Here is a 72,089-nt window from a genome sequence, read left to right as displayed (position 1 = left end):
CAGCTGCGTCCTGTCATCTCACTTAGATGTCTGCTAGGCAGCTCGAATGTAACATGCTCAAACAGAACATTTGATTCTGTTTGTTTCTTCACCCTCATCCTGCAGCACACAAACCTCGTCTCTCTCTCCTGGTTTTCCTCCATTTCTAATGGCACTTAATGTTGCTCAAGCCTGTAAGTGGGAGTCACTCTTGTTTCCTCTTTCTTGCTAGCCCTCCTCATCAATCCATTAGCAAGTCTTGTCAGATACCAAAAATCTATTTCAAATGCACATGCTTTTTTAGATCTCTGCTTCCACTACCCTTGCCAGGCTACCATCACCCCTCATCACCTGCAATGTCTTCTTAACTGCTCTCCCTGCTCCTTCTCTTGGACTGTTGTGTCTACTCTCTCTACGCAGCTGCTGGAATCTTTCCAGAACACGGATGATCATGTTGCTCCTCTGCTTGACATTTTCTAATGGCTTTTCACTACACACAGAATTAAATACAAACTCCTAATACACAGAATACACAGAATCCTAATACACAGAATTAAATACAAACTCCTTAAACTCCTTGTTTGCAAGGCCCTGATATGGACCCTGTCTGCCTCCTCCTCAGCCTCACCTGACATTACTCTTCTCTGTATTCTTATGCCTCAGCTACTCAGGCCCAAGTTTTATTGCTTGAACACACAAGGCCTATTCCTGCCTCAGTGGCTTTGGCACTTCCTATTTTCTCCACATAGGATGCTGTTCATGTGGTGAGGCATTATCATCAATCCGGTCTCATCTCAGATATCACCTGGCCATCCTTTCTAATGTCGCTTCCCCTCTACGTCCTCCTCATACATAACTATACACACCCCTGCTCACTCTCTGTCACATCACCCTGCTTCTTTCTCACAGTGTTTGTATTACTTGAGATTTTTTGTTTATATCTCTTCCACTAAAATATAAAATCCTCAATTGCTGACATACCTGTTTTGTTCACTACTTTATTCCCAGCTTCCAGGAAAAAGTATGATAAATAGTAGGCATTCAATAAATACCTAAAGGAAGAATAACTAAGTATTTTACATTACATGCTTTCTGTGAGAAGTTTTTTAATAACTTTTTTACTGTTTCATTTATTTTTGAGAGGGCACAAGGGGGGAAGGGCAGAGAGAGGGGGACAGAGGATCCAAAGTGGGCTCCACTCTGACACTGAGGCTGATGTGAGGCTCGAACTCACGAACCACGAGATCATGACCTGAGCTGAAGTCGGATGCTCAACTGACAGAGCCACCCTGGTGCCTCTGTGAGAAGTTTTAAAATGTATATTAAACACTCTAGTACATTGTAGTCCCTCAATAAATGTTGTTCATCTCTTTCCTCACAACTGAAAATGGGTATTTTTTCATCTTTTTCCCTTGGCACGTAGCAGTTTCTAGAAATAGTATGCATATAATAATAATCTTTTGTATCAAAGCAATGATTCTATAATAAGTGGTCAGTATGGATTCCATAGGGTATTTCAGTCAAGATATTTTTGGTAACAAGTAACATAAATCTATTTATACTAACTTACATATACAAGAATAATCATAATAGGGGCAAAGGTGTCATCTTATAGATATACAGAAAGTACAGCCATGACCTCCCTGGATCTTGGAACTGAGAAGTAGAAAATTATTACATACCATAGCTATTTCTTCTGTGGTAGCATACATTTTTGTCTGGATCATTCTGTCTCTGCAGTTCAGATCTTTCTAGTGTTTTAAGCAACAGCTATCCCAACCCTGGCTTTCTATTGTGCATAGCTCTAATGACCAAAAGACAGTAAACTAGTGTCTGAGAAAGAAATTTCCAAATTCCTATCAAGAAAATATGATTTACCCAAATTGGGTCAGATACTTGCCTCTACTCAAACATGTATGGCCAGGGGTTGTGGTTATATATTATCAAATGATTGTGCATGTGTGTGTGGGTAAGAGCAGAGTAGAGTTCTCAGGGGAAAAAAATGAACAAATAAAGAAATGGAAAAATTCCTCAGAATGCATTTACCTCTCAAGATCCTTAAGTTCAACTTACAGAGGAGTGGAGAATCTATCTCCAATGGCAGCTTTGGTTTTCAGATCTTAGCTGATTTTCCTTAACCATGTCCCATTCAAATGGCGAAAAATACATTGAGAGGGGAAACTTGGCCCAGATGTATGTGGAGAGTTTGCCTTGTGTCAGTCACTAATGAGACTTCACACTCCAGGGGCCTACCAGTGAGCGGGTGTCTGATAGGTGTAAATTACAAGTCAGATACACAAAGCACTCACAATATGGGGGCAAGAAGTCTTGTCTGATAATGCTGAAGGAACAAATGTAATTGGCATTTTGATCAGGATACACATATTCCCAGGAAGAACCATTTTGAAGCAAGTTACCGAGTAGAGATTGAAACTGAGATGCAAATAGACACCACTTTCATCTTTGACCTCTAGAGAAGCTTGATTTATTAAGAGTGTAGGAAAACAGAATGATTTGATTCCTGGTGTTAGCACGGGCACTACAGTGGAATCATGGAAGGAAGGGAAAGTGGATTTGTTTTAATCCTTTTTGTCTTATCCTCTAAAAGGCAACCCTACTGGTTTCCCATGCATAAGAGAGAAGTATTTTTTGAATTTCAGGACATAATTCTTCCACCTGCCACATCCCATCTGTGACTCTTTCATGAAGAATGAACACTCTTTGAATTGAGAGATAGGGAAGAATGAGAAAAGGGTGAAAATTAGACTGACTTTTTTGAACAGGGAATAAAAGTTAGAAAAATTAAGAAGAGGATGTATGACTGAATGCTGCCTTATATTTTAGACTGTCCAGACTAGAAGGAAAATATTTGTTATCTACGTCAAGTCCAGCTTCATTTTAACAACATCAGGGGACAGTAATTAAGAAGGTATAAATGTTGGATATACAAAGGTTATTTATGCCTTGAGCAAGTAAAACAGAGACTATAGTGTTTATCACTTATTCCTTAGATTTCCAACTTGACTTCATAAACACATGTTAAGACCTGACATCATAGACCAGGGCGAAAACACAGAATGTACACTATTTGTCATTGTCTGGCATGACATCCAGCAAAACTCATTGGACTTAACTATGCTAACCATCTTGAATAGTCCATATATCAGCTGTTTTCTGGCAACTACATTTTTATTTATTCATTCATTCATTCTTGCATTTCTTGACACATCCATTCTCCCAAAAGATTTTTTTGAGAACCTTTCCAATTCCAGGAGGCAAATATAATAAGGCAAAGGAGGAGGAGAAGGAGGAGAAGGAGTAAGAGGAGGACAGAAATTAATTAGGACCTTGCAGAGTACTTTGTTTTGTTGTGCACTTACTCTATGTGGTAGTTAATTTTATGTGTCAACTTTGCTAGGCTATAGTGTCCAGTTGTTTGATCGAACACTAGTCCAGATGTTGCTGTGAAGGTGTTCTGTAGCTATCATTTAATATTTAAAAGATCATCCCTGTGGGGCGCCAGGGTGACTCAGTCAGTTAAGCATCTGCCTCTTGATTTCAGCTCAGATCATGATCTCATGGTTCACCCTGACCAGTGCAGAGCCTGCTTGAGATTCCCTCTGCCTCTCCTTCTCTCTCTCTCTCTCTGCCCCTCCCCCCTCAAAATAATTAATAAAATAAATTTGTAAAATAAAATATAAAAAACAATCATCCTTGATAATATGAGAGGGCCTCATCCAATCAGTTAAAGCCTTAAGAGCAAAAACTGAGGTTAACCAGCAAAGAAGGGATTCTGTCTCAAGATTTTAACATAGAAGTCCTCCCTGAATTTCTAGCCTCCCTAAATTTCTGACCCACACCCTTTAGACTGAAGATTGCAACCGACTCTTTTCTGAGTTTGCAAGCTGCTGTCCTGCCTCACAGATTTTGATTTGCCAGCCTCCACAGTCATGTGAGCCCATTCCTTCAAATTTCCATCTTTCCTCCTCCCACCATGCTCTCTCTTTCTTCTCTATATTAGGCACTTTCCGAAAGCTTTATATTTACTTAATATCTCATGTAATCTCTGCAACCAGATGCAGATCCAGATATTATTAGGCTTAAAAGTAGTCTATTTGGAAGGTTCTTTTTAAGGAAAGCAATATAAAATTAGAAATACAAAATTAGATACTGAATTTGGAGAAAATCTCTATAAATGAAGCCTTGCAACGTACCCTTTGTTAATGTCGTGGTATATCCATCTCTCTCTTTTTTTTTAAATGTTTATTTTATTTTTTAAGACAGAACATGAGCAGGGGAGGGGCAGAGAGAGAGGGTGACACAGAATCCGAAGCAGGCTCCAGACTCTGAGTTGTCCGCACAGAGCCCAAAGCCAGGCTCCAGCTCAGGAACCATGAGATCATGAACTGAGCCAAAGTTGGATGCTTAACCAACTGAGCCACCCAGGCACCCCAATCCTTCTCTCTTTACAACAACTTGTGAGATAGGTACTGTTATTTTTATTTTTCCCACCTGACCTAGGAGGGAATTGAGATTTAAAAGAGTGACGTGCCTCATGCCTTAAAGCTCAAGATTGGACAATGTAAAATTCTAGAATAAATTATACGTTATGCTTAAGACTTAAGGTGCCTTATGTAAGTATATTAGGTAACATTTCACACAGGAAGTTTCTATTTTCGATTGAAGAGAGGCACTGAGAGGTCTATGCCTTTCAATTTGATGTACCTTTTTAATTTCTAGATCCAAAGTGTACCACCACCACTGCTAACCGAATAGAACATAGAGAAACAACGCGCCATGTAATCAAAGGCTTGAAACCCATATGGTGCTGGCATACTAGGATTTCTGGTCAAAAAATGGTAATAGTGCATTTAAAAAAAACTGAAGCAAAATGGAATGCTTTTAGTATTTATGGGTTTTATTATTTTTTTAAATGTGTATGTATTTTTGAGAGAGACAGAACATGAGTAGGGGAGGAGCAGAGAGAGAGACACACACAGAATCTGAAGCAGGATCCAGGTTCTCAGCTGTCAGCACAGAGCCCAATGTGGGGCTCGAACTCATGAACCACAAGATCATGACCTGAGTCGAAGTTGGACACTCAACCAACTGAGCCACCCAGGAGTCCCCTCTGTCCTTATGGATTTTAAAACATATTTCCTTTTCTGTTGCTCTTTATTCCCAAACAAATGTCATACATTATATTCAAGATACTCAGCTTTGACACAAATATCACTGGACCTATGGTAAGCCTTAAACAAATCTAAATATTTTGCTATATTTACTTCAGATCTTTAAAACAAAATATTATAGTTAAAAATTAAACAACCATTGTATTCCCTCCTTGGTTACATTTCTCTCTACCTCCGTAATTACTGGTAGAATAAATAAATAACTGAACTAATAAGCAAATCCAGTTGCAATAATATTTTCTCTTTTCTCCTTCTCAGCAAAGCCATAGTGCTTCCACCCTCTAGGCTGGACAACACCAACAAATAAACATACCCTACAGATCTGAGTGAAGAAACGAGATGAATATTCTGATGCACCCAGAATGTCCAATAATGTCACTGGGCAATATGTTCTATGGGAAGGGAAACACCCTGAATCAGCTCAGACTTAGTCCCCTCCTTAACCTTAATCAACTTACTGGCCCTGGATGCATCGTCTTTTAAAAATTTCTATCAGAATTTCTGCACATCTATTTTTAGAATCACAGAATCACTTCTCTTTAATTTTTAGTGAGATCAAGAGCTCTAGGTGAGGACTGACGCCACAAAGTTTATGAAAAAAAATCAGCCTCCATATGTGAAAGTCACTTTTAGCGTGAGAGGTGTGACATTTTCTCTGTTGGAAAGAGAAAATGATATAGACATAGGTAACAGCATCACTTCAAAGTTGTGTGATCTATAACATCTAAAGAATTCCTGTCTTTGAGTTCTGCTCTGGCTTTCTTGTTCATGGCTTGCAATCTCTAGCTGACCCTCAACACTGGGGAAAGAGAGGAACGAGCTGTTCCCCACCACACCAGGGTTCAGAATTCTTCTGCTCACTGAAGGGAAGTGGAGGTCTGGTCTGTGGCTGAAAAGAGACATTTATTAAATTAAATGTCCATAGCAGTCAATAACTCAAACTCTGAGCCAGGCAGGCTTTGTTTGGTGTCTTGGCTTTTTACCTTACTAATTGTATAAAGACTGAACAAGTGACCCCTTCATTATAACTTAGTTTATTCATCTGTGATATGGAAATAATACTAGTAACTACTTCATTAGGTTAACATTTAATTATATATTTCATCTAAAGTTTGCTACATGGTGTATAACACAGGGTAGATGTGCACCAACAGGCACTGAGCTGCCTCTCCAACTCCCTTCCTCCTCTGGAAGCTCTGCCCTCACCATCAATGTCATTTCAGGGGCCACCATGTGAATACATTATGACCTCACTCCCTGACCATAGTTGATGATTTTGAGGTGGGCATCTGATCAGTCCTCTCCCAATAATTTTGGAACTAGAACTGAGAAGCAGACTCTCCTTGAATAACTTCTGCCAAAGATGACAGAAAGCTGACTCAAAAGCTGACTTCTTGGGCAGCCATGATCATCTACTATGAATAAAAAGCTGGTGTTTAGTGGAAGGGAAGGAAAACATGCAATGGTGTCTTAATGACATTTGAAATTCTGTTTACAGTTGGTTCTGAGATACAGCCATATCCCTGCATTCTATAAAATCTTCTTGTTCTACACCATATCCCAACAACCTTCCAACCCTTTATACTTAAATTAGTTGAAGCTGAACTTTGATCTCTTAGTAACAATGGCAGCACTTCAAAATATATCATCTCATTTACATTTCAGTAAAGGTGAATATTATTTACATTTTACAGATAAGGAAGCTGAATTTCAGTAAGTGGTTTCTCAAGGTCAAACCACTGATGAAAGGTTGAACCAGGATGCAGTATGATCCTGCTTCCAAGTATTTATTCCTGCTTCTCCCTTCCCTCCATCATGTTCTTGCTTTTTCTTTCTGTTCTCCTCTCTCCCTTCACCTAACTTCTCTTGTCCTTCAGGTACCAGCCTATAGTTCCTTTAGGAAGTGTCTCTTAACTCTAAGTAACAAATAAAGGTTTTCATTCTATGCTCCATAACTTCTACACTTCCCTTCATCATAGTATTTATCACCTTGTATCCTGAATGTCTCTCTTCCTTTCTGTATGCTCCACTATACTGTAAACTGTCTAAATGTAAGAGGGGTCTTGTTTCTATCTTTGTATCTCCTGCCAGGCATAGCCCCTGGCATAAAGTAGACCCTTTATACATGTACTTGGAATTGAATGAGTAAAAGGTATATTTATAGGAGGAAAAAAGGGGTTCTCCATATCTCCATAATCACACAACTAAGAAAGGCACCCACTTTCTCATACAGAAGATCAGGCCTGCAGTCAGAAACTTCTCTTCCTGAGCTAGATGCTCGTATCTTAGAAAATAATACAAATCATCTTTTTGCTTAACAGCACCCTCTTCTACACCTCCTCCCCATTTCCCTGCAGCTTTGCAGCTCTGTTCTAATTGGGAGGTGAGAGTGAAAATAGCAAATAAAGACAATTTAAATACTCTGAGCTATCATATGGCAGTTCTACAAGACAGGAAAATGTGTCTTGGGCTAATAATGTTCATAAAATTTCTGGCTTTAAATTCAGCCATGCTGCCTTATAATCTCCAGGAGATTATAAGAGAAAGAGAATGTAAGTTTTAAATAAAATAATTAAATCTAATTATTAATCTAATATTTAATCTGATAATTAAATCTAAAATAATTACAATGCTATTAAAGATTCCTCAAAGTTGAATCAATCATAATGAAAAAAGTTGAAAGAATAATATTTAAGAAGATAAATTTTTAATGAACATGGTCTGCCCCTTATTAAACTTTTCTACCCAGAAGTGATCTCAAGAAAAGGAAGACCAATTGGAATTGATGCTAAAATGAGCTATCAGATATGAGATTTTTTTCTTTTTTTGATTTGGTGAGCCTCATGTCTCAGCTTGATAGAGAAGACAGCATGTCTTTTTGTAGGGACCATACTGAAATGGTTTTGAATTATTAGGACTTCTGGGAAACTGTGTCTATTTTGGACAGGTGAACTACTCTGAAGCTGTGAATCTGTTGCCATCCTCATTAAATAAAATCCTGAAAGATCAAATCCTCATGCAGGTTGGGACCAGAAGCTTTCAAAGAGCTGCTAAGCAGTGAGGGGTCTACTTTGTGGCCAATAGCCATCCAAGTTGCTCTTTGAAAGCATTGTCTCCTAAACAAATGGAAGGAAGGGGACAAGAGCTCTTCAGCAGTATAGAGGACACAGCAAACAAAAAGAAATGTAGTGTGAGTGCTTTCAGAGTAGTGCAGCTTAGCTCCGGAACATGCAAGATGTCGCCTTTCTTCTTGCAGGATGGGGGATGGGAGAACGGAAGAAGACAGAAACACTGAGGGTTAATATAATTAAACGAATGCTCTCATAACGCGGGGAATAGAGTTTGACTAAAAGAACATATTTCTCAATCACTGTCAAAACTATTTTCTACAGGATGCTTTTTCGTGCTCAAGCCTATGTGTCTTACTGCGTTTAAAATCTTCTATGAGCTGTGTTCACCTTCCATGAATCTTTTTTTTTTTTTTTTTACACTGAAAGTTGCTATTTCTGAATTTTGGTATGACGGAACAATCTGTTCAGCTGTAGCTTTTCATTTGCTGATTACAATAAGGAAAGGGTTAGTTGTTTTATAAATTCAATTTATCATGAAAGGTACTAACGCAAAGAGATAAATTAAATTGATGTTTGTATTTATTGCCATGAAGATGAAAAGAGTTACTTGGAAATAAGCTGCAAACCTGCTCTAACCAGAATGCAAGTGAAAATCAATAATTCATTCTCATACATCTTCCTGCACTTTGCTGGCAATTGCAGACAAAATTAACAGCAACTCTGACAACCAAAAGAATGACTCTACCATGTTTCCCCAGGAGGGCTGCACCATTTCAGTTCCAGTGACATGATGAGCAATTGGATTTGGAATTTATTGTAGTTAGGGGGTGGGCTCAGGTGAGGGTTCTCAAACAAGGTCTTGCATGGTTTGGACTTCCCACCAGTGCCGAGGGAGGGAGTGCCCAGGCTTTCTTACCAGCTCACTGAGATGTGGAGCAGAAGAGAAAGGAGGGTGCTTGAAAGCTGCCAGCAATGAAACGTTAAAAATATGGTCAGATCATTTAATACACTCTTCATCTCTTATTGGGCCCCAATACTCTATATTCTCCGATTCTCTCTGCACCAATCTGCCACTTTATTTTCTTTAAAGAACTGCTCCCTCTGTCAGGCTCTTTTGTGTGTGTGTGTGTGTGTGTGTGTGCGTGCGTGTATGTGTGTGTGTGTGTGTGTGTGTCTTTGGAGGCTCTGTTAGCAATGGTAAAAACTGTAAACATAAGTCTCAGTGACCTGTTAATGTTAGTGATTGTCACCATATAAATGACTAAACTGCTTTATCTACATGTGGAATGAGAGAAAGAAAGGGAGACAGGGAAATAGAGACAAAGATGGAGAAAATGAATCATATGTTTGGATTTCCCCAAGGCAAGGTATCGACTCTGGCCCGTTTAATTATGTCCAGTGAAGTAAAGCCAGGTAGTTCAAATATGGCTACTCAAGTGCTCTCTTTCTTAACGTCCTGTGGTTGGGGTAAATTTTCGTAAAAGGAGTGATGACAGGGGGACTATTATGGCATCTTTGACATACTAAGTGAACACCAGAAACCGCGTTGTGAGATAGAATTGGAGAAGTATTATTTCAATATTGATCACAGAAGATGGGAGAACAGAAAAAGACATGGTCAACTAAGGCCATGACAATTCAAAACGCAGCATGGTATGCTGTACACTTTAAGCTCATAGATGATTGTTGATTGAATGAGGTCATAAATAAGCAAAAGTTGGTCATATTAGTAAAAAGAGAGAGATCCATCATTCTTTAAATGCTAATCGAGCACCAAGTATGTTTTAGGTATTCTAAGTAAGCACTAAGGTTACATCCATAGACTAAACAGAAAATATCGTGCCCACATGGAGTTGCGGTCAGAAAAGGGAGATCGAAAATAAATAAATAATTTGTAATATAATGGTTTGTAGTCATAAGAATATTTTTATGAAAAATAGACAACAGCATTCTATGTAGGATAATAGGTTGTCCATTGAGTACTTAACTATATACCAGTCCCTGATCTAAATCCTTATGGTGCATTCTCTCACATTTAATCTTCCCAACCACTATCATGCAGCTACTCTGATTACCGCAGTTCATGAATGAGGTTTCTGAAACACGAAGGAGGTTGTTTTGCTCAAACTACACAGCTTTGGTAAAGGAGCACAGGTCTACTTAATATGAGAGATGGTGCGCCTAAGTTCTGCATTTGTCTTGCGGTCGTTAGAAGGTGTCCAGTGCACACATGTTTAATACATAGACTTTATTTTTTTTAATTTTTAAAAATGTTTTATTTATTTATTTTTGAGAGAGGGAGGGGAAGAGAGAGAGAGCGCGCGTGCGCACGCATAAGTGGGAGAGGGGCAGAGAGAGGGAGACACAGAATCCAAAGCAGGCTCCGGGCTCTGAGCTGTCAGCACAGAGCCCGATGCAGGTCTCGAGCTCACATAACATGAGATCGGGACCTGAGCCGAAATTGGACACTTTTAAATGACTGAGCCATTGAGCCATCCAGGAGCCCCATTAATACATAGATTTAAAAAAAATTTTTTTTAATGTTTGATTTATTTTCTTTTTTTTTTTCCAACGTTTTTTATTTATTTTTGGGACAGAGAGAGACAGAGCATGAACGGGGGAGGGGCAGAGAGAGAGGGAGACACAGAATCGGAAACAGGCTCCAGGCTCCGAGCCTTCAGCCCAGAGCCCGACGTGGGGCTCGAACTCACGGACCGCGAGATCGTGACCTGGCTGAAGTCGGACGCTTAACCGACTGCGCCACCCAGGCGCCCCTTTGTTTGATTTATTTTTGAGACAGAGAGAGACAGAGCATGAGCAGGGGAGGGGCAGAGAGAGAGGGAGACACAGAATCCAAAGCAGGCTCCAGGCTCGGAACTGTCAGTACAGAGCCCGTCGCGGGGCTCAAACTCACAGACTGAGAGATCATGACTCGAGCTGAAGTCGGGCACTCAACTGACTGAGCCACCCAGGCACCCCTAATACATAGATTTTAATCCTAATGAAAAACGTGTGGAAACTCTTAGCCAGAAAAGATTCTCTTTTCCAATGGGGCCTGATTTCTCTTCTTTATTCCAGTTGCTTTTGCAAAAAAAAAAAAAAAAAAAAAAAGCCAAAGCATCTTGTAAGCCAAAGGACTAATTGTGAAATTTCTCTTGATAATGATTTTACAGGTGATACCATTCACATCAAGTGGGTTCGAAAAATGGTTAAACTTTGTCTGTCTTAATCAAAACTTTCTTTTAAATATGTGCTCCTCTCTAGCATTTAAAGAGCACATGTTGCTGTGGTTTTTAAGCTTATCAAAAGGTCACACCAAGATAAATTATAAGTGGAAGAGGTGAGAAATGGTAAGGGAGAGGAGTGGAGATTTGTAGCAAAGGGAAAAAGCAGACCCAGCGGGAAGACATTTTCATCAGTGGGGGACAGTCAAGGTTGATGAATGTAAGGTGGAAAGTAATCTATTTCCTATAAATGCCCATGTTTATGAAACGGACAGGTCCAAAGCACAGTCTCTCCAAACAAGGTTTTCTTAGAGTCTAGGAAAACATTCTGCCTGAAAAGTGTCCGATTCCTCCATATTAAGTCCTATCTGCCACTTATCAGACAAGTTCTTGTCTGGGTGAACAGCATCTTAACAAGATGTGAGGCTTTGAATAAGGAGGCTGGCAAGAAGCAGTCTTGGCATAGGTGTCTTCCCCTTGTTTTACCTTTCCTAGTTACTTTTGTACTACATGTCTCTGAATCTCCTAGCTAAATACTTTTCTCTCAGATACTTTGACCACAGCCAAGTCAGCTCCTGCCTCTACCCAAAGCTCCTTTTGCATAGTTAGTAACAGGCCTAAAATTCATAACAAGAGTCAATGTGGTCCAACCAGCTCCATTTATCAATGTAGACCACTATTCTGAAGAGTTCCTTTACTCACTCAAGACTTTCAAACTCATCCAATCCACTCATGAGCTTTTTAATCAATAAAGGCAATTTCAACATTGCTATATCTAATAAACTGTAAATACTACACAGTCTGTATTTAATTTAAAATTTTCTTCCTTTCCCACTACTATTGGTTCTGGTCTTATCTGATTCTTTCTCTTCTTTAATTGCTCAGGATCTTTCTATGTGTCGTGTCTAATGTGAGTTAACTGCTAGTACCCATTCTTCCCCCCCTTTTTAAGAGAAATTTTAGCTATATATGTGGTTACCCAGATAAAGACTACATTTTCCAGCCCTCCTTGCAGACATGCATGGCCATGTGATTAGGTTTGGGCCAATGGAATTTGATCAGAGCAATGTGTTTAACGTCTGTATCATGCCTCTTCCTATACACTGGCATATAAAAGTAGAGGAGGGCCATCCACGAACATGTCGTAAAGGCAGCATTCTAAGATTTAAGAGCAATAAAATGAACAGACCTTGCCCTTCTGTACTGTCAAGTCACCCCACCAGTCTTGGACTCCTTTCTCAGGGATGAGAGAAAAATAACTTTGAACTTGTTTAAACCATTGAAGCCACTATGTTTTAGAGTCTTCTGATTACAGTAAGCAAGCCCACATTCTAACTACTGTACTCTACTCATGTTCCACCCCGTTTTTCACTTCTTGGTCGCTCCGTACACCAGGATGTCTACTATTGACTAGAGGTCTTGGTTTGTAATTGTCTGAAGTATGGGTTTTGGAGTTGCCATCAGCCAAATTTAAACAAGATTTTCTTCATTCCAATGCACCCACTGTAATCTGCTACATACACAGGAAGTCATATTTCTTTGTTTTCATAGCCCTACAGAAGAGCACCTTGTAGGTATCAAAGTTTCCTGAGTGTGCAGATGGAAATTCTCCAGGAAATATTTGTCTGGACCTTTAAACTCTATCACCCTGTTCATGCTCCATAACCTGTATAGCACACAAAGTCAAACCAATAAGGAAGAACAAAAAACTTTAACACTTTCCCAACATCCTTCGCATTTAGCTTGTCTTAAAACTTTGTTTACAGTAACAACATTAGTTTGTTTGTATTTTAGAAAATTGTGTTGATGCTTGGAAAAGATAATTTAAAATTGTCAATAAGCCCAGCACCCAGAGTTTACCATTCCACTGACATTTAGTATTTGGTCGATATTGCCCTATTTTATTTGTTATTTTTTAAAATAAATCTCACATTTAAAAACTAACTGAATTTAAATTTCACATTTAAATTTTCACATTTAGGGGCACCTGAGTGGCTCAGTCGGTTAAGCGTCCAGCTTTGGCTCGGGTCATGATCTTGTGGGTTCGTAAGTTCGAGCCCCGCATCAGGCTCTGTTGACACCTCAGAGCCTGGAGCCTGCTTCAGATTCAGTCTCCCTCTCTCGCTGCCCCTCCTCCACTCATGCTCTGTATGTGTGTGTCTCTCTCTCAAAAATAAATGAACATTAAAAAAAAAACTAACTGAACTCTACGTTATATGTATTAGAGTATGCCAATTGCTGTAACAACTCCAGTTGCAATGGTTAACATAACAAAGGTGTATCTCTCACTTAAATATTAGCTGAATATGGTTCATCTGGAACATTTACTCCATTTAATCATGCAGAGACCCAAGCTTTTCCCTCTAGTGGCTATGCCATCTTTGGGTCTTCAAAGTCCTGTACTGCATTCTCTGGATCTGGCAAAGAGATAAGAGTTAGCATAGAGGCATGGAGGAGCTCATGGAAGATTTCAGGTCTTAGGCTTCTGCTTACATTCTATTGACTGAAAATCAGACATTTAAGAACATTTAAATAAAGAGACTGGGAAGTGCAATTTAGCTGTGAGCTGAGGAAGGAAAGGTCACTCTTGATGAGCATCCACTTTATCTATACAACATAGTATTTTCTCATGTGAATAAATATTCTTGGAAAATTAACTAAATGATTGCATAGATAGCTCCTGCCTACTGTAAATAGTCATATCCCTGGTTCTCAAATTGCTAACTATATACTCCAGTTTTCACTTCTGTTTGTGGAAGTATCTCATTAAAATTCCATTTTCTCTTTCTATCCATTTCTTGGTCCTGTTCTCTCTTCTTTTAACATCTCACAATGATGTTAGTGAGAAATTTTCCACTATAAATCTGAGGTCGCAGGAACTGATTAGCTCCAAAAGCTGATATGCATTTGGAAGAACAGGAAGCAAAAGGGATATTTGGAACCTGTCAACTACTCACTTTTTGGGGGGCTGTTAATAGTTCCCTATTTTCTTCAGGAAATCATCCCCTCTACTGCTCTCAAATCATGTACTTTAAACGAAACTGACTCCAGCCAGGAGTCAGGGATTAAACCTGTGTCTGCTTAATTAAAACATCTTATTTGCCTCTCCAAACAGTTATTTCAAGCAAAGGAAAGTCTGTGTGAGCGTGGCTGAAACTTAGGAGAAAGCAAAGCAGAAGACATCCAAAACAATTTGGATTAGGCTTCTGTCTCTTTTGACAGAGTCCTGGCTACTAATAAATATAGAAACAAGCAGGGAGTAATTCAGTTTCATCAATTCAAGGAGACACTGCTCCAGAAAAAGAAAACAAAGCAGAATCTAGGAAACAGCAGAACATATCAAAAATGAACAAATTTTTTTAAATTTTTTTTAACGTTTATTTATTTTTGAGACAGAGACAGAGAGAGCATGAACAGGGGAGGGGCAGAGAGAGAGGGAGACACAGAATCCAAAGCAGGCTCCAGGCTCCGAGCCATCAGCCCAGAGCCCAATGCGGGGCTCGAACCCACGGACCACGAGATCGTGACCTGAGCTGAAGTTGGATGCTCAACCGACTGAGCCACCCAGGCACCCCAAAAATGAACAAATTTTTATAAATAAAAGCATCCTAATTGAGCAACCCAGTAAATCAGTAAACTGAAAGAGTAAATCAAAGAGGAAGAGTACTGGAACAAGTCTGTTGTAGAGAAGATAGTTCCAAACTTGTTCAGTAGTTAATTCCAAGATGATTGAGTATCTGCTATGGTATCCTTGTAAGTACAGCCAGGTAAGCTTCACCAGTTAAAACACAGATATATTCCTAAAGTACCAACATAGCCACTTATATTTTTGTAGACAGATTAGGTTTTCTGTCTCAGATTACAAAAAAATCTTTAATAGAATGTTCCAGCTCAACCTGAGCAAGGTTTAGTGTGGACTTGGCAAGAAGATCAGTTACCAATTGCCCAGGTGAAAAGCAGTGATTCCCCAGAGAAATATGTGGAAAGGCAAAATGGATTCTCCATTGCCATCAACTTACTTCTTAGATACATTCTTGGGTCATGGGCTTAGAAAGGGTTTTCTTCTTACATGGATTACCAGATGAAGGGGAACAGGTGATAGCTTACTTAAAATCTCGCTAATATTACCCCTTAGATTCTTTAAACCTTGATAGACAAATTGTCATATTACTTTCTGATGACACAAGAAATGGGAATTTATACTTTTGTGGTAGAACATTTCTTGGTTCTTGGAAAAATATACCAATGGGTCATGTACTTACGCAAGTGCTTTGAGGAAATTTTGTTTAATGTTTATTTATTTATTTTGAGAGAGAGAGAAAGTGCACATGAGCAGGGGCGGGGCAGAGAGAGTGGAGAGAGAGAGATCCCAAGTGGGTTCCACACTGTCAGTGCGGGCCTGACACAGGGCTTGATCTCACCAATCATGAGATCATCACCTGAGCCCAAATCAGCTCAACCAACTGAGCCACCCAGGTGCCCTAAGTGGGCTTTATAGAAATTACAATCAGATATAGAGGTGTCTCAGAAGTTGTGGGATTAAGGTGCTAAACTGCCTGATGTGCTAATATGAATGTTTGTTAATGACGGGCATAGTTACATCTCTGAATGTGATGTTTCCTTAGAGACGATCTAATTTGCAAGTATGGATTTAGAAGGATGTGTTTTCAAAATATCTCATGGCATCATACGTTCTTCCTTTGGGCTATGGTGTCACAAGAGAACAACATTTGTCAACATCACCAACAATTTCCATGTTGTAAAATCTAAGCGTCAATTTCTGTTTTTCTTTAAATAATGCAACAGCATTTAACACAGTGGTCACTCCTTACTTCCTGAAATACTCTTCTCTTCTGAATTCTGCATCAACTAGAAGGCCTTATATTGCATTACTCAACGTTACAAAATCTGGCTTAAAAACGAAGAGGGATTGATTGGTTTATACAAATGTGAAAAGTTCAGAGGTAGCACAGGGTGGTTTCAGGTAGAGTTTAGTCCAGGTTCTGGCTCCATTTATATATAGTTCTTTCAGCTCTGCCCTTCTCCAAGAGTCAGCTTCATCCATAGCTGTGCTCTTTATGTTTATACGACAGCTTCTGGCCACATCTAGGGTTAATAGCTTCCCATTTATACCCAGGAAGAATGGATAGCTTTGCTTTAACTATGGAAAAATAAAAACCCATGTTTCTTATTGATTGGAACAGACTAGAATGGAATCTTATAGTCAAAATAATGTCATGCGCTACTTGACTTAAGCCACAGCAACTAACCCAATTACTGAGTCAAGGGGAGTGAGATTATCCTGACAGATCATTACTAACTGGGGCACTTTCTACAGGTGGGGACACAATCCCACCCAAATTCTACAACTACAGCACCATGAAAAAAGGGAGAAATTGATGATGGCTAATCAGATACAAGGTTACTCAAATACAATTTTGGTGAGATAGCTTCCTGTTGTTTCACACAAATCTATCTTAGTGTTCATTCCTGGCTCCCTTCCCCTATCCAAGCTGTAAATATTGGATGCTCCAGAACTTGACCCTGGACCTTATTCTCTTCTCTATACCCTCTCCCTGGCTGATGTCTCTTTCTCTCATAATTTTAAATATTATCTATTGGTTAAGGACTCTCAAATTTATGTCTTAACCCTGACCGCACCTTAAACTTTAGTTTCATTTTCCTAACTATTTTATACAACACCTGCACTTGAATGTCAAATAAGTATTCATATTTAGCATATCCAAAATAGAATTATTCATTTCTCCACTTTAAACTTTATCTATCTTCTGCCTATTCTGTTAACTCAAGGTAGTTAATAGCACTATGACCTACCCCAATGCAAAATATCTCATCCCTGATCCCCTAACCTCGTAATCCAATCCATCAGAACATTTATCAGCTTTGTCTTCAGAATATTTTGCAACTTTGAAGCTTCTCATCATATTCATGGCTACTATCCTAGTCCAAGCCCCACTGTCTGTTAACTGGATACTACAGTAACCTAACTGGTCTCTTGCTTCTATTCATGCTTTCCCTATAATTTATCCTCCACAAAGGGACCTCAGACTTTATTCTGAAATTTAAGGCATATCATGTCACTGCTCACTTAAAAACTTATAATGAGTTTACCACAGCACTTATGAAAAATTCATACGGGTTTTGGTTCCCCATCTACTCCTCTAGTTACATATCATCCATGCTCCACATTTCCCATTAAACCCCAGAAACATTGGCCAAGCTTGTTCCCATGAGCTCTTCCTTCAACCTGAAGTACACTTCCTCCAGATATTTGCATAACTTGCTGCTTCTTACTTCCAGAGCCAAACTCAAATATCGCCCCCGATAGTGAATATGGTTAGTGCTTACCCATAGCCCCATTGTTATGCTGGTGCACCCATCCCTAGCTGTTGGGTGCATTGGTTATTAACAGTTCACAGTTGCCACCTTTTCCAAAGAATTACCTTCAGCCCTGTAGCTTAAGAGGTATGCTCCACTCACGAGGGGAGTAATGGAGACAGTGACTGACTGACAGGGGAGATACAAAAGGCCAGCCCTCTTGCTTCAAGGTGGTACCAATTGTGTGGTGTAACTCATGTTCTAAAGTCCTTGGTGGGACTAGGCTTAAGGGCCCCGCATCTGAGACCACATCCCTGATTTGCTTTCTTTCTCTGGCCTCTTTTTCCCCTAGTTCCCCTCCTCGTAAGAATACACATTCAATAAATTACTAACAAATCCTCATCTCAGCTCTGCTTCTAAGAAATTCTATGTAAGTTTCCGCCTCAGAGAGACTTTCTTGACAACCAGATGTAAGGTAGAACTATACCCTTCCACATTTGCTATCCCATTAGTCTCTTTTATTTTTCCCTAACACATTCCATTCTGAAATTACTTACTTGTTTACTTTTAAAAATCTGTCTTCTAGACATATCATAAACAGCATGACAAACATGCATATGCTTGGAACAGTACCTGCCTGTGCCTGGTCACACAGTCAGTTTTGGCGGAATGAATGGAATGCAGGCTTTAATGGTTGAGGAGGAAAATGCTTATTTCTGTCTGCACTTAACATTTCTTAAGGCGGGTCTCTGAGGGGGGTAGACGCTTAGGAGCATAACCACAGGTAAAGGGGGAAAGGTGATATATGCGACTAGGACACAGGCTAAGAGCATGTCAGGGAGTTATTCCTAGATCTTGCCAGGAAGTCAGGTCTGTAATGAGTGTGAGGAATCCTGTAAGAGAAGCTTGAGGAATTCCCAAGTCACACAGCCTCTAAAACTGTCAGCCCCGAGGCACCAGGGTGGCTCAGTCATTGAGCTACTGACTTTAGCTCAGGTCATGATCTCACAATTCATGCGTTTGAGCTCTGCACTGAGCTCTATCCTGTCAGCACACAGCCCACTTCAGATCCTCTTTCCCACCTCTTTGCCCCGCACCCCCCCCCCATGCGTGCGCTCATGTGCTCTCTTGCTCTCTCTCTCTCTCTCTGTTTCTCTTTCTCTCTCTCTCTCTCTCCCTCTCTCTCTGACTCTCTCTCTCTCTCTCTCAAAAATAAAAATAAACATTAAAAAAAAGCAAAAACCTGACAGCCTGGAGACTTCCAAGTGAAGCCTAAGGGCCAAATTGGCCTGGAGACATTCTGTTTAGTTCACATTGTTTGTTAATTTGACATTATATCTGCCAGTATTTAAAAACAAAATTCCAGGGCACCTGGGTGGCTCTCTTGGTTGAATGTCTGACTTCGGCTCAGATCATGTTCTCAGGTTTCGTGAGTTTGAGCCCCATATGGGGCTCATTGCTGTCAGTGTGGAGCCTGCTTTGGATCCACTGTCCCCTTCTCTCTTTGCCCCTTCCTTGCTTGCACTCTCTCTCAAAAATAAATAAAACATTTAAAGTAAAAAAAAACCAAAATTCTGGAATGCCACATAAATATCTCCATTTTCTACCTCTTGGAAAAATTCCACCATTTCCACGTGGCCATAACCAACTGGAACTGAGGGGCTGCTACCCCTTTCTGCTGGGGTGTGAATTTTCTGTGTTACCACATCCCCCATCCCCACTAGCCTTCCTTCCTTTGTGTATTATGCTTGAACCCTGTAGGCCTTTGAATTATGATCCCAGATAGTGACCAGTTGAACATCTTCTATTATTCTGGATCTTTTTTTGGACCAAACTTTGTAGAATCTTCAGCTTGTCTTGAGCTGTTGTAACTAAAGGAAAGACTGGAGTGGTAAAGGGGCAACGGGTCTGGGTGGAAGGAACCGCTGAGACTGAAATGCAGCTAGAATTCTGTACCAACAACATACCCTGACAACTGAAAGGAAGATGTCCCGTTCAAATCTTCCTCTTTGTAATTCATTGGCAAAGAGCAGGCCACAGGTAGAAGTTATGGCTTGAGAGAGTAATACTCAGGGTAGCATTGTGGTAGCAGGAAGAGCCCCAGGAAACTCCAGGGGTAACATTTCAGCAACTCACGGATGGATCAGTTCTCTGGCACCAAATTCAGCAGAAGTCCAGTAAGTGACTCAGATGGATAAGGGCAGCCCAAGGGACGCTTGCCAAAAAAGGATAGTTTGACATCAAAGCCAGGAGTGACACTTCAGGTTTAACTGCTGTGTGATCTCATTAGAACCCAGAGCAACCTAAAGGGATTCTGGTTTTATTTGATTTTCAGGCAACTTTTCATTTGCACATACTCTGCAGATCTCGCAGTGAGATATATACAGTTGAAACTTGAATATTTACTCCAAATAACAGCTCTACCTTATGCAGTGACTGACGTTGACATTGAATTGAATAGATCCACTGAATTTTCTGAGTAATGTTAAGTATTGCCTGAGATGAACTGCCAAGTGGAAAAAAATCAGACTCACGAATGATTTGGGATACCAGTCACACAGCCAAGTACACTTGTTTTATGCCCTTGTCTCCAGTGCTCATTTTATTTCTTGCCCTTTGATCTAAGACTTCTGCCATCTGATTCTTGAGGGGATCAACAACGTGTCTTATCAGACTGACTCCTTGTCAACAGAATGGCCGTGCACTGTCTCTGTGATGTCTTCCTCATTGTCCAGGATGCATGTTTACTCTCCCACTTCTGGTCATGTTAGAAAATCACATTCTTGTACATCTTGGAGAGAATGAGGGCAACTAATGCCCACAATAAGCCAAGTATTGGAATATTTTGTAAGACTCTTATTATCCATACTAAAGGGAAGAAATGGAGAGATTATTAAGAAGAGCTGCTTTGTGGTCCCTAATTGAACAAGCTCTGATAAACTAAGAGACTTTTAGGTTCTCTTAAGCCCAGAGGGATGTTGTTATAGCTTGAATTATGTTCCCTCCCATAATTATGTCCCCCACAGGTTAATCCTAACTCTGAGGACTTTATTTGAGATCAGGTCTTTATAGGTATATAAATGATGTGACGTTATTTGAGATCAGGTCTTTATAGGTATAACTAGTTGAGTGAAGATAGTGTCATACTAAACTAGGAAGAGTCCTTAATCCAGTACAACTGGTAGCTTAATAAAAAGAATGCCATGTGAAGAGACAAACAGACTCACAGGGAGAAGAATGTCATGTGAAGATTAAAGTTATTCTGCCATAAACCAAGAAACTAACCAAAACTAGGAGAGAGACCTGGAACAGATCATTTCCTAGCAACTTTAGCAAGAGCATGGCCTCACTGACACCTTGATTTCACATTTCTGATCTCTAGAACTGTGATACAATAAATTTTTGTTGTTCTAAGCCATCCATGTTGTGATACTTTATCATGACACCCTAGGAAACCAACACGGAGATGTTTTGAGATTCTCTCCACTCTATTCTGTATTAGGTGAGAGGCATAGCTTGGGGACTGTGGGAAAACATGAAGAGAATAAAACAGGGCTCCTTCCTTCAGTAAGTTTGCTGGGGAAGCACAAATAATAAAACAATAATAATAAAGGTTACCTGAAAATAAAAGTAACTTGTCAGTGAGCAAAACAAAACATGGCATACCAGCCTTCCAGAGCCATTCATTTCCTTTTCTATGCCCCTTTCTCCTCATCCCACACAAGATCATCATGGGGTCACGTGGCTGCTCCTGCCCACCCCCATCCAAGAATGTCCCTATGGAACCTACTCTGCCTAGAGAGCAGCTCTTCCCAGGATTCACTTTACTTGGGCCTATCCCACCCAGAAACGGGTGCCATGATATATCTGACTTAGTATTAGTCCTGGGTTCTAGCCCAACATTCAACAAATCAAAGACTACCTCTGAGTCTTAATTTTTTGTTATTTGAAAAACATGAAAAAAATGACCCTTCTCATAGCACTGGAGTGAGAATCAAATTTAGGGAGAATGACTAAAGGCATTTAAAAAAAATTTTTTTAATGTTTATTTATTATTGAGAAACAGAGACAGAGCATGAGTAGGGGAGGGGCAGAGAGAAAGGGAGACACAGAATCTGAAGCAGGCTCCAGGCTCTGAGCTGTCAGCACAAAGCCTGTTGTGGGGCTTGAACTCACAAACCACGAGATCACGACCTGAGCTGAAGTCAGATACTTAACGGACTGAGCCACACAGGTGCCCCGACTAAAGGCATTTTGAAAACCTATAATATATCATAAAATATTCAGAGTTGCTAATATGTTTACATGCAGTTAAATACTTCCCTTTTACTGTGAGCCTTTTGCATAGCTGCCACCTTCCCTGAAATGGAGAAACTTGAAATCCTTTCATTTGCTTAGCACTTTATTAAGATTTACAAACTCCACAAATCAAATCATCTGATTAAATTTATGCCACAATTTGGGGTGCCTGATTGGCTCAGTTGGTTGACTGTCAGACCTTTGGTTTCAACTCAGGGCATGATCTCACGGTTCATGGGTTTGAGCCCCACATTGGGCTCTGTGCTGTTAGCACGGAGTCTGCTTGTGAGTCTCTGTCTCCCTCTCTCTCTGTCCTTGGCATACTTATGCTCTCTCTCTCTCTCTCTCTCTCTCTGTCTCTCTCAAAAATAAATAAATAAACATTTTTAAAAATTACCACAATTTAGTGAGCTCTGCATTTTTATGCCCATTTTGAAGATAAGGATACTGAGCTCAGAGAAACGAAATGATTTTCTCCTAAGTGGTTGGAGGTATGGTGTGAAGCCAACTCCAGCATTCCTTTTGGCAACTCGTAGTAAGGGTGATATTTTGGATCACCCATTCCTTTCTATGTTTTCAAAAATAAATTCTTAAGGCAGGCAACTATAATGTCCACCATTACTGATGAAGAACTAGGATTTTGACCTTCAAAGCCCTCTGGTTACACTTCCAGTTTTTATTTATGTTTCCAGACATATCATAAAAGAACCATGCTCTATCAAGAAAAAAAAATTAAGGAATACAATGATAAAAAAGCACCAAAAATGATGGAGTATGGTCAAAGATTAACTGGAATCTACCATTTGGATGAGCCTGTTGCTCCTTGAGTTGAGTGCATTCATTTCCTTGAAAAAAGAGACCAACTTGGGGTTACTTCTGAAACAAATATGCTCCTAGATATGAGAGAGAAGACAAAGTAAAATTGGAGACACTTTGTCTTGTCCTTGTGTATAACCTTGAGATCCAGACAGGATTTTTAAAGGGAAGAAAGAAAAAGAGAGAAGTATTATTTCATAAATAATGTGCTTGGTTCTTTCTGTCTAGAGTTGTGAAAGCCAGGGACAAGTGGATCACTCTGCCTTGGACTCATTATGCAAGGTGCGGAAAACATGAATCATGTATTTGTCGATATATTTTGATTATCCACATCCTGTTCTTGGGTTGTGAGTGGGTGTATATGCAATGAAGGAAACAAGCTTTTATCTTAACATCTGGAAAGACACTACGATCCCCAGAGTACATCATCTTCCCCCACACCATGTCTGCCTTGGCACTCTTGTACCAGCCCCTCCCCTCTCCTATGCAACATCCTGTAAGACAGAAATGCTCATCTCAGGCTCCACTAAAAATTCTTTCAAATATAAAATAGCATCTGAACAATATAGTCTAGCACCAAAGACACTGCACAACCAGGCTAATCATCCTATCTAGTCTCATATCTCTTCCTAAGCACACTTGATATTATATTCTCACCACCGTCTGGCTCTTTCAAACACACCACAGTAGTAACACCTCCATGATCTGCCAGTGATGGGTCCTCTGCTGCTATGCCTTTCCTCCACTTAGAACGTGGGCAAACATCTATTCCGCTTTCAAAGTCTAGTTCAATATCTTCTCTCTGTCTCAGACTTCCCTTCTGAAAAGAAGAATTGATTTAATGAGGAGGATAATATTGTGCTTGCATTTCAACTATGACCATGCATTCTCCCATTGATTATTTGTTGAGTTCCTAATGTGTATGTTAGGCCTTGGATATAGTATGGAGAGCAAAAGATATGCCTCATAGCATTCACAGTTTAGTGGGAAAAATATGTTAATGTTATAGTTATAAACAAACAAATAAATGCCTAATTACAAATTGTGATAAATCATATGTAAAAGTGAAATTATACAGTGGTGTACCTATGTCAGGAATGATCGTGAATATTGACTGATATGCAGAATTTGCTACCCAAATGCGAGAGGTTCTACATACACGAAGTTCTTTTTTCTTTTTTTCTTTTTTTTTTTGCTCTGATAACATTCTTTCTACAGTTATTTCTATTTCTATTTGTCTTCTCTTCTAAACCATGAGCTTCTCAAGAGCAGACAATATGCCTAATTCATTTTTCTGTCTCCATAGTTTAGTAATAGGTCTGCACATAGCTTAATAGACGTTGAATGAAGTAATGAATGAGCAAATACTGTAACTCTTGAAAAAATGTTTTAGTATGATAGATTTAAGCTTAGCTGATTAATATTTCTTCTTTTTAAACGTTTAGTTAATTATTTTGAGAGAGAGAGAGAAAGAGAGAGAGCACACACACAAGCAGGGGAGGGGCAGAGAGATAGGAAAAGAGAAGATCCCAAGAAAATTCCACGCTGCCAGCACAGAGCCCAAATTGGGGCTCAAACCCATGAACCATGAGATCAGGACCTGAGCTGAAGTCAAGAAGAGCTGGACATTTAACTGACTGAGCCATCCAGGTGCCCCACATTTCTATATATTAAATACATCTAACTTGTTCTGTGTGTATACTCACCGACATTTAGGTAGTTTGAGAAAATTTTCTTCCACCCATAGACTAGGTCAAGTCCTCCATTTGAACTTCTCAAAGCACCTATCCATCTCTTTCATAGTATCTATCACAACCATAATTGATTTTTCTGTTCATTTCTTTATTATCTGTCACCTCCATGTATTAAGAGTTCCATGAAGGCAGGATCATTTTAGCTATTTTCCCCACCATACTTCTAGTACCTGCCACATAATACATTCTCAATAAATATTTATTGCTTGACACACTGCCTAACTTCCTGAGTGAAAAAGTGGTTCTTAATTAGCTCAAAAGCTCTGTTGTGAATCCTAAGATGTAGGCTAACATTACCTTCTGTTAATGACTAGCTTAAATTAAATCCTAAGTTTTGTAAGAGTCAGGAAGAGAGTATCATCACAGAAAGAAGCCCACCAGGATGAAGCGAACCTCCAGTAACCATCAGGATTTTAAAAATGTCAGATAAGAATATAGACAGAAAGAGAAACTTTAGTCTTACATGTAATGGGGTTCTGAGAACAATTACACTTCTTTAAGTTGACTTGAGGAACTCAGCTATAGGTCAGTGAGAATAAAGTCAGAAAACTTCAGAGCTTCAGAGCCAGGAGGATCTTTAGAAACCATCAAGGCTAACCAATTCCTTTATTTTGGCAGATTTAGGAGTTCAATCCAGATAATTCTCATTTTTATACTATCCCATTGCAACTGGAATTGAGAATTAATATTCCTTTAGATTAATGGTGATATACTAATTTCTACTTTGCATTCAAGGAGATAGGTACACCCCCCCAAAGCCCTTTTTTAATCTTTGAGAAGCAGTCCAATAGACTCTGAGGAGATCTGTTAGAAAAAAGGCTTTCATCCGTGACATTTATTCTCATGCACAGTTTTGTTGGCTTTGTACCCAAGAATTTCATTTGGATTCATAAACCTATTCACAAATGTGTATAATTCTACCTTTATCTTGACTTTATAAAATAAAATCATTCCCCAAAAGCTGTTGCATTAAATGCTATTTTGAAAGCTGTCAAATACTCTGGAATATTATGACAATATCTTCACTGGCAGCCCAGAGATTTAAAAACAAACAAACAAACAAACAAAAACCTGGAGAGAAATAAGACTTGTGTTCTCTCGGGAAAATATCTTCTCTGGTTTGCTTATTTTGTATTTTACAATGCAGAAAATTGTCTGAAAAATATAATAAAAAGTCATATATAAATTCCCAGAGTAAACAAATATTGGAATTTTATTATATTCGCTTCAGATCATCTTTCCAAGTTAAAAAATGACAATTTGAAATTTCTCTTATGTTTTTCCCAAATCTATTCTCCTCCTTCCTTTCCAGGTGTAACCACGATGAATTCTTTTATGTGCTTCCTTCCTGTCCATGTCTTTATCCTCTTACTACACAGTATATCATCTGATAACTGTATATTATAATTTACATAAATAGCATCCTACAGTGCCTATTATCTGCACTTGTTTTCTGTCACATAAAATCTATAAGCTAGAAATAGAAAAATAATTTAGGTAATCACCCTGAGCCATTTCATTTTGGTAAAGATAAAAATATCTGAAGATAGTTTCCAAACTGAGGTCATACTTGAAGAATTAACACCTTGCATTTCCTTAGCACAATGGGGAAAGGTGCAAACAAAATGACCCTTGTTAAAAACTAGAGTGCAAGATGCTGTGCTACACGCTTTATATGGTATTTTATGTCATCACAATCCCAGTTACAAGTTAAGGATTAGAGTGTCATATTATTGGTGAAAAAACAACAACAACTGAGCGTCAGAGAAATTAAGTCACTTCCCCAAATCATACAGCTATTTAGAAGCAATCAACTGTAGCGATCATGAGTACAGAATCTAGAGCCAGATGGCTTGCTCTCATGTTGTTAACTTTACTCCATTAGTTGTATGACCTTGGATAAGTTACTTCACTTCTCTGTGCCTACATCCTCTCATTTACAAAACAGAGTTGACAACAATATCTACCACAAAGGGTTATTCGGAAGATTAAATGAGTTATGTATGCATATATGAAACCCCAAGATAGTGTCTGAAATTTTATAAGCCCCATATAAATGATTCCTAGTATTAATACCATCATCATCATCATCAGATCCCTTACTCACATCCTCCTTTAAAATGTAATCAAAGGTAATAACACCTAAACAAACAAACAAAGAAAAACGGAAACTAAATGAAAATGAGGAATGAAGATAAAAACAGCACTGAGTCAAACAGCATGTCTCTAAGCTTCTGGAGAAGGAGACAAAGAAAACGAGACATGGTGGAGCTCCATGTCTTTTCATTTCTAATTGCCCACAGTGCACTAATGCATAGGGAAAGCATTCCTCAAACTCTTGGAAATGCAAGGATCTTCATCTAATGCATATTGAGCAAAGTAATAAAACGTGTCCTCCGATGTGATTTAACAAAACTGGAGAGGTTTCTTCATTTTGTTTGCTCTTGGTGAAATCTGAGGGTTTCATTCAACAAAAGTGGCTGACTTTGGACAAGGGACAGGGTAATAAGTCCAGATTATGCAGCTTTTAGCTGCCTGGCTATATTCATGGGAGAAGCTTGGAGAAGCTTGAGCATTTTAAGGGACTGTATTGCACAGAGCCACCTCCACAAATAAAGTGTTTCTGACAGCAGCTGAATGAAAATTCAGGTTTGAGGTCTTGCATGAGGATGGAGAGCACAGGATAAAAAAACAACCCTGCTCATTATATCACCACAGTAAGAATGAAATCTCAATCATCATTATTTGTCATTAGAACTGACAAGGCAGTATGTGGATGCAGGGGGAACAAATGGAAAGAGAAAATGTACAGGTCATTAGAAACCCAGGGGAGGAAAACAAACAGAAAGAAATGTGAAGGAGAACAGGAAAATGAGCGTAAGAAGTTCAGCCCATCCGTCTCTTCTCCTGCGGAGACTCAGACCTGGAGATGGTTGATGTGGATCTTCCTGCACAGCCTGGACCCCATGCAGCGTGGAGATCTCTAAGGCTGAGAATAGCTTCCTCACCTGAAACTTAAAAAAAAAAAATTGACATGGTTGTCAGGGTTGGTGGCTCAGTTGGTTAAGCGTCCAACTTTGGCTCAGGTCATGATCTCAGGGTTCACGGGTTCGAGCCCCGTATCAGACTCTGTGCAGACAGTTTAGAGCCTGCCTGCTGCAGATTCTGTGTCTCCCCTTGCGCTGCCCCTCCCCAGCTCTCATTCTCTCTCTCTCTCTCAAAAATAAATAAACATTTTTTAAAATGTTTAAAAAAATTGTCATGGGGAGCACCTTGAAGGCAGCCCACCTTTGGGAACTTGGGGGATTAAGAAAAATATTTTCTCAGCAAAGTCCTGGTGTGCAAAAGCCTTTCCTCTCACCTCTGTGTGGCCTGTCTGGGCATCCGGGCGTGCTGCAGACACTTCAGTGAGGAGATTGGACTTAAGGATCCATGAGAGCAGGGGCTGATTTCTCACCACGCTATGGACAGTGACTTGCACAGTGTAGGTGCTAATAAACCTTTGTTAAATGAATACGTAAATGAGCCACAGAAAAGCCAATTGTCACGAGCACTGTCTGTAAACACACACGGGAATAATAAGCTACAGATAGTAATTTAAATATCCATCACGGTTATAGAGGTTATAAGTGTGTATATGTGACTTTGCATTTCCCCAAATCATCCACACAAGCAGAAAGATAAAGGGAAAAAAAAGATGTAAAATTAAAATTTTCATAAATAAGATACTGGCTACGTAGACTAAATATGGCTCATGTTATGTAACAGAATATTAGACTTTAGAACTCTGTTGTTCAAATAGGAGACTATGCATGCAATATTGTTCAGTGGAAAAATTGGTTTGCAACGATAGATCAAGTATGACTTCAAATTCGAAAATTGCAAAACCTTTTTGTCCATTTTTCTTATAAAGATTCCATAAATGTTAACAGTGCTTATCTCTGGATAGTGAGATTATCAGTTATCTTCACTTTCATTGTTTTCAATACTGTCCTTTACCTAATGAAGCTCCCCTCCCTTATACTACATTTATAATCAGAAGAGTAATAAAGTGATTTAAAGATAAAAATAAATCACTCTTTTGCTGTGGGCAAATAGTCTGTATCTCGTTCTAGGGAATCTTTAGGAAGTTAATTATGCTGTCTTACACCTGGTTCCCCTACTTGGAAAATACAAATACTAACACTGATATGTGGCCTTTCAATTTTACAAGGCAGATAGATGTGTGGATGAAATGGGGTAACACATAAGAAAGCATTTTGCAAATTACAACATACCTGAAACATATAACACTCCACATGGGGATAGCCATTGGGATGAGGAGGAAAAGGGGAGAATGAAGAGAAAGGGAAGATAAGAGGTAAAGCACATGAGGGTGGCCCGTGGTAATATCTGAAGACAATAGAACGCTTCTCTTACAGAACTGTAAACTTTTGTGTTACAGAATTGGGGAAATTATAGAGTGTTAGGTCCAAGACACTTTCATTCCTGCCAAAGATATGCAAAGATGGCATGTCAGCCTCCATAAAAATTAGTCTGGGTGTCTGGGTGTCTGGCTGTTGTTTCTTTGTGCAGAGGATTTCAAGAAGAGACAATACATTCCTTCACTTCCCACACACACACTGAGCTTATGTAAGTCGTGGATACGGGGTAGTGGTTGAACTGATAAATATTCTCCAATTAATTTCTTAAATTAAGTCCTGGCTAAAAAAGAAGATAAAAATAAAAACCAAGCACAGCTTACTGTGCTACTTCTTTCCACATCCACAACATGCTCTGTGTCCCTTGATCCAGTCAGTTTCATGTATTGACCCTCAGTGTCATCATTAGTTAAACAAGGAGTGTTAACTAAATCATCCCAGAAGTCCTGTTGAGTAGTAAAGTTCTATGACTCTAAGATCCCAGTGCTATATAATTATGGTCTTCCCCTTCCACACGTCTGTAACATTGGGAATCAGAGCAAAATGATCACTTTTCCAGTAACACAGACATTCCATTGGCCACTACCTTGATAAATCTCTCTCACCGCTTGCTGGTTTGGCTGACACATTATACCCTATGATGCTGTTACTCTGTTTTACCTTGGGAAACTTATTTAACCTTTACAAGCTTCAGTTTCTTCCTTTGTAATCTGGGAATAAAAAGAGTAACTACTGTGGGTCATTGTGGAGTGAGATACTTTATGTAGAATGGTTAGGACAGTGTCCAGCACAACCAACAAATGCAATCCAAACTGTATAGCATCCTTGACCTGACAACTTGAATTTTTTCCTAAAAATTTTTAAGCTTAGCACAAATGTTATGAGAAGTCCATCACTGAAAGATAGAGTTTGACTCAGAGACCTATTCCTTGATGTAAAACTCTGTCTAGGGAACCACATCCCATACAATCTAAAGAATGCCATGTTTTTCCATTAAATCTCAAGTAGCTAAAAAGATTATTATTCTTGAGCCTAGATTTGGCTTCATTGGAGTACACAAAAGTTAAATTTGCATTAATGTTACAAACTAAATAAAATAAACCCAAATTAATGTATTGTATTTTTACAAAAGGATAAATAGAGCATTTTATTAACTTTTTTTTTTTTTTTGCAGCAACAAAATGATAGTCCACATCTTTTCATTCAACACAACAAAAGCCATGATCACATTACATCACTTTGAGACACAAAGCAAAGGCTGTTTTTATTTTCTCAAGGTTCAGGGATGGTTTGCATCTTTAAAACAAATGTTATGTTTTCTATTTGCAGTAGCGGGATTTCCAGTCACTAGCACAGTACAATGAACCAATGAACAGATCAAATATCCAGAATAGACAATTAAATACACCAATCATATTTTGCATTGAATTGGGAAATGTGTTATTATCATTTAGAACATTATAAAGAGGTCTGATGTCAACTTTTGAAAGAAAAAAAAAATCATTCCAACCACCCAGACAGCTACCACAAGCAAAATGAAGATAATATACAGACAGGAAATTGTATGCATTGCACTTATTGCTTGGAACACAAATGTTGCAATTCCTGTTGAGTTATATTAAGAAATGACAAGCAAAATGCCTCTGCCCCATCTAAAATTCTATGACTCTATGAAAGTAGAAATTGCAGTCCCCTAACCCAACATGAGGTGTATGCTATTTTTGGTTTTTTGTGAAGATTGTTTATTATGTTTTTGTGTATGGATATGTATAAGATATACAGATATATATAGAGATATAATTTTTAATATAATTTATTGTCCTATATATTTAAGACAAAGGTCTTTTAAATGGGACTTTAAATAATAAAATTGTCTACTTACAGTATCTCTATTAAGTTTATCTTTTCATATTATATATAGCTCTGTGGCACAAGGTTAATATAGTATTTCATTATTAAGGAAGAAGAATATCTAAACAATTTTCTATTTCTTTTGTTGTTAATATTGCATTTTAAGGGATATATCTCCGTAGTAAATTTCTTATTAGATTCTTTATGGCATGTGTATCTTTTTTTTTCTAATGCAAGTTACAACCAGTACAAAGTTGTAATAAAAAATACATTAAAGTCTATTTACTTTTTATATTTTTTTGCAAAAAAGTTATGTGATATGCTACATGAAATGTCAGATTTTGTTGAAGTGTGAAGTGTTTTATACTGTTAGGTAAATGAATGGAAGAACATGAAGCATACCCCCCACTTTACAAGTTCTCTTTCACAGATATAAGTATATGCACACAAGCATTTCATATAAAACACTGCAAGATATTTCTTTTCAGAACCAACAAAATATTCCACATTATGTAATAACAATAATTATTTAGTACACCTTGCTAGTTGCTAGCCCACAATATTCTTCTCTAATTGAGAGATATATCAACTCTATAATTTATATTCAATAAATGTTGCCAACACCTGATGCAGCCAACATGACATCTTTAGTTTTCTTAACAGGACTTCTGCATGATACCTTGCAATACAGTGTAACAAATATATAAGTGCATTTTGCATGATCAAGTAGCTTTGGCTTCCTAACCTGTGTAGGATGGGATGTGCCAACTGTTTTAGTTGTGCTTTATTAAATGGTGATGAGTTTTAGCTCACATGAATCCAAAGAGTAACTACTTGCTTCTACAATTTTGACCAGTCAGCCATTAAATCACAAACGCAAAAATGGATGACCTGAATGGAAATGATGGCATTTCACAACTTCTACAGATTGCACTTGATGGAAACTTCATGAGTTTTTTTCTTTGTTTGTTTGTCTTTTTGATTCATTTTTATAGCAAGAGTTGCCTGGTTGATATGTTTATGTGTTTACATCACTTTTTTTTTTTAATTTTTGTGCAATCACAATTAATTTAATCACAAACACTAAAAATAAATCCAGCAATTAGCTTTGTTATGAATAATCATCTCGGTCCTTATAGGTGTATGAGTCTTGTACTTCTTCTTGTACGAATTCCTCTTTCTTTTCCCAACCATTTGGCCAACCTCCATTGGCCTGTGTTGTGGCACCATAAGACTTGGTGGTACCATAATTTATATAATTTTGAGTAATGTCCCCTGTCTCTTCATCAAGCTCATCTTCATGGATAAATCCACATTTTTCTTCACTTGTTTCTTCAGGATCTGCCCAGGGTTGCTTCTCTCCTGAGGCAAATATTGCGTAAAATATAACTCCGCCATAGTGGACCAGGGCAGCAATCAGGAAAACATACTGCCACTCTTCACGTGACTGTAGTGACAAAAATTGGCATTGTGAGAACAAACTCCCTGTGTTTAAAAAAGCATAACATCTTCTTTGAATGCACCACCATCAAGCTTTTCATACAATGCTATCTTTAGGGGAAACCCCTCTTCTGATTATATAAAGCAAATACTGTGATAGAAATTTTCCATAATCCTATGCTTTTTCATTAACTAACATTTTTTGTAAATCTCAGGATCTGAAATAAAACTCCAAATATATCTGTGGTCTGCTAATTTTTAAAATACCCATAATCTCTCTTTTAATTTCCATTCATGTACTTATATTTTTTTTCCTCCTAATTCTTTTGTTTATTTTTTTTGGTGAACCATAATTTTGAAGCTCTACATATAAGGACAAATACCTGATAATAATATTCTTCCATTGATACCTGTGGATTCTGAATTGACATTTCCAAATAAAGCTCAGAAGACTTCTATTTTCATGTTCTAATAAGCTAAGAGAAAAAAGTTTTTTTGTTGTTTCGCCAAACCAGAAATATAAGAAATATTAAAAGGTGTTGGAAACCATATTGTTTATTGGTTGGGAAAGAAACCTTCCTCAGAGTTCCTCGAGAGAGATTTTCTTCTGAGCCTCCTTTATCTCCCTTACTCAGAGGTCTGGTGACAGGACCACAAAGAGAATGTCAAACAGAACACAGGAACTTTTTTTTACCACGAGAGAGAATCTTCTAAAACTAACACTTCCATCTTACCTTATTCTTTGTCATTGCACCAACAATGATAGGGCAAACCATTCCTGACAATGTGCCAACACCATTTGAAATGCCCATTAAGATACTTGCATATCTCGGAGCAATATCCAAGTGGTTAACATTGAAACCTGAAACATACACACAAGCTTAAACTCAGAGAATTCTAAACCTCTTAGAAGTGGGTGACTGTAGAATATTCTCTACCACACTCATCGCCCTCTTTAGAAGATATTAGGTATACAGCCTGTGCTCAATAAGTATTTTTTGATAATCTAGCTCAGGGATATAATGGGAGTATGAGGTATTATTTCTTACACAATACTTAAAATATGATGCTCACACTACAGAGAGATTTTCTCTGAAAGAGAAGAAGGAGAAGAAGAAGGACAAGAAGAAGAAGGAGAGGAAGAAGAAGGAGGAGGAGGAGGGTAAGCAGGAGAGAAATTAGTGGTAACAGATCCAAATTATTATTTCTAAATGTTTATTCTTTTTATTTTCTAGTGGAAATATTATGAGTAACTTTTCAACAGCCAGAATATTAAAGAGGAAAGGAAAGTGTGTGTGTGTGTGTGTGTGTGTGTGTGTATTAACAGCAAAAATCAGGGTGTTACATTTATAAATTTAAAAACATATCTTACCAGAAATAGCAAATCCACTGAATCCCACTGCAAGGACCAAGAATGAGATAGCTACACCTCTAGTATGAGAATAGCCAACAACCAGAAGCAGTGTTGCTTCCATGCCAAAACCTTCAGAAACAAACACATAGAAACACTTCACAAATTTGTGTAAATTTTTCCAATGAGCTAAAACTGCTAAAAACGTTCATGCCTATCTGACATAGCAAACCATTTCAGGAAGTCTATTTTAAAAATAATAAGAACAGTATATGCACAGGGATTACTGAAGCCTTTCATTTTAATAAAAACATTGAAGACAATCTTCAGTTTCAGTGGTGGGCAGGGAAAGTTGGTTATGTGGTTACTTAAAACTAGAAATTATGAAAATTTGAAGATAGAGAAATGATTATAAATGAACAACGAAGACACAAATTGTGCTGCATATTTGATACGCACAGAAAAATTTACTCACTCCTGTAGATCAGCAGTTTGTGAGCCAAAATCATGTCCTTAACATCACTTATGTACTTACCACCACAATTCATGATCTTTCTTACTGTAGTTGTTGAAAGAATTTGCTTGCTTCTTAGAAAATCTGCAATCTGCCCTCCAATGGGTACAATAATTGTCATTACCAAGTGTGGCACAGCAGATAGCATGCCAACCTGAAGGGGAAAAAAAAGAAGAGACATATATGTGACCATAAGTAATATGGGCAACTTAATGGTCTTGGTTTTCTGAATCCATCATAAACTCTTTATGGAAAAAGAAAGGAAATAAAATACTGTCTCCAAATAACCACTTAGTCCTAGAATAAGCAATAACTTCCACAGAATAAATGAGAAAAGCTAAGTAAATTTACTTTTTGTCTTTTGGAAGAGGATGCTTTTTTTCTGTGTGATGAATCAGTAAAATTTGAGTTTATGAATAAATTATCTTGAATCTTATCACAGACTGATTCACATTTATGTGCCCATATTATATTCTTTTTTTAAATTTTTTTAAACGTTTTATTTATTTTTGAGACAGAGAGAGACAGAGCATGAACGGGGGAGGGGCAGAGAGAGACGGAGACACAGAATCGGAAGCAGGCTCCAGTCTCTGAGCCATCAGCCCAGAGCCCGACAGGGGGCTCGAACTCACGGACTGCGAGATCGTGACCTGAGCTGAAGTCAGACGCTTAACCGACTGAGCCACCCAGGCACCCCATTATATTCTTAAATGTGTTTGGAGAACTTCATCATTAGTGAGTGAGAGAGAGATAGAGACAGAGACAGACTCAGAGGCACAAGAAACATATTGGATAAGGCTGGAAAAGGCTACATTAAAAAAAATTTTTTTAAATTCTTAATAAGGCTAAAAACCCTAAGTGCAATTTAAATGTGTATCTCTTATGAGTTTCATAGTTAGTTTCTAAGCTAAATTTAGCCCGGAAAATGAAAATAAGTTCTTTAATTTTAGGTATTTTCTATGTCAAATGTCAATTTTTGGTCACATTGTCCTGCAGTGGTATATAGTTTCTGTATTAATTTCATACAAAATGGCTCGTATCTAACCTAGAAGCATCAATTCAACACACATTTTTTGGCCAGTAACTATGTGCAAGGTACTCTTCTCTAGGCATCATGAAGGCACTAAGTATGAAGAAAATGCATTTTAATTGTATATATGGACTTAGTAAATTTCGAATATAAACATATAAGGAAGTGTTTTCCCTAAGTATAATTTGAAGTACAGTTCTTGGCAAATTATAAGTACTGGGAAAAAGCCTGTTATTTGTGTATAAAAACGTCTTCCATGTTAGATCATTGAAAGTTTGAGACAAAAATTGCTGTATTTTACAATGGCATAAGTATTGTACCACAACCACAGAGTCAGGCTGTTACAATAATTAATTGAGATAGTGAATAACTCCTAAATAGCTTAAATATATGAGTTATTTAATTCTATCTCTTTTATCCAGATGAAAGCTTATTATATTCTCTCGTATTGATGAAGAGAGTGTAATTTAAAAGGGCTAAGTGATTTCCAGAACCAAATATTGAGCCATTTTCACCTGAGTCAAAAAATGGGCTTTTAACAATTTATGGTTAGTACTATTAACCATCTGAGAAAGAAAAATCAAATAAAACCAGTTAACATGTGTGAATACTTTTAGTTCAGTTCAAAACCTGGCATTTAGGATGGCCAACAGGCACATGAAAAGATGCTCCACATCACTCCTCATCAGGGAAACACAAATAAAAACCACACTGAGATATCACCTCATGCCAGTCAGAGTGGCTAAAATGAACAAATCAGGAGCCTATAGATGCTGGAGAGGATGTGGAGAAACGGGAACCCTCTTGCACTGTTGGGAATGCAAACTGGTGCAGACACTCTGGAAAACAGTACGGAGGTTCCTCGAAAAATTAAAAATAGATCTACCCTATGACCCAGCAATAGCACTGCTAGGAATTTACCCAAGGGATGCAAGAGTGCTGATGCATACAGGCACTTGGTACCCCAATGTTTATAGCAGCACTTTCAACAATAGCCAAATTATGGAAAGAGCCTAAATGTCCATCAACTGATGAATGGATAAAGAAGTTGTGGTTTATATATACAATGGAATACTACTTGGCAATGAGAAAGAATGAAATATGGCCTTTTGTAGCAATGTGGGTGGAACAGGAGAGTGTTATGCTAAGTGAAATAAGTCATACAGAGAAAGACAGGTACCATATGTTTTCACTCTTATGTAGATCCTGAGAAACGTAAGAGAAGACCAGGGGGGAGGGGAAGGGGCAAAAAAAGTTACAGAGAGGGAAGGAGGCAAACCACAAGAGACTCTTAAAAACTGAGAATAAACTGAGGGTTGATGGGGGGTGGGAGGGAGGCAAAAGTGGGTGATGGGCATTGAGGAGGGCACCTGTTGGGATGAGCACTGGGTGTTGTATGGAAACCAATTTGACAATAAATTTCATATTAAAGAAAAAAACTGGCATTTAGTAGAGGTTACACAAATGTGGACGAAGTAAAAGTATAAGCTAAATTGACATTAAAGCAAACATTATTGCTTTTCAGAACAGCACCTTGAAAAAAGCAGAGTGTTCTTTATTCTTAACTACAGTAGATATATTTAAAGCAACCACTGTGTAGAGAGAAACCATCAGACAAGAAAACATTCTGAAATACACCATGCTGGATTTGTGTAGAATTGTATGTCATGTGTCTGATATTCAGAGGCAGACAAAGCCTAAGAGTGACCTGCATTTCTGAAGTCCACACAACTGGCCTGCATCGTGACCAGTGTTTGAGACATCTGAAAAGTTCTCAAATTGAACACCCTTTGCTATTTACTATCTACTCAATAAACATTTTATTCCTTTGGATAAACAAAAAATAAAGCTATGATTATTACTTATTCTTTCAGGAAAACACTGTGGGAAGTACAAGAAGCTAACAATCTCAAGGTTAATGAGACAGAAGTTGAGAATATTTTAGCACGCTGACTTAATATTTGAAGGTACTGAATCTCCCAGTTCCTTAGACAATGTTTATATATTCTGTATGCGACCTCATCAGGGCCAAGTTGCAGAACTCTGTGTAACTTATTCAACTATCTTCTCAGCTTTTGGTGACTTATCATAATTAATCATTTGCGATCACATGTTATCAGAATGATCAAGCCTTTTTGGGAGTATCATTATTTATGATAAACACACAGTACTTTGCTCATTATTTTAAGGCTAAATGTTTTTACATCTAAATATAGTTAGATACATATACTTGATAGATAGATAGATAGATAGATAGGTAGATAAAGTTTAGATAGCTATATCTATATATAGATATAGTTTTTTATCAGTATATATAGACTACAACTGATTGGTTCTTCATAGAAACTCCAGGTCATTAGACTTTGTGCACCCTCCTCTTTGTGCTTCTCCTCTTTGTGCTTCACAGTCTGGATTTCCTCTCTCCCGACCTGTGTCACAGTCCTTGTAGAAATTGGCAGGTTACCACGCAACAAAGAGCAGCCACTCAACACTTCTTCTCTGCCCCTAAATGTGAAACTCAAAAGGAATCAATGTCTCCTGTCACTTGTTATCTCTTTTAACCTGACCTCTCAAAGGACTGGTTAATCCAAGCACTGGCCTTCCCTTGATATACCATTTCAACATACATATGTGTGTATGTGTGTGTGTGTGTGTGTGTGTGTGTGTGTATGTTTCTGCTTTACCTGAGTCAGTCTACTTGAAGATTAAGCTATTATACTTGTCATTGAGTCTGCAAGATACTCATTTTAACTAAGGTTGGAGAAAATTATCCTCCTTTTAAATATATTTTAATATTTACTTATTTATTTATTTATTTTAAGAGAGGGAGAGAGAGAGAGAGAGAGAGAGAGAGAGAGAGAGAATACCAATCAGGCTCCATGCTGTGAGCAGAGTCTGACACGGGGTTTGATCTCCCCAACCATGGGATTACAACCTGAGCCGAAATCAAAAGCCAGAGCATAACCAACTGAGCCCTCTCCATTTAAATATTTTAGTTTGCTTACATTTTGCTGAGTTCTGAAAGAGGATATTAATGGAATTATTTGTACAAGAGAAAATTGGGGCTGGCAAGCATTCAAACATCAGCACTAGGTTATGTATCAATTGTTTATTGTACAGCTTGGATTCAGAGCCATGCCAGCCTGGATCCAAAACCCATGTTCTATTTATTTTACTACCTCCTTTACACATTTTTCAAGGAAGTCTGTGACTTATTTTAAGCCAGTATAATGAAAATTTTCAAGCCAATCTGTGTGTGTAGAATTTACCTACAATTTTAGTTAAAAATACAGTAAGTGAATCAAATCAACTCATCTGGTTATTGTATTTAGGTTTTGCAAAATATCATTGCTTTTACTCAAGCATTTTCAATTAAGTGGAGCTACAGGGCCAGAATGACCACACAGTTTCATTAACATCAGTTGGCTCCTTCAATTTTTCCCCATGAGACCTGACTTTATTAATAGCGTCTCAGTGTCATATTTGTCCTAGATTATGAAAATGGACTCACACCTCCAGCAGCCTTTGTTGAGAAGTATAACACCTCTCAGAGCTTCCAAAGGCTACCCTGCAATGTTTGATCAGCTCTAGAGAGAAGAGGCCTATCTAAAGCAGCCATTCTTCTCAGGAATGGAGGAAACAGTTTCCTTAGAAACAGGGATTACAAAAGAGCTCTTAGAATAGCTTCTCCTAAACTCAGGTTTTCTTCAATTCCAGGCCTCTGATAGTCTTTCAAGTAGAGACATAATATGAATAGCGAGCCCAGCTGGACGTATGTAATGACATGAAGAGAAATGGCAAGTCCATTGCCAGCACAGACAAGTGTATTCAGTACTCGGCAAAGGGCTTGGCAGAGATGGTATTCAACAGATACTGTGCTAAGTGCTTAAATGAACATAGGGTCTACCTGAATTTGAATAGCATAGTAAAGGGAAATGAAACATAAATTAAAGGATCAGGGCTTCAACTCGATCCTGGCATATATTACCAGCTTGGCCGTAGGCAATTTAAATACCTTCCCTAGTTTGTTTCCTCATCAATAGAAATGATGATCGTTATCCAGCTGGTCAACCAAACAAGGTTGTTTATGAATATGAAAGGACCTTGTAAATTTCAAATCCTTCTATAAATATGAAGTTGTATTTTCATTTTCATTTTATCTTTACGGAATGTCTCAAAATGATTACATTTTCACAGCTATGAACGAATGTCTGTAGCATTTAGCATACTGTGCTGTAACTGGTAACTAATTGCTTTCGTCTATACCACCAAGCTGTGAACTCTTGAGGACAGGAACCATGTTTTTATCTCTGAATCCTACACATCTCATGTTCAACAAAAGCTTGTTAAATGAATAAATTGAATAAATGGCACATAAGATTGTTTTCAGCTTTTTTTTTTTTTGCTATCTCAAATCTTTTAGCCAGACAGATTTTTTTAAGTTTATAGGAATTTTTTAAAATCTTTTTCTTTTACTTGAGTGTAGTTAACACACAATGTTACATTAATTTCAGGTGTATGACAAAGTGCTTCCACAAGTCTATATATTTTGCTACACTCACCACAAGTGTGGCTACCATCTGTCACCACACAATGGCATTACAATATCATTGACTGTGTTCCTTACGTTGCGTCATTTAATCCAATGACTTATTTATTCCATAACTGGAACCCTGTATCTCCTTCTCCCCTTCACTCATTTTGCCCATCCCTTATTCCCCACCCTTCTGGTAACCCCCAATTTGTTCTCTGTATTTACACATCTGATTCTGCTTTTTGTTTGTTTCTTCATTTAGGTTTTTTTTAGATTACACATATGAGTGAAATCATAAGGTATTTGTCTTTCTCAAAGTCTGACTTATTTCATCTCATATAATACCCCCTAGGTCCATCTATGTTGTCACAAATGGCACAATCTCATCCTTTTTGTGGCTGCATAATATTCCACTGTGTGTGCACGTGTGCATGTATGTGTGTGTGTTATGTATGACATCTTCATTATCCATTTGTCTATCAATCAGGACCAAATCAAAATAAACTTTTACATGGAAAAGAGAGCCAGAGAGATTTTTGAAAGCATTGAAGAAGAGATTGGTAATTGTATAAATACAATTCCATTTTTTGTTCACTGTAACACTATCTCTGATCTGAGACTTAAAGGAAGTTATGTTTCTTTATAGGGGAAAGGCTCCAGAGCTGCCCACCCCAACTGAGATATAAGCTCCATGAGGGCAGAGACCAGGCTGATTTTGCCTGTATTTCCACCAACAAAGAGCAGTTTCTAGCAGACAGCTGAATGAAGCGGACATTCAAACACCTTACTCAGTCTGTTTCCCAGAAGTTATTTGTTAAATAGATGACACATAAATGAGTAACTTATAAAATTTAGAAGATAGAATGTTGGCAAAGAAACTTAATATTCAGCTGAATACAAAAATAATGCACTAGTTAAACAGGATAATTTTTACATACCTTGCTGATTTCAAATCCAAAGACTTCCTCAAAATATGCCGGCTGACTAATAAGCAATAAGTAAAAAGTCCAGCTTCTGCAGAAGTTTGCAACAATTATTGCATAGACAGGCATAGATGTAAAAAATTTCCTCCATGGAGTCTTGAATTTCTGAAATCCCAAACAGAGAGCCATTCTGACCATTTAAAATATGTTCCAACTTAAATGGGAATAATAAGTGCTTTGCATTTTCAGGATGTATATGTTGGGGCATGAGTAGGAGGTAATGAACAGTTCATTGCAAGTCTAATTAATCTTTGCTGCATGAATAATCATTGGAATAAAAAAAGTTATCAGCCTCTTATGATTAGATAGTTCACATTTTAGGAATATGTAAGATCCTATGTTTATAGAAAACAATTCCAAAAGCACAGATCCTAGTTGCTAAGACGTTTTTTTGCAATGACAGATCATGACTTAGCTAAAGATCATTGCCATATCAGTGACCTTGTTAGTATCCAAAATATCTTATCTAAAACATTGAAAATCCAATATAGTCAGAAGAAAAATAAGAAAAATTAAGAGTGCAATATTCTAGACGCTATCTAAAGTCAATAATACGACTACAGATCTATAAATTCTCTTGAAAGACAATGGATTTCAATATAAATTCTGTGATGCTAAAGTGCAAGGTTCTGTAAAACTCATATGGTATACAGCTGGATTAAAGTGGCCACCCATCACACCATGGGCACATGATAATTAGTTATTTGTGATATTGAAAACATTTCAAAATTAACAACCTAAACATGATTGGTTTTGCTTATGATAACCATTAAAAAATTATACCTAATATTCCTAAAGATCCTCTATATGCCCAAACATAAAGCAATTATCTTCTCCCCCTCAAGACTAATATTTTCAGACCTGAAAATATCTCTCCTATTCTCAAGCACTTTCTCAATGACCTTATTTTGAATGTCAAAATAGAGTTTGGTGAAGAAACAATAGCCTAAAATAACTCTGTTTAACGCGAGGTTGGGATCCTTGAACCGACCAAATTAGTAAAAGAAGAGACAACCATTTTTTGCACAGATTTGGTAATTATTCCTGGATATAGAACCTTAGAATTGCTAGTCTTGATTGTGACTCTAACTAAACCTTTCAAGATCACTTTAAAAGTAATATAGTAAGAAATTATATTTTGTGATCACAAATATATATAAGACAAAAAAGAAAAACAAACAAAAACAAAAACACAGCCTAATAACATATGAGTTCTGTGGCTTTGAATAAAAATATCCAGTGACAACATCATAGATGAATTTCTTAAAATTGAATATGCTCTGGGAAAACAATGCCAGATAAATATGCTTATTTCACAGGTAATAAAAATTGTCAAATACAGGGATGTCAGCATTGTACTATTATATTTGTATGAGAAATAACTTCAGAATATTATTAAAAGTAAATAACTTTTTCCTGCTGGGAAAGTGTTTCTATTATTCAGACCTGGAACATCTCTGCTAAGAACTTTTTTCTTCAGGTTGTAAAATATTTCATCAAATGTAAGATATATCTAATTTTATACCTTAAAAATTGTTAGGGGTTGTAGGAGGGCTTATACCATTTTGATAACAGTGTACTTATTGACCTGGCTGTTTGCTTCATAAGTGTGTTTACAAAAATTAAGCAAGTTGTTTGCTTAAGATTTATGCATTTTTCTGTATACATGTTATATTTAATTTTTTAAGGAAAAAAAAGATTTAAAAGACAATACAGTCAGCTGCAATGTGTGATCCTTAATTGGATGCAGATTCCAAAGAAATAGCTGCACAGGGCATATGAATATAGACCAGGTATTCATATTGGGACTGGGTATTAGAAATTTGAATACGATCTAGGTATTAGGCACTATCAGGGAATTATTTTTAATTGTTTTAGGTATAATAATAGCCCTTAAATTGTGAAAGAGGATTTTTATTTTTTTAGAGAGGCATATGAAGTATTTGTGGGTCAAGTGTTTTAATACCTCATTTACTTTGAAATCATTCAGAAATAAGAAAAGTGAAATAGATAAGGCAAGATGTTAACAACTGTTGCATCTATGCCGTGGAGACATGGATGTTTCTGTTACTGTTCTTTCTGCTTTGCTATATATTAAATTTGTTCACAATAAAAAGCTAAAAATAATAAAGTCCAAGTACAATACCTGGAATATAATCTCATTTTTAATTTTCTTTTGGAGCTTCAGGAAAGTATAAAACATCAATAAGAAGTAAATACTATTTTCAGAAAAGCAGTAAGGTAAGGAAATGGGGAGTTTGAGATTATCTATGCTGTTTTATCAAGCTACTAGCTGCCCTTTTTAATGTCATTTCCAGAAATTGGTTTTCACTTAGACTAAATTTTTAACTGTTTAAAAACATGTCTGATTTAGACACACAATCTCTCAAGAACTGGCGAGTAAAAGAAGTATATTAAACAATGAAAATATAGGCCGATCAGATCATTTTTCGACTAGAAATTGAGGCTAAATTCTGAACTCACCATGGATCAGCCTATATTTAGCTTCTGTGCACAGCGACCACTGCTGGTGGGCACCAGAGTGCACTGCCAACACCCATGCCATCCCACATCACCACTTGTTTCCTAAGTAGCCACCATTAGAAACCATCAGGCCATTTACAGAAGGAAACAGGAAGGGGAAAGTTCTAATGCCAGTCTGTCCCATTCATGGGACTACCATAAAAATACTGTTTTTAAGTACTGAAGTTTCACTTCTGTATGATATCCAATATGGTATTTTTCCTATTCATTAAAGGCCTCAACACTAGTGGCTGATAGACCTTTGAACCTAGGATGAGGTGTCAAAGACAGGCCTTCTCTAACAAATGAAGTAGAGAATCTGCTGGAATAAAATACAATTCAAATGAGGAGAGGAGCCTTTAAAAGAAAGAGAAGCATAATGTTAAGAGACCCTGGTTCTTCAGCCATGCATGGTGCCTTCTATCTCTCAGCATAAGGAAATTGAGTTTCTGTTCAGGTGCTGAATTATTGCACCTATCTAAATACGTGAGTTTTGTTCCCCAGTTTTTAATAGTACCAGATGGCTATTTACCAATTAATGTTTATGATATATTGATGTCACGGGGACTAAAATATTTGCATTATTGACACAGAATGCATTTCTGTCTCCATAGATTCCATTCAAGAAAGCAAATCAGAATAAGGAAAGGGGTTCATGTTATATGAATACTTTATCTTCATAACAATAATCCTGAAAATTGTAAGATTTTATCAATAACAAGATTGTATTATGCTAAGAATATTTTCATGTCAGCTATTACTGACATTCCAATAATTTAAGATTTCTTAAACCACATGTAGCATAAATAGATATGTGTAAAACCTACATTTAGACAATTCAATACACTAATAATAGTCCTTTTCATGATTGTGTTAGCTGATCTGGCATTTCCTGTGATCTGAAATTAACAAATATTTGTTGAATTTGTTTAAATTATGGATCATATTGAACTGTTTATAAAAGCTTATTTAGGTTTATAGTCCTAGCTACAGCCAAGGGAAAATTTGATGATTGAGAAAAGATAAAGAAAAAAAGAAGTTATAGGTAAAGGAAGTAGTGACCATTCCTAACTCAGAAAATATGGATGGAGGAAAGAAAACAATCATGATTGACACCAAATTGGTTTCGCTGAATTGGGACTCAGAAAGTAGTTTGGTTGGTCAAAGGGAGGTGAGATGAGGAATAAGAACAGGAATATACACCATAATAAAATTCTTACTTCCATTGCACCTAAAAGATTTGCACTCTCTCCAATGCTTTCTTCAATGTACCTACGTTCTTCATCTGTAATGGTAGGATGCTTTGCAGGACTCTCATAAGACACCAAAAGCCAAAACATGTACCAGATCATTCCAAAGCTTCCTGCAAGCAAAAGTTCAAAAGAAAAAAGGCAAAAATCTATCATAAATGTCCTTAGTTAACCATCATTTGCTGGAATAAAATGATAGGAATCTCATGACAGACACATTCTATAGAATGTGATTTGGAGTTTATGCTTCTCCAACTGACTTCAGCCATCTATGCTTGTGTTATGCCACTAGACTTCAACCTTCCTGAAGGCTGGTCCTGTAGTTTTATCTCTTTATTAAATAACGGTGATACACAGGAAACTCACAATGAACAATTATTGAATGGCATGGTTGGAAGATGTTCATACATCCAACAAACATTTACTGAGCACTTACTATTCCAGGCACTCTGCTAAGTGAGAGGTATTTGGTGCACAAGACAAAATTCCTGTCTTCAGAGAGGTTGAGTTATTTTCTTATTTGCCTTCCATATGAATATGTGGGTGTATTTCCACACACAAAAAAATACTCCTTTCACTCTCCTACTAGCACCTCCAGGTCTAGTAAACAGACTATTAAATAAAATCTAGATTATTTTAGCCTAAGTGGCTATCGTTCATTTAAAAAAATTCTCTAATTAATGTAGTAACATTTAACACTTTATATGACTCTATACCATGTCATTTTCAGTACCACACTGCTGCCTATGGATCACTCTTTGGGCAGATGAAAGTTAAATACAATAAACTGTTTGCAAGTTCTTCTCCATCCCTTTCTTTAGCACTTTCACTATTAAATCATGCCCTTATTGTGCAATGTAAACCTAAGGAATTAATAAAAGAAAAAATTTCAAGTGGTTTATTCTGGTTTCCCAGAGGATGGTCATTTATTTTTGCCTCTTACTGTTCTTTATCCCTTGGGTAACAATCTAAATACTCCTGATCTCTCTAATACTTTTTTCCTGCTTGTTCAATCTCTAAGAATTGTTTCTTAATACCACAGATTTTGATATGCCGTGCTTTTTTTTTCATTACCAAACATGACAGCGAACACAACTGGGGGTTAGATAGTATGTGAACATTTGGTAGAGTGTAGTCGTTGTGGCATATGGGTCTCCCAGATTCAAATCCTGGCTGTGTCACTCATTAGATATATGTTCTAATCAATGATGAAATCTCCGTAAACCTCCACTATAAAATGAGATGACTCTTTTTATTTTTATAAGACTGTGGCAAAGAAGGGTCAAAGGAGATAATGCAACTAGTAACTAGCACAGTGGATGGCACAAAAAAAGCACTCAATAAATGAAAGCTCGTGTAATTCAGTAGTAATTATCATTACCACTAACTGAATGCATCTGCAGTGCCAGACATTTAGCTAATTGCTATATATGCGTCATCTGTTTTAATGTAAGCCACTATTCAGTTCATATCTTATTAATTTTTAAATTATTAATAGTGAATGTGTGGCTGGCTCAAAGACCTAATTTTTGTTACACACAGTAGGCAAGTGCTATGTGATATTTTCAGTGTATCTAATATCTAAATTTTGTACCACTCAATGATAAATATTAAATGAGATACAACTTACATAATGGGATTGATTTTCATGAGTGCTTTGTGGAAATTAATATTCTTCCTTTACTGTCACATCATATTTTCAATTAAGTAATGGGTTAAATGAAGGCACAAATCAGAGGATTTAATGGCTGGCCATCCTAACTTGTACTACATTTGCTTTAAACTATACACATGTGCTTTAAACTTCTTAGAATTATGGACTCTTGAAAATCTAATGAAAGATATGGATTAAAATCTGATAAAAATATCTCCCCAGGAAAAAATGTACAAATGCATGTATGGCTGATAATTTTGGGCATTCATGAATCTAAAACACACCCATGGCTTTTGAACCAGAATAAGAGCTCCTGCTATAAAGCATATTTAATAATATTCTGCAAATATAAGAATTTGCTCTGATGAGAACATTCTGAAATGGAAATGGATCATGCCAAATTTGGAAGCAGCCAGATACTGTCCGGTTCTACCTCATGACTTCATTAATATTTCACATTCTCGGCCCACATCCAAAGATGGTATTAATCAGTGACATCAGTTGGAATCCAGCTCTCTTATATTTCTCTTTTTCTGATTGTTACAAAAAAAAAAAAAAGAATCTAGAGAGAGACATTAGGGGTACTTTGAAGGGGTAAGCTTTCTGGTTCTGGTTAGAAAGTGAACAGAAAGGGACTTCAGACTTAGAGTTTCGGGTCCTTTTTTATTTCCATTTGAAGGCTTCATCGCATTTAATTCTGGAATAATGAAGACGAAAATGTCTGTTGCTGCAGCTGACAGTTAATATTTCATCACAAAACTGCACTGCTGCATTAACCCCACTATTGTTTTCCAGCTTTCTACCCCTATTCAGCCTTGAAAAAGCAGGGTCAGGAGAATAACTAAGAATAACTAAGAATAACTAAGAAAGCAAAGAAAGAAAAGTGGGTGCTGCCTAGCTCTTTCCTCTTAATTGGCTATGAATCAAGAGCTAACTTTTTTTCATATTCAAGGACAATATATGTCATACATCACAACGTTGCCACCAGCAATGTAATTGTTTTTAAAAACAATAAATACCAAGGTAGGGAGAATCATAAAGACATTTTCCTTGATCTTCCCAAAATATGAACAAAGGATTATTAATGGGGGAAACGTGAGTAAATGCAGGAGTCTATTCAGTGATCTATCACTTTGTTTTAGTTTACATACATTTCTTATAACTTTATTGTAGAGAAATGCAACATACCATAGACATAGAATACTGAGGACCAACCAGTATACTGTACAAGAATGCCAGCTAAAGGCATTGCAATCACAGCTCCAGCATATGAACCTAAAGTAGAAGGGAGAATGGGAGGAAGGTAAGTGAAATAAATACAAATTCTGACTTCATCTCACGTTTATTGGTTGGCTCCCACTAACACATACTTGCACACTTAGGTACATGCACACTTGTACCCCTGTACCTACAAATACATATATATGTCTACATACACAGCCAGTGATACAGGACTACACAAGTGTGTCTGACCTACTTCCCTAAGACACAAAAGAGGTATAAAAATAATAAGACTATAATAAAAAAATAAAGTAAAAAGGCTACGATAAAATTATTTATGAATATATTTGAAAACTTAGATGAAATGGATCATCAACTCCTAGAAAAATACAAAACGCAGAAGAGATAGAGGATTTAAGGAGACCGATAAGAATTAAAGAAATTGAACTGGTGGTCAAAAACCTTTCCTCATGTACACACACACACACACACACACACCCCAAATGGTTTTAGAGATGTGCTTTATCGACTTTCGGTTCTTATCCAAGTTGTTCCTAAACTTTTACCTACCATAATTCCATCTGCATGTGGTACTCACCACAAAAGGAGGTGGTTGCCAATCTACTCCTCTCTAGAGGAGGAGCCCATTTGCTCCATATCCCATGACATGCTGGGTAGGTGACGCCCTGTGATGGGGGAAGATATATATATCACCATTTAGGATGCAGGGTAACTGAAAAATAAGCTCATTCCCTTCTCTGAGGCTATCTCCTTCAAATGGGCCCAAGGTATTAGAGAAAGCTGCTACTCACAGCTCTTTGCTAATTCCCTGAAATTTCACCTTAAAAACTTTCAGCCCAGATCAAGTAAGACATGGCTTTTTAGTGACCTGTCCAAATTCTCCCCAACCCTCAAGTATTACTCCATTCATCTGCAACTCTGAACAGCTCCAGAAATGTGGGAGGCCTTTTCGTGAGGCATTAAATACAGTGATTCCCAAATATAAGGAATCCATACAGAAGAAGGTAAAGATTAGATCCTTGAAGCTCACACTTCCTAAAAGTAGTATCTAGAACTTAAGACCTTTAAAATAATTATCCATTTTGTGTTATTTTGATCCTATCAAGTTTTTCTTTCTTTTTTGGAGAGAAGGGCCTTAATACTTATCTGATTTACCTACTCTCACTATACTTCAGGAGAATTCTGAATTCCCAAAGAATATAGTCAATGAAACATTTTAGTGAAAACTCAAATCATGATTCGAGTCCAACGGGGACTTGGTATAAAACTCCCAAAAGGTTATCACCAGGTTATCACCAGGAAAGGACGGACTCAAAAATTCTTATCATAGCACATTAACAAAAGTGTTTGTCCTTTTTATTTTTTTAAGTTAAATAGTCATTAAACATTTCTTTAATACCACTCAATTCTCGAGAAGAGGAGACGAGCAGTCACAGTTGTACTTTAGCATTATTTAAACACAAAATATCTGATTGCCCAATTTTCCAATTTTTAAGCATACTGTGTAGACACAACCTTATAAAATGTTTATTTGTAGATCAAGACAAAGATAGCCTGCTGGTTCTGATTAACATGCCAACCTTAAGATGATGTCATCCTGCGGTTCCATACCTCAACAAGTCCCTGCAATATCCTAACAAAGATGACACACCCATAATGCACTCTGGCTGCCGATGGGATTAGCATATTCAGAGTAGAGGTAAGAAGTATGGCAGCTCCAAAAACCCTGAAAAAGAAAAGGAGTTAGCAGATCTAAATATCTCAGGTCAAGTTAATTAAAAGCAATTTTAAGGTACATTGCTTTTTCCAAAAGAATAAAATGTGTTCTGGACTTCATTGACTAGCCACTACAAATAAAGACCTTGACCATCTTGAAATGTTATATTATTAAAGCACAAGAAATAAAAGAAAGACTCAAGAAATCCAGTTATATTTACTTGTATTTATTTTCTTCATAGATCTAAGCACAAATTGCAAATATTTGACAAATCATTGTACATGTTTTTGGTTTATATCTCAGTCTACGATGTCAGCTGCTTACGGGCAAGAGGATTTTTTTTTCAGGTATACTGTTATATCCCCAATACAGCACAGTGCCTGACACATAGTAGATATTCACTGAAAAGTTGTCAAAAAAATCATAAATGCCTAAATGGGCTTATGTCTCACATTATACAACTATTTTCAACTTTCTTAAAAGCTGCATATACAAAAAAAGGTTATGAACGGAATTATATTTTAAATACCCCAAGAAATCTCATGATCGGATCCAGCAGCACATGTATTTATAGTGAAAGTAACTATTACTTAATACATATTTTTTTCTTTCTTTTTTGTGTGAGTGGGGATAGTGTCTGAGGCACACCTCTAGCTGTGTGCATACACACAATACGTCAGAAAAGAATTGCTTTAGCTATGGTACTCACACCTTCATCTATCTATAAGGAAAAATTCCACTTTGTTTTCAAAATATCTTCCGCAATGTTCATACTAAGTAAGAAAGATATTCCCTTAACTGGGTAGCTTTAGAAATATTCTCTTGCAGAGAAGTATGGGAACACACTATCTCTAATGAGCTAATTTGTGCATCCTGTGCAAGTTTTCTCAAGTCGACCACTGAGCCTTGAATTCATTGAAGATTGTTGCCTCATAGAAGCTTGGATTCTTCCATGGGGCACATTTAAGTGTAAGAGTTAAAGCCTAGAGTTTCTGAAAGGGACCTTGGTCATTATTAATCAGCTACTGAAATTTGAGAAATGACTTTATGAAAGGCTAAAGTGGATCAGCTGTTTTTCTATGAATCATAGATCAGGTCAAATACTTTTGTTTACTTCATGTAACCTAATATCTGCCTGTCCTCAGTGGCTTCTCAGGAGGTAAATATCCTGTTCCATTCTTCCTCTTTGCTGTTTGCTGAATAGGTATCTTTAGGTTTGAGTCAAAGAATGACTTATTTCCTAAATGTCTGCCACAAAAGAGGAACTTTCTATTTCTAAAAATGATTACTCTCATTAAAATGCCACCCATCCAGTGACATTAAACTTCTGCCAAACATGGATTTATTTTTTCAGAAAAGAAATGCAAAATTCCAATGACCTGCCTTTATAAAATAAGAGTCCATAATTGGTACAAAAATTGATTTAAAATGTATTGTCATTGATTATTACCTTCCAGCTGAAAGAATTTCAACCTTTCTTAAAAATGCAATCCGAACGTGGCTGTGTGCAAACCCCAGGACATTTTGGAGGCTTCCTTTAAGACTGATAGGAAGCAAGAGAAAAGGTATAGGGCATGTTTCCTGGACCTAGTGGTAAATGGTGCCTGTTTCCAAAGGCCAGTGTGATGCACATGTTTCTACTGTTCTGGAAGTATTAATGTTTTACCTGTGTAACAGGATGAAGGCAGGAAGGGCAAAAGACACTGAAGTTTTGGTCATGTGGGTAGGCTGTCTAGGTCCTGCCAAACTCACTCTGCTGTATCCTGTAGCTGTATCTCACTTTGCTTATTATCCTCCACACTAAAGAGACTGACCCTGCTGCAGGCTTTAAGGATAATGAGAACCAGAGCTACATAATGCGACGGCACTTTTGAAGGTGTTTGTATGAGTTATGCATTTACCCCATTCAGCCCTTCAAAAGAATCCTTTCAAACTGTTGTCCATGAACCAGCTGCAGATTTAAAAATGCAGATTATTAAAATGCTTATTAAAAATGCAGATTTTTCACACCAGAGTTGCCAAATCAGACTATGCTGGGAGTGAAGCCTGAAAATCTGTGTTTTAATAAGAAATCCAGGTGATAATTTTGTATGCTAAGGTTTGCCAAAAAACAAACAAACAAACAAACAAAAACCACCATAAGGTATATATCCAGGCTTATCTAATATGTGTGTCTTCTTTTCCAATAATTTTTTGAAAGTATGATGCATGAAGTTTACTTTTTATGAATATAACTTTCAACCATCACTTTCTCCCCATTTGAAGTGGTTTTTTTCACATTTATTTATTTTTGAAAGACAGAGTGAGACAGAACGCAAGCGGGGGAGGGACAGAGAGAGAAGGAGACACAGAATCTGAAGCAGCCTCCAGGCTCTGAGCAAGCAGTCAGCACAGAGCCTGACACAGGGCTCGAACCCACAAACCATGGGATCATGACCTGAGCTGAAGTTGGACGCTCAACCAACCAAGCCACTCAGGAGCCCCATGAAGTGTTTTAAAATATGGCTGTCTCTAGAAATGTCTGGAGAGATGACTTTTACCCATTCTATAGCTCTGGATTTCTCAACCTCCACACTATTGATATTTCAGGACGGATGCTTCTTTGTTGTGGGACACTGTCTGTGCATTGTGTCATGTTTAGCAGCACCCATGGCCTTTATGCACTAGGTGCAGTAGCATTTGTCCCCAAGTTGTAGCAACCAAAAATGTCTACAAAAATTGCAAAATGTCCCTTGGGGGAAAAAATCACCCACTAGTAGAACTGAATCAATTATGAACTGTTCATTAAGCATCCATTATAGTTAGACCTAAATCTAATAAATGCTTCTTCACCTTGCTAAACCCCAGGCTAACACTTCACATGCCATAAAATCCATAGCCACTTAACAACCCAATGACATGGATATTATTAATATATCCATTTTAGAGATGACAAAACTAAGCCTCAGATAAGTGAGATCATTTACACAAGTCACTAATCAGTTCCAAGTAGAAGAACCCTGGTTCAAATCTAGTCTGTCTGATTCCAAAGCCAGTAGGTTTTACCACTAGGGTTTTCATCTGATTATGCATACATGTAGTCAGTAATGTGTTTCAGGATTCTAACTGTAAATTTAAGTAGTAATCTTCACAAACCTACTTGAACTCACGCTACTATTCCTGAAATAAAACACCAATAGATCATTTTCAAAGTTTACTTCTCACTCTCACCCTGAAGAGTGTTTGTAATAATATAATCATGTGGCATGTTTAAATGCTTCCCACTTGCAAGTTCCCAGATTCTTTTAACTATCCCTTTTTCATTATAGTTGCTATTGGATCATGAAAACACATTGACTTTTTTTCTATTTAAAAATGAAATCCATCAGACTTTTCAGAACCTCATCTTCTTTTTAAAATTTTATATAGTTGCTATCCAAATCAATATCCAAGTACTTACAAATCTATCAAAATTCTTGCCCAGTATGAGAAGCTTTCACACCTTCTCTTCCTGTGCTACACACAGCCAAAATTAAAGCACCCACTTTACTCAACATTCATTTATGCATTCACACTCCAATTCTTTGTGAGACTGTATTTAGAGTAGGGTACTGTGCTGAGGAGGAAAAGGAAGCTAAACCTTACAAAACAATTACTATACTCTCCACCTACATTAATTCATGTAATCCTTACCTCTCTGAGTCACACTTTCTTCTCATTTTACAAATAGGAAAATGGAGACAAGAATTGTGTAAGGTAAAAGCAAGCAGTAGAGTGGAGATTGGAATCTAGGGCTCTCTGACATGAAAAGCAATGCTCTTTCACCAATATGGTGCTACTACACACTCAGGAGAAAATATAAGAATGGCCCTTGGTGTAGTAAGAGAAAGAACGAGACAAGTAGCAAGAGACAGCTTAAGCCAAAGTTCATAACAGGTGTACAAATGAAAAGCAAAAGAGGGAAAATACCATGTCAGCTGGGGTGACCAAGAAGCAAGCCCTTCGTAGGGATACTCTCAGGTTGAGCCTTGGAAGATGAATTGTTGAAGGAAGAAGGAAGAAGGAAAAAGGAAGAAGGGAGAAAGGACAAGGAAAAGGAGAAGGAGAGGAAGAAGAAGAGGAAGAAGGTGGAGGAGGAGGGAGAAATTCCAAAAAGAGGAAATGGATCAGCAAAGTTTCAAAAACATGGAAGAGATTTCATTATATATCAGAAACTAGAAACTATTTAAAATGGCTGGACATGGTGGTACCCTATAGCCTGAGTAAGAGAAGTAAGAACATCAAGGGTGAGATTATGAACAAGGAATTAGTACAGAGGGTGTGAGGAAATGCAGATTGAACAAGGAGGGGAAGAGCAGAGTCTGTAAGTCCATGACATCTTGGACATAATGTAGCTTAGAGTGATTAGAGAAGATAATTGATGATCAAGCCCTTAAAGTGAAGTAAACACAAAAGCTGATCAGAATTAAGGGGCAAGGGATTGTTAAGGCCAGGGAAACATAAAGTGATCAGGATCCATGTAAATTTTGGCAAGGTGATGGATTGCAGAGGAGCAAGGTGCCAAAGTCACTAATGGTGATAGGAGAAATAGTGACATAAACATGGTACAGAAATTTTTATAAGACTCCAGCTTTGTCATTTAATAACTATGTAACTGGAAAGTTATGTAACTTCTCTGGGTGTCTGATTCCTTGTCTATAAAAAAGGGCAGAGCTGTGTAATGGTCAAGAGCACAGATTCTAAGGCCTGGGTTTGAGGTTTATTTCTGTCATTTATTACCTGAGTGATCTTGAGCTGTTTACTTAACTGACTATGCTTCATTCCTGGTCTACAAAATGGGGACATTAACAGAACCTATGTATTATTACAAGTAAAGCACCCAGAAGAATGTCTGGCATATCATAAGCATTTAAGGGGTGTTAAGATCTGTACAAAGAACTATTAATAAATTACATGTCATAGGACTGCTGTCAGACTAAAAATAATGCACTTAAAAGGCTTAGGGTGCCTGGCACATAATAATAAATCCATAAATGTGAGTCAGTCAAGTAGAAATAATAATAAATAGCCAATGGTTATTGAATTGTTAGTGTATGTCAGTCACTGTTCCAGATTCTCATTTTAAGCTAACAATAATATCAGAAACCTGCCACTGCTATCCTTATTTCACAATAGAATAACTACGTGCAAGTGAATTTAAATAACTTGCTACAGTCACATAGATATAAGCGGAGAATTATGGTTTATATTTACTCAGTCTGGTTGTAGATCCTAGATACTTAACTGCTAAGTTCTACGTACTCTAACAGCAGCATAACTAATACTTACACTGTTCTGGCAGCACCAGATAAAATAACAACAACTTTGAAGGACAAAAACTTGCTGAATAACGGATGATAGCAGCAGTGAGGAGGAAAAAAGGATTCTACTCCTGTCCTATTTTCCAAAGTCATTAAATTGAGAAACTTATTTAGAGAGGGTTTTGTCTTCCTATGAGCAAAGTCTAGGTTTTAACAGAGAAATGGAAGAAATAGAAGTAAGTATGGAATACAAGTTCCAGAGTATAAAATAGTGATTTTCAGATTTCATCATTCATGATCATCACCTTAGATGGCTTGTTAAAACACAGATTGCTGGGTGCCACAGCTTCTGGTTCAGTAGGTATATGCGGGTCCTGAGAATTTGCATTTCTAACTAGTTCCCAGGTGATGCTGATGTTACTTTTCCTGTCTTGAGAATCTTTGGTTTAGCAGGACTATGCTAGCTATTCCCGAAGACATCACAAAAAGGACACATCTGGGGCAGAGGTGGGGGTACAGGCCTAAAATGGACAGAGGTAGACATAAGTAGAAAAGGGGGGGTTGCCTTTGACGATAGAGGGGAGTGGCAAGAATGGAATGGAAACACCTGCTGATAGAAATGATATCACTTACAAAATATAAATTGTAATTTGATGGTGGGATCAAGACCAAAAGTGAGGTTCTCTGGCCTAATTTTGACTGCCCTCACTGACCAAATTGACTGAGCAGCTGCCATATTTTTCTTGGGGACATAAAAACAGCACAACATAATAGTGAGAATAAAAGCTGCAGTTACGGTGTGTGATTTCAAATTCCAACTCTAATTTCTTTCTAGTTATAACTTTGGACAAGTTATTACTTAAATTCTCTAAGCCTTACTTTTTCCATTTGTAAAATGGAAATAATAAGTTTTCACACTTCAAAGGACTATCATGGAGATTAGATAAGTCAATTATGAAAGGGGACAGTGCCTGGTTCATAGCGTGTGTATGGTTTATAAATATCATGTATCATTACACAGGAATTTCCCCAACATTCAATAGAGTTTCCAGAGAATTGTTATTCTTTGCCTTTTTTTTCCAGAATGTTTTTGCCCTAGTTAAATAGTATTATTTCTATAACAACAGACCCAGAGTTGTTCCGTGTCATCTTGAAATTCTAGCAGCTTAAAGTGTATGAAGACATATACTGAAAATTCCCTCTCCCCTTCTGAAGACATACAGAATTGATTGAACTGCATCAGCCGCTCAGTCTGTGCCTCAGTAGAGCATCTAAAATATCTGTCAGGAAACAAAACATTTTTTTAATGTACAGCATTGTCTAAATGAATTATACCTGTCTTAGTATCCCTCCACCCTATCCCTAGTAACCACCCAACACACACACACACACACACACACACACACACACACACCTCTTTTTTCAGCTAATCTCCTCTCAGATATTTCTCAAGCACTGTAGATTGCTTTGATAAGACTTAACTCAAGAGATCACATGTTCCCTTACCCCCTGCATTATTTGTGTCTCTTGGAGAACACAGTCAGGGTCCTTATCTCACTTCTTCAACCCCTATGATGCTAGCAGAATGCTTTGTAGATAACATGCTCTTAAGAAATAACCATTCAGTTACTTTTGTAGAAAGACTGTAAAGAGAAGGCAATGATAACTTCCCTTCCTGAGATGTGTGTGATAACAGATTCTTCTTTGAACCTTTGTTATCCCAATATCCTTTTCAATCAATTGACCATTTGTATGTTCTTGAGCTTTTAGTAGGAATGAACTGCTGTTCTTGGTATCTTAATAATCCTAGGAAGCTGAGTTACTCTCACAGAATAACTGTAGGATGGCAGCTATGGACTAGCATTTAGAGTATTCCTGTGGATAAATCCTCACTTGAGATAGTTGCTGAGTTCAAGTATGTGGCCCAGCCTGGCCTCATCCTTAAGTCTTCTAAACGACACTGTAGAATCTCCTGAAACCAACTGCCATTATACTTTGTTTATTACAGCATCCTCATCAGCCTTTGAAACCACTCTTTCTAAAGCTCTGCTTTCATAACTAAATTAGATGGTGATGTTTCAGAGATGACATATTGTCCTCTTGAAGAATCCTACCATTTTTCAATATTTAATATAGTTGTGTATATTGTATGGTGCTTGATAATCATTGGTTTGTTTGGCTTGATGTTCCGAGAACAAACATAAGCATTGAATATATTTTTGGTATCTCAACAGAAGGAAATCTATACACGTAATACTCATGTGAGTTTCATGATCTCTAGCACTGGTTTCAACTTTGACACATAATTGCATCTCATAGTACTGCTGCCCTGAAAGCAGTTTCCACCATAATAGGCTTTCCAGATTTACCCTCTGATTAGAAGACTTGTGTAAAAACCAAACTCATGCAAAAAAAAAAAAAAAAAAAAAAAAAAAAAAAAAAAGCTTTAAATTATTCCACAGCCATGTTCTTTCCTATGGACCTAGCCCAGCACTAAGTAATACAGTGAAATTTTTTAAGACACTGTTAAAAAAATGTTTTAAGGAACACACGGCAAAGGTGTTTAACAGGAGAAATGTGTTTAGAAAAGAAGCACATCCTTTGAAATTAGACATACTGGGGTTGATACCCCAGCTCTTCCTCTTACCAGCTAGTAATATTTGAGGAAATAATAGCTATACTGTGTTCAGTTCTCTCACCAGTAAAACAAGTGTTAAGAATGTCTGCCTTCCAGAGTCTCTATGAGGAAGAAAGATCATGTATATAAAAAGTTTAGTGACACATGTATTTAGTATTCTATTCAATTTCAATTTCATCTGCCTCCTGAAATGGGGAACTAAGGCAATTACAAAAAACAATTAATAACTCATATCCTCTCTCTTCCTACCGCAATACAAATGTACTATTTAGGGAGAGGTTGAAACTTTATCCCTGAATGATCTACTTCACATTGATGGAAAAGCTTTTCTGATATTCACTCAGGCCTGTCCATTGTACATGGTTAGAGTGTCTCTTCCATATTTCCTTTCAGTTGGGCTGGTTTTATTTTTCCCCACATTATTCTAAAAGCTAGATTTCTAGACTCTCTTTACAGGGAAGGAGAAGGCTGTCCTCTACTCCATCATATAAATTAAGCAATCGTGTTACTGCTTGACCTCAGTAGGCCTATGCTGCTTTCCAGGTTCATTTTTACAATTTTTTTTTGTCTTTTGAAATTTCATTGTGGGTTTTTTCAGGGACATTTTCAATGTTTCTCAATAGGTTAAGTGCTAAATTTAATGACATCAAATAGTAATGTAGTTTATTTGAGAATGTTTTAAGGAATGGCGATTATAGAATAGAAATGTAAGACTCTATTCAATATAGGTAACCAATTACACATTTGTAAAAGTAAGCTGACTTCTGATTTATATTGTCAGGTTTGTTTTGTTTTGTTGTTTGCTTTATAATCCATGTCAGTCAAGAAATTCACTTAAGGTCTGATGCACCACTTATTCCAAGTAAAGGTGAATAATGTATAGGCAAATAAATATTATACTTCACATCAAAAAAACAATTTATAGAAATAAATTTCCCCAAATAAACACTTTCCATGTTTAATATATTATTTTACTTTCTGAATTATAAATCTAGGTTCTATAGAATATCACGTAGTATCTGTATCAATATATATCTCAGGCAATATATTCATGTCAGTACTACACCTAAAAACTAAATCATCATTGAAAATTCTGGCAAATTACAAAAAAATTTTCTGCAACAAACGAAACCATTTATTTCACTTAACAAATAATCAAGCCATAGAGTTATTAAGTAGATAAGTATTGCCGAACTTTCAATTCCAAACAGTAGGCTGAATCTCAACTAGCATATTTCATTTTGCCTAAAGTCCTTCTCCTTATAATGGACAGTTAAAGTCCTACCTGAAAAACCCACTCAAGTGTGAATATAAGTCAGAGATGGGTGTCAGTAACTGGGCCAAGAAAAAAAAGGCAAAGAAATGAAAAATCTGAACATTTCAATGCCTTAAGAACAGGATTAGAAACGGATGGGTGCTCTCCATTTCTCACAGAACATCTTTATAACCTCTGTGAAATAAAATAAGGGCCATTTGCTTATTAAGATTGTTTTTAGGGGTGTCTGGGTAGCTCAGTCGGTTGAGCGTCCAGCTTCAGCTCAGGTCATGATCTCATGGTTTGTGAGTTGGAGCCCCGCATTGGGCTCTGTGCTGACAGCTCAGAGCCTGGAGCCTGTTTGGCATTCTGTGTCTCCCTCTCTCTCTGCTCCTCCCCCACTCGTGCTCTGCCTCTCTCTCTGTCTCTCTCTTTCAAAAATAAATAAACATTAAAAAAAAAGATTGCTTTTAAAAATGATAAACTACTTGAAAGCTACTTAAAATTGTTGTTTTCCTCACGATTTCCCCTGCAGCAAATGACACACTAAAATGAATTTAATTTGCCTATTTTCAAGTTAAAACCTAATTTCTACTTGTTTTTCCTCTACTTGTTACAACACACACACACACACACACACACACACACACACACACACACACATACTTCTTTGTCTTCCAGTGTGAAATGATCATATTCTCTTACACAGAATAATTTTAAGAACACTGGTGTGTGTGCATACATGTGTGTGCACCTGTGAGCACATACATGTGTGTATGTATGTGTGGTAGGAGGCTCTGCATTACTAAACAGATTCCCCAAATTGAAAAGCATATAGTACCCCGATACAGAAATGTTTGGAAAAGCAAATGCATTTGCTGAAAACGTGCATCACCTGCTGTCTGATGATTAACATTCAGTGTGGTCCAGAGTGAGTTAGCTGTGAAATCCTCAGTCATATTATTCTCTCTGCCCCCCAGCCACAAACACCCTCACCTACCAAGCCCACCCCACAAGGATTTTCCTGGAAGAGATGACAGGAACACTGGTGACCTGTCACTCCTACAGATGCTATCCATTTTCCCGGAATCAATCAATCCATTTCCATTTGGGCAGTGGCTTGTCCCTTAACAGGGAACTAGTGTTCCTCACCCCAGGTGTGGCACTAATCCTTTCCTAGAGGGTCTGTAAGAATAGACTGATTCAGGCTGTTTAATCTATTTAATATAATCAAATCAGGGCTCAGGCGCCTCCCTTTGTCACATCTGATGCCCCGGTCCCATATTTAAAAAGGAATACACAAGCACAAGCCAGCCCTCTGGGTCCCTTGGTACATCATTAAGTTGTAAAAATGACTTCATCACTCATGACAGAGAAATGAGACAGCCCCAACAGTGGCATATGGCAGCGGGAGAATCATTCTACCAGCTGCCCACCTGACTCTCTCTTCCCTCAAAATCACGTCCCTCCCCTCTAGAGGCTGCCTCTGCACTGCAGTAGGTTGCATGTGGCAGCCGCAGGGGAAGCCAGAGCTAGAAAGGGTGAGAGGAGAGAATAGAAGGAAAGAGAAGCTCAAGCCAGCAAACCACGTGCAAGCCCTTAGGGACCCCTCCCCCTCTCAATCCGTCTATTTGTCTTGTGCAAAGGGTATTTTCTTTTGTCAGAAAAAGGAAGGTCTCTTCCGCGTTGTCCCAGACACATAACCTAGAGAACCCACAATAGGAAGGTGGCGAGATGCTTGATAGGCTGCTAAATGAGTGAAATAGAGTCACCTCTGGCCCTAAAAGACTGGATGATGGTAAACCATTTCCACCGCAGTAGGATGGTGGTTTCTTGCAGCAGCTTTATGTTCATAGTCTGAATTATTTTCTTACACAAAAGGAATTTGCAAATGTTTCTCACTGGAAGGGTTCATGAACCCCTGCTTGCAATAGAGGTAGCAATGGACAGGTAAGTAGAGAAGAAAAAATGGTGATGGATGATAGGTAGACAGAGAACGTTTGTGTATGTGCTTGGTAATGATGCTTACGAATTCATTTCCAATGCTTATTCCAGTAAATAAAGTACATGTTCAGTGTTTTATTTCTGTGAAAGAAAAAGAATAACACCTGTAAATTGTTCCTTTCTGGGCTTAAAACATGAAGATGTTGAGTTTAAAATATCTTCACTCCTCTTTTTCTGAAAATCCCTCCCACATGAGAATTTTTCAGAATCAGGCCAGTCAGAATATTTACCTAAAGTATACCAGATTTCATTTTTATAATTGCAACTTCAACATTAGGTAACAGTTTTAAAATCCATGCATTTGAATTTGTAGATTTTTTTCAGTATAAACCACTCTCTCTTTTGGTATGAATTAAGTTGTATCAGTCAAAATCCCAAGGAAAAATCCCTTCTTTTTTGCAGACAAAAGGTCTAAAGTACCCCACCCCTCCCCCCACCCCCAGTCATGCTCAAACCTCTATAATCTTGCAGGAGCCCACACTGCCAAAGGGCTAGGTAGGGAGAAAAAGTTCTAAATACTGCTTTCTCCTATAGACAATCACAAGTCATTTGTTTAAGTCGTTACCAAGTTTGGGTTTTGTCTTTTGCAAAGAAAAGAACAGAATCATTCATATGGATTCGGGAATCCATCCATACACACACACACACACACACACACACACACACACACACACACAAATACAGTATGTTTTTCCTACCACCAAAATCTAAGGATCCCTTGGGCTTGCTAAAGACTTCTAATTCTTGGATTTCTGTCTTGGATTTGGGGCATTATAGATTGTAGGCACTCACTGAGAGAGCAGATGGCTCAGCTTGCTGCTGAAAGTGAACTTTGTGGTGAAGCACAAGGTATCAGGCAGAGATGTTAAATTTCAGTGTAAAGATAGACTGAGATCATGCATTCCTGGACACCTGAGTTTTAGTCCCAAACTCTTGGTGATCTTGTGATCCCTGATTCTCTGTTTCCTTTCCTGGTCTCTAAATGAGAAGATTGGATTAGATGACCCTTATTCCGCTTTACTATGGGCTCTTTCTGTTAGCCGAAGTCCACTGTTCAATCTCTTAATTCAAATAAAGAGCTTTTTTTTTTCCTTAGCAAAAGTTAGGCGAGAAACCCAGGAAATACCTGAAAAGACAGTGTTGCACCAGAATCAGACACTATTTAAATAAAGGATAGGCGTAGGGGGAAATAAATTGCAACTATCAACAGAGAAGTCTACTCTCAAACTTAAATGGATTTCTCTAAGTGTATTTATAATGCCTGACTAGAATTCAAAGACTGAATGCGCTGAATTACTAGCACTGTCTATACCATTGGCCGAAAAGCTCTTTTAAGAGAGTCCTTCAAATGAGATGTAAGGCATTTTCAGTGAACAATAATTTTAGCTGTAAATAATGTGTATGGAAAAATAATTTTAAAGGTGCTTAAGACAGATTTAAACACGAGTAATACTGAATGGCCATAAGACATTATTTATTCTTTCATTTTCTTCTGAAGTCAGGACGTTATTAATAATAAATGGTAACAGCCAACAATTACCGCGGGCCAGGCACTTCTAAGAACATTACACGGATTCTCTTACTTAGCGGTCATGATACTCATATCAGGTAAGTAGTTTGATTAATCCCCTTTTACAGAAATATAAGCTGAAGCTCAGAGTTGTTGAATAATGTTTTATGTCATTCAGTTATTAAATAGTACATTCAGGAGTCTAAACCCACATGGTTTGTGCTTAGAACCTGTGTCTTAACCACTATACCATACTGCCTTTAAAAATTTTTTTAATCCCAAACACTTTTATTCAAAAAGTGTCTGTCATGGGCCAGGCACTTTTGAAATGCTAGGGATATAGCAGGAAGAACTACATGGACACAACAGCCTGCTGTCATGGAGCTTACATTTTAATGGAGAAAACAGATAAGTAAAATACCTGTATGACCGCTGGCAATAAATGCTCTGTAAAGAATCAAATCAGCATTGGAAGATCAAGAGGACAGGAGCAGGAGAGGGTAAATTTTTAAATAGGTTTAAATAGTATTGTCCCTAGACAGAAAGGATAGCCTTTGTGAAGACAATATCGGCCATGAAAAACATAACGTTGACCAAATATTCTTTGGTAAATCTGGCCATCTTTGGTTATGTCTTTGGTCAAAATTCTGTTGTTTCTCCTGTTAAGTACTTGACTAGGTTCCTCACCAGTCCATATATGCAAGATAAAAAATAACCCTTAGCAATTCCACATTTGTAATTATCCGGATTACTGCAAGACCATGTCTTGGACTGTTTAAAGGTAAAATGAATTTGTCCCCGATGCATTTTTATCCGTGTAGTAAGTATGTTCTCATCTAAAAACACCACAGATTTTGTAAGGATTCCTCCTTGGCTTCCTCACCCCAAAGCCCTCCATGGAGGTGACCAAATTTTCCTGTCCACAATGTGCAATAGCCCTTTAAGACAAAGACAAAGGAAAAAATGATGCAAGAGTCCTTTCTCTCCCCTTGACTCCCCTGGCTTTGTCTCTCAATGAGGAGGAAAACAGGAATACTTGAAATTTGACCAGAAAGGGACCAAGTATCTGTATTCTGACCAAGGGTGTTGCTGCTTTTGTTTAAAGCACAAAATGGAGGGGCAAAATCACTGCTGTGGGTTTTTCATTGAGAAATTTGCCAGGGGGCGTAGCCAGGAGCTCTTCTCTCTAGAGGAGCAGTCTCCACATACCTCAGTTCCTCTACTCTAGTCCTGCCCATGACTGTGATGACAAACAGACAGACAGGACTCTATCCCCGTACCCACCCCCCCAAGGGAAATCTTGTTCTACTATTAGATGATCTATAGGGAGAGGCTTATTTGAATGGGCACATGATATCTGTAGGTGGAAAACTGGTCTTGCTGGGTTGTTTTTACTGTTTTTGAAAAGGTAACATCATAGGAAATGTACATCTTTCAAAACAATTATAAAAGTCTTTCAGATTTTATGTTTAAAAAAATTTTTTCCAAAATAAAATTCCATGTAGCATATATAGGACTATGTGGACATTTACCACCATATTAACAATAGGGTCTCGGTGTGATTAAATTATTTATGATTTTTATTACATCTTATTTTTTATATATTTTCATTACCTATTATACAGTAGTTTTCTCATCAGAAAAGAAAATGTTATATATCTTTTAGACCTGTTCTCACAGAAAATTTCCACTGTATTTGTAATGTTTTGTTATATTTTTTAAATGAAGCAAATATGTCAAAATCCTAAGATCTGATAAGGAAGTTACTCTATATTTTCCATACGTTTGTAGTATTTTACAATAAATTTTAACTTCGTTTTCTCAGTCTTGGAGGACATAAGACATTGAAAATATTAAGTTTCCCTTCCTTGAATATCCATTTCAGATCCAAATAGGACTTCTAAAGTTCACTATTGTTTCCTTTAAGGAAAATCTACCAAGTCAATTAGAACCTGCGTTAGCATTAGTCTTTAATAAACATAACACAAATGATAGCAATGAGCTTGTTTTTTTGTTTTTTTGTTTTTTGTTTTGTTTTGTTTTGTTTTGTTTTGTTAACCAGAAAAACATGTTTACTGACCTCCCAGTGTTACAAAGAGGGAAAGCTGGGGCATCCCTGGTGTTTTTTCCTGGCAGGAAAATGTTAGCATTTTAACAATTGGCAAGCTGAAGGTTTTGACTCTAAAAAAAACTTAAAGGCACAGTCATAATATAGTTTCACTTCACATTACATTGAGTTTGCTGTATCATTTGTGTGTATGTGTGTGTGTGTGTGAATTTTCGGTTGTTTTTCCCCTGAAGTGAAAATACTTATATATGTATGTTTGGATTATCTTTCTGGGAAGTTTATATTGTTTTAAAAAAAATTTTAGGGGAAAAAAGATTTAAGACATTATACATTAGGGATACGAAAGCCAAAAATGTAACATGATCATTACTACATTACCAGTACTATTTAATGACATATTTTCTTCAATTCGATTTATCTCATCTATAGAATTGGGTTTTGTAAATAGTTAATGATTTTAATTTTACACTGATCCCTTTTTTAAAAGACTGGTTTGTCTCCTGTTGGGTCTGAGTACTAACCATCGTGGTGTCAAGGTAAAGATGATATTCAAAAGGTACTATTCCTAATCTTTTGCCCTCTTCTTTTGACAGTGTGAAAAAATGTTCAAAAATTCTGGTCCAAGGATTGTTAAACCTAAAATAAATTTCCAAGAATTCTTCCCTAGGCTCTGGAGCAGACTGAAAAGTCTTGGGCAGGAAGTCACAGCTGGTGAATGGAACTGGAGGTGACAAAAGCCACTAGAAGAGGCGTGGGAGATTTTACTGAGAAATGAGGAGGGACCAGTTTACAAAAGCAAAGAAGAGATCAAGACTGGAGACGTGCCCCGTTCAAGATTTCTTCCTCAGAAAATCTGAGTTTGGAGGGGAGGGAGAAAGGTGAAGTCATAGATACAAGGTCTGAAGAAAGACCGGAAGTCTTTACTTGGAGTCTCGACGAAGCAATACCTGAAAACGTGAGTGCTTGCGTTGTCAGTTTTCCAATTCAGACTTAGGGAGCACTTGGTTTTATTCATCTTAATTAATATACACAAGGAAACAAATAAACCTGCCTTTCACCCTCCAGTGGCCAGGCTGTGCTCCTTGGTATCCCAAACCTTATCAGTCCTTATGCCCCATATTTTGGGGTGTCTCTGCAGCTGACCCCGACGGCATTCCCAGAGCTGGTGCTAGGAGCTCGACTGCAGCCACCGCTGCATTGCTGGAGGCCGCGGGACTCAGCTGAGCGCCCTCCCCACCCCCGCCCCTGTTCGCTGGAGCTCATTAACAGGTGGAATCGCACCCCCGGCGCCTGAAATCCCGCCTGCCTCCATAGAAACAAATCCTTCAGACCCAGAGCACCATCTGGGCGGGCTCGGTGGCACGGCGTTCGATTCGCCCTGCCGGGAGGTCAGCACCACAGGGAGCCGGGGCACCCGAGGGACGCCCTGACGAGAGCGCAGCACGTGACGCCCCCCAACACACTCGCCTTTGTGCACCCAGCCGCTCAGTCCCGGCCCGGCCACACCCCGCCTGGCCTCAGCTCTTACAGGCCTTAAGGCACGTAAACCATTTGGCGAAAAGCTGGCTCAGCCAAGGCAGAGATAAAGCGGCAACTAGGGCCCTGCCTGGCGATCCCCAATCCTCTTGGGTGCCTAATTCTGGAACGAGGCACGAACAGTTCCAGCCCGGAGAGATGGGGTGCCAGCGGACCAGAAGACCTCGCCCAAGAGTTCCAGTCCCCGCGGGGCTGTGGTCCCTGCCCCCAGCCTCTGATGCCCCTTGTGAGGGTACAAGCCCCATTATCCCCCGCCCTGGGGACGCGTTACCTGTTGGCTGCCAGCCGAGACGCGATGTAGCCGCCCGGAATCTGGGTGATGATGTAGCCCCAAAAGAAGGAACCGTGGATCATCCCCACGGTTTCTGGGTCCCAGTTGAATTTGGCCTTCTATGGGGGGTACAGGGGAAACGGGGTGGAGGGAAAGAGGAGAGTCAGTGTTTGGGCTGCAGACTCACGCTCAGGAGCCCTCAATCCCCCGGGTGCTCCCTGCATTCTGGGGTTGGAGATGGCTGAATTTTCGTTTTCTAACAAAATTGAATCTATACCTTCTTATGGAGAAGAAATGCTTCTTTTAACTGAAAAACTGTTCGTTTGAAATGTATTGCAGTTAATGGCGAAGCTGGACGCCCTGGCTTTGCTCCCCAACTACTGTCAGCCAGATCTGATCACCTCGATGAATGAGGAGTCCTCCGGGCTCCAGTTTTGAAAATTAGAACTCCTCAGGAAGAGATTCCATTTGCTGGCTGGGGACAGAGACCCCTGACCGGGGTCCGTTTAACCGATGCCAGCCAGTACTAAAGCAGTAGTGGGGTCTCTTCCAGAATGAAATCCAACCAGGGAAATTCTGAGGAAGGAAGGTGGGGGATTTGGGATGGAAGGTGAGGAGGTCGGAGGAGCTAGAGGAAAGGATCCTCCAGGCAAAATGGGGATGGGCGTAGGCGGGCAAGATTTGGAGTAGCCTGGGGAATGGGTGGGGGTGGTCAGTGGAGAGGAGGATTTCCTCAGGGGTGGTCAGAAAAGCTGGAGAGGGGTGTGTGTGAAGGTCAAGGCCTAACTCCGCCCTCGCCAGCCTGGGTGAACCTTTAAGTATCTGCTTCGGAAAGGCAGAGGAGGGCTTATACCTCCTGAGGAATAGAGGATCCTTTTCGTCTCTTTGAGTAGTATTTTGAAACTAAATCTGCTTTGCGGGGTCTCTGGGAATACCCGGGGACCAGCGGCACTCACAGCTTCGCATCCACAGTGAGTTCCCGAATTTCTCTCCCCACTACCCCGGCTCTGCCTTGTTAATGGTCGCTCAGATCCCTGAACTGGACGTCTAGACCCACAGGTTTCAGTGACTTTGACATTGACCTTCCTCTCCCTACCCATCACCCCAACACACCCTTCAGGAGATTACCGGACTGGATGACCGGTGACTTCAAGGCACTGCTGAGCTTGGCTTTTCTCTCCACCAGTTAAGTGGACAACTCCTAAAGGCCCTTCGGTGGAAACTGCCCATATGCTCACAGTTGATCTGATTTCGGTTTTGTTTCATTTTTATTATTAAGACTGTTTGGCAGGAATTGGAGGAAATCAGGGAGACATTATCACTGATATGCTGCCTTACTCCTTCTTCCGAGTGAAAGAAAAATATTTCGATTTAAATTTAGCGTACATTAGTAAGCACCAACTTCTGGTATGGAGTCACTCTTGACAAGAAGCTAGTGAGCTACATGCTATTTTCCACTTTGCAGGTGAGAAAAGGAAGGCCCAGAGAGCGGAAGCGAAAAGGGAGGCCTTAAGGGCTATCGCGGTCTATTCCTATTCTAGAAGCGCACCGCTAGCAGGGGGCTGGCGAGCATTCAGGCCTTCCTCTTTCATGGGGGGGGGGGGGGGGGGGGATGGAGCTCAAATAGGTGAGGCGGCTTTGCGAACCCACACGGCCAGCGGCTGCCCACCTCCTTGATGACCTTGCCCCCTCGGTGGATAGTGCTGTTGTTGACCATGTCCACGATGGCCACGCCCAGGTTGCAGCGGATGCCGAAGGAGATGCAGAAGCCCAGGCCGCTCATGATGGCGATGATGTAGCGGCGCGGCAGGCCGAAGCAGGTGCAATCGCACAGTGGAGCCTTTTTCTCGGGCACCTCCAGGGGCTTCCCATCCTCCGTCAGCTCGATGGTCTCCCCAGTGTCTTGCTTCTTCTCCAGCACCCTGCGTGGCAGAGCGGGGGAAAGGCAAGGACGCGGCGGGTTAGGCACCCCCGACGCCGACCCATCCCAGTTCCCAGGACCCGTCAGGGCTGGGGGCGGGGAGGGGCGCTGCCTCGTTCGACTCCTTCAGGAGTTAGGGTGCTAGGGCGCCACCAGGCTTCCGGACCTCCCCGGCTCTCCAGCCTCCAGCTAGCCCCCCTCCCTGCCGCAGCATCTCTTCAACTTTAATGCCGTCTGGCCCGTGGCACCCAGCCCGCATTCCCTCGGGATCCACCCCGCAGCGGGTTGGATTAACAGACACGGGCAATTGGGGCCTAACTTTCTCCGAGGGTCTGTGGTTTGGGAGGGAGTGGATTACTGGAGCGGCGCCTCGTCAGCAACCGTGTAGACTTCTCCCACCTGCAGTGCTTTACCCCCGGCGATGGTTGGTTTTATCCAGCCACTAGCTTCCCGAGGGCCGGTGCTCTGCAGGCCAGCCCAGCTCAGACCTGCACCCGCGCTACCCCTTCCTTCACAGCTAAGTTGAACCTTCTGGGTTAAAGACACGCGATCCTGCCTCCTAGCTGAGCGCGGGGACCCCCAGGGACTAAGGCCGCTCCTGACCGGCGCCCACGCCGAGAAGGTCTTGTGAGCGCTCTCTGAGAGTGTCACGCACGCATTCTATTGCCCATTCCTCCAGTCCCAGGGTGCCTGTTCACCGTTTACTCTCCCGTTACACATCTTACTTTCTTCTCCTTGTTACTCGAGTTTGAAACAAAGGCCTCCGCAGCATATGGCCGACACCTAAGCTTCCTACTGCCAGAACATGAATAATTAATTATTCACAATCTTGCGTCATTACTATCTCGGTTACAAACACCGAAAAATGGCTTGGGCACATTTCCAAAGACGTAAAATGCGACTTCCAGATACACAGACGTGCCCCAAATCAACTCTGGTAAGATGTCCCACACCACAGTAGATCTCAAATTTTTGCTTTGTTTTGTGTTTTTTAATCTGCACAGTATTTCACAAGATTTCACCCTTAAAATTCAGTTCCTTTAAGGTTTTCGTCCTTGAGGGGAGGAGGAAGGGAGAAGGGGAATGGGGAGTGATGGAATGGTTTTGCTAAAAGCTGAGGCTGTTATGCTAGTCCACGATATATCTGTGAAATGTCTATTAAAAAGAGAGAGAGAGAATGAATGTGAACAGTACAATTACTGTGGACTCTTGGGATGGATACTTCGATATTTAAACAAAGAACCTCTCCGTTTACAGTTTGCAGATGTTTTTCAATCCACTGTATAGTTCATTTTTCTGTGTGCCCTTTTAAGTGATATATTCACGCACAATTATTTTCATACATGGGAGTAAAGCAAATGAAATTTTAAGATCAATTCCAAGAATGCACAGGTTGGGAGCTGACTGCCAAACAATTTGAGGCTACCAGAAAAAAAAAAAAAAGTCAGACTTCCAAATTTTACAAAATACCACCTGGGGAATAAGTCATAAAGGTTTTTTGCAGCTATGTTAATTCGTATTTTTAAAGTTCAATCCCAAAGTCAGAACACATGGCAATTTATTCTGGGAGAAAAAATTCAACTAATGTGATTTCTTTCTTTCTTTCTTTTCTTTTCAATTTTTTTTTTTTTTTACATTGGCTTCCTAGGCTGTTATATGCAAAGTTGGACTATGCACCTGAACTCCCCACCTGATGGCAATTGAGCTGGGAAAGAAGAGCTTTTTTCCAGGGCAGCTGCGGGACTGCAGGGCCCTTGCGGTATCTATTGCCGCATAGGTGCATGATGGGGTGCCTACATGAAGCCCACCAGATCCAAAGAGATTTGGAAAATCAGGAAGTGCATTGGTCATTTTGTGTACATCTTCTCTACACTTCTAAGGGCTTCATTTTCCCAAATGTGAAAATTAGCGCTCTCTTGGAATCGTTTATCCTGCTGTTTCTGCCCTCTCTTATTGATTTTGCTCATATTATTAAGGAAAGTGTACTCATATAATATTCTTAAAATAATTTAAAGTTGTAAAATTTTCAGCATAATTAGTACATTGACTACAGGGACGATAAAAAATTAAATCATTGCCAGTACTTTCAAAGTCATTATGCTTTTTCTTATAAACACTGACATTTGCCATGCAAGACATAGACTTCTCAGAAAAGTCAAATAATTAAAGCACATATATATTGTTTTGGATTTGGATAGAGGAAATGCTTCAGCTATTAATTATTGATATATTTTGATTCTTCCTCCTTCAGCACAGAAGGAAGATTCCACTGGGAGGTTATCTACTTGAGTTGTTTTAAAGCTGAGGTCTAAATTTCTTTCTGCCATTACTCTTTGGAATTTCTTGGTTGATTTCTTTGAGGGTTGTATTTTCTAAATTCATGTGTCTGCATTAAAGGAATTTGTTGTCACTATGAGCACCGAAAGAAAGATTCTTTGAACAGGTGCTGGTCATTTCTCAATTGTAAAGAGGGTAAATCCCGGGTAGGAAAGGATGAGAATCTGCAGGTACCAAAACAAAAACCACACACACACACACACACAGCACACAGGTTCATTTAGTGCAACATTCCTGAATTAATAAGCAGGTTTCCAGAGCAGCCCTGCTTGAGCAATAGCAGCAACCAACAAAAAAAGACTTTCCGATCATATTACAACCTCTCAAAGCAAGCAGGGTTTACGGAAATAGCCCTGCAGATTTTTTCATGCTGAGCCCCAGGCAAATATGGGTTTGCCCAGGCAAATATGGGTTTCTCTTACCTGTAGATCTGGCCAAGGGATTTTCCAGCAAAATTCTTTAGCCCCTCTTTTCCTGGGGTCAAAATCCTTTGTTTTACCGACTCCATTCTTGCAAAGACTGGTGTTGGCTCTTGCCAGATTTGTATAGTGATCGCTATGAAAGGCGAGAGTTGCGCATATTGTCTTAATCGCTTAAGGTAGTTGTGGGCTTTTTCTTCTCAGCAGAACGGTATTGGTGTGCCTCCAGCAAGAGTGTGAGTGAGAGAGGGGAGGGAGTGAGAAAGAGAATACAACAGAATAGCTGCATGCAACCCACGGGTTTCCTAATAGGAGAGTTGGTAGACACAATCAGAAAGTCTCATTGGAAGGGGAGGATCCGGTGGCAAAGGGCGCACGCAGTGCCATGGTATTTGGGCGGGTGCAGATGAGTCCTTGTCCTGGAAGTCAGTCCACTGAAAAACAATGCAAATTCCCGATTTTGAAAACCTTATTGCTGCCAAATCTTCTGGCTTTTAAACGAAAGGCGGAAATACCACAGAACCTTTGTGTAAAAGCAAAGTCAGAAGAATAGTATTTTTTTTAATGGTGTCTTTGCTGTAGGGAGCAGAGCACTTCCAAACTCATGGGAGCATCTGAGGTCTCAGGTGAGCAATGCTGATGTTAGTTTTTCCTCCTTGCCTATGATCTCCTCCTATCACGCCGGCGCAACTCTGCTCTGCGGTAGTGTCGAATTAAGATGGAGAAAGCTTGCTGCTCTTTGAGGACGTGAGTAAATAACAGATACACAGTTCTGATTTGGGCAGCGTCAGGGAAGATTTTTTCAGCGCGGCTGACAGCGCTCCTCAGGGCGCGTCTCGGCAGAATTGTTCAGCACCACGGACAGAGTAAGTTTCCGGAAAAGGGAAAGCTGCTTTTGGCTGGCCAGGTTGCCAACTTTCTTGGGAAGCTGGGTGGTCGCCCTGACCAAAGACCATTCTGGGGATCTTCAGGAATGGATGCTATGGGAACCAAGTGGAAATATGTCATCATCTCCAGAGTTTGCAGGGAGAATGGTGCATTTGACTCTTCAAGGGAGGAAGACTTAATTAAAAATTGACAAGTTACTTCTAGTTTCCTACGTTTTGCCCAGCACACTACCGCCAGCTCTGACAATGTTGCAGGGAAGGAAGAGTACATGTTTCATTTATGTTTGTGGAATTCTGGGGCATTTGGGCTCTCTTGGATATAAAACATATGCACACAGAATGCATAATTACATTGTTCATGTGTTGTGTTTTGTTTTAATTCCTGATAAGAAGGGAAGAAGGAAGGAAAGAAGGAAGGAAAGAAGGAAGGAAAAGAGAAAGAAAAACAGAAAGAAAAGAAAGGAAAGAAAAAGAGAGGAGGAAAGCAGAAAGGGAAGGAGGAGGGGAGAGAAAGAAAGAAAAGACAAGCTGCAACCTCATTGCCCTTGGTTAAATAAAATATAGGCAGTTTAATATAAATTCCTTGGAATTTTTTTGATTCTTTGCTTAACTAATTTGCAGCACACGATGGAAATATCAATATACTGACAAAATTTGTGGCTGTATCTTGTGTTTGTCAACAAATTATCATTAATATTTTCATGATTTATTTGAAATTGCTTACATTTCTTTAAAATGTGATTTTTTTCCTTGTACCATCTTCCCCTAAAACAGAATTAT

At 38.6% G+C, this 72,089-nt stretch overlaps 1 protein-coding gene across 2 annotated transcripts; it reads right to left on the bottom strand.

The window, feature by feature from the left end:
- Positions 1 to 30,329: 30,329 nt before the first annotated feature.
- On the bottom strand, positions 30,330 to 71,429 carry SLC17A6 (solute carrier family 17 member 6). Of its 2 annotated transcripts, none has more exons than XM_058688472.1 (12): positions 70,426 to 71,429; positions 67,415 to 67,667; positions 65,746 to 65,864; positions 49,079 to 49,193; positions 48,045 to 48,132; positions 47,414 to 47,500; positions 44,542 to 44,684; positions 40,754 to 40,903; positions 34,273 to 34,405; positions 33,759 to 33,869; positions 33,121 to 33,248; positions 30,330 to 32,393 (listed from the first exon to the last, which is right to left on the bottom strand). In XM_058688472.1, the coding sequence occupies exons 1-12, from the start codon at positions 70,509 to 70,511 to the stop codon at positions 32,058 to 32,060; spliced, it is 1,749 nt and encodes a 582-aa protein (XP_058544455.1). In that variant the 5' UTR covers positions 70,512 to 71,429; the 3' UTR covers positions 30,330 to 32,057. The 2 variants fall into 2 exon arrangements, with proteins under 2 accessions (XP_058544455.1, XP_058544456.1); XM_058688473.1 differs by lacking the exon at positions 70,426 to 71,429 and adding an exon at positions 68,066 to 68,150.
- Between the last annotated feature and the right edge of the window lie 660 nt (positions 71,430 to 72,089).

The sequence above is a fragment of the Neofelis nebulosa genome, chromosome 10 (assembly GCF_028018385.1).
Source record: "Neofelis nebulosa isolate mNeoNeb1 chromosome 10, mNeoNeb1.pri, whole genome shotgun sequence".
NCBI classification, from domain to species: Eukaryota; Metazoa; Chordata; class Mammalia; order Carnivora; family Felidae; genus Neofelis; species Neofelis nebulosa.
The sequence above is the reverse complement of the archived record's forward strand: the minus strand, read 5'-3'. Positions and strand labels throughout refer to the sequence as shown.

Coding starts and splice junctions, on each gene's coding strand:
- SLC17A6 (XM_058688472.1), bottom strand. CDS start 70,511: ATGGAGTCGGTAAAACAAAGGATTTTGACCCCAGGAAAAGAGGGGCTA. Junction 65,865..67,414: donor GGGGCAAGGTCATCAAGGAG/GTGGGCAGCCGC, acceptor TACCCCCCATAG/AAGGCCAAATTCAACTGGGA. Junction 47,501..48,044: donor GGCAACCACCTCCTTTTGTG/GTGAGTACCACA, acceptor CTTCTACTTTAG/GTTCATATGCTGGAGCTGTG.